Genomic DNA, 72,089 nt, shown 5'->3' with positions numbered 1-72,089 from the left:
AATGTTAAACTCATTCTGCAACCAGCAGACATATTCCAGCACGTTAAATATTTAAGTGATACATTTGCCTGACTATGGATCATTGATAAGACTTTGCATCTTGACAAGTGCTAATGATATTCATAATCATTTGGATGTAGAACTAGATAAAGAGATTTCGAATGCATTCATCTCCACCTTTAAGTATTATTTTGATGACAACTAAAACAAAGAGAAGAGTATTTAGTTAATGTCTATCATCCTTCTTGGCAAGACAAGTAAAGTATTTTATCCAGACAATCCTAACTCCTGGAGAATATCCAATAAAGGTAATCCTCATCTACTACAACAGAGTAGCTATTTAGAGCTGGCTTGTTCAGGGGCCTGTATTCTTAACAAAACATTTACAGAATTGGTGTATCAAAGTAAAACATTTCTGGTCAAATAAATCACTCTGTCTGATTTTATTTGTAAAGCTTTAGACTTCCGTATAATATGCACAAAATACATGACAGGGTGGTCGGAAGGGTTTGCCCACATAAGTTCAAAGCTTTCAACCACATCGCCCCATCATGTATTCACTATACACCACATCGCTTACAGCAAAGATCATTTTAAAATGCTTCACAGAAATGGAAAGCTCGTATTGCTCCTATTTTTCATAACACCTGAAAAGCCAGGCTTCCTTAACACCCACAGACCAGCTATCGGAGCATGAGAGGGGAAGGAAAATTGTAACCAACGGATTCTAGAAAGCTCTCAAACTTAACCTAAAACCAACTTTTCCATACATAAATTGTGCTTCTGAGGCCCGACATTCTCAGGGCCGACAAGATCTAGAAGCAACCACTCCTCCACGTTGGAAATGGGGGTCTCCAGTTTGTAGGCTGAGGGTGCAGGCCCAGCCTGATGAGGTCTGAGGCTATTGTTTTCATTCTCTGTGCCAGTGCTTTTCAGTGGTACCCCAGCCTCCTGCCATAGTACATTGCTAAATACTAAGCCGAAAGAAAGGACTGCCCATTGTCAAGAGTGACGGAAGCTCCTTAAAAGTGTGGGGGGGGGCCCACTGGCACCCGAACTATGGCCCCACCCCTGTGCCGCCCTTTCCCCCGACGCCCCACCCCCATGCTGCCCCTTCCCCTGGAGCCACCGGCCTCACACCGCTCCTTCCTTCCGACGCCCCGCCCTTGCACTGCTTCTTCTCCCCAAGACCCTGCCCCCTCTCGCTCCTCTCCACTCCCTCCCCCCCGTCGCTTGCCCTTACAGAGGATAAAAAGTGATGGGGACAGAGCCTCCTGCCCCCCCCCATTCCAGTGCCCCTGCCCATTGTGTTCAACCAGAGTTCCACATGCAGGAGGAGAACGGGAGGGCGGGATAGCTCAGTGGTTTGAGAATTGGCCTGCTAAACCCAGGGTTGTGAGTTCAATCCTTGAGGGGGCCATTTAGGGATCTGGGGTAAAAATTGGGGATTGGTCTTGCTTTGAGCAGGGGGTTGGACTAGATGAGGTCCCTTCCTTCTCTGATATTCTATGACAGGAAACAGTTCTCAGATTCACTTACAACCTTGATTCTCCACCAATAAGAACAGGTCTGATTAGTTACCTCAGAAAAAGAGCATCAATGTTTGTTCCTATTTAAGGGCATGTCCTTTATTTCAATGTTAGATGTTAAAGCTTATTACTGCCCGGAAACCACAATAGAGATCAGGGCCCCTTGAGTTAGGTACTTTATGTGCACACAGTAGGATTCAGTATCTTCCACCGTTGTTTGCAAGGTGTTATAGCTGTTCATCCCAGGATATAAGGGAGACAAACCAGCAGAAGATATTACCTCATCCACCTTGTCTTTCTTAAACAGTAAGAGACAGTTTCTACCCCAAGGAGCCTGCAACTGAAGTAGGCAAGGCAAGGTGAAGGATTATTAACTCTGTGTTATAGGTCAGGAACTAAGGTACAGAGAGGCCAAGTGATTTGCCAAAGGTCACACAGAGTGTGTGTGGAAGAGCTGAGAACTGAACCTCAGACTCCTGGATCCCCGTTCAGTGCCCTAACCAAGAAAACCATTCTTCCTGCCCCTGGCGTACTGTCCTCAGTTATGCAGATTAAGGGCCTGATCCCACAAACCTTTACTCACAATTCCAGTGAAGAAGAATTGGTGTTGAACACACAAAAGCATTTAGTGACTCGGGCTGTGTCTTCATTAGGCAATAAGGTGGGTCCTTAACTCATGTTAGCTAACATGAGTTAAAATTCGACTGAAGACAAGGCAGTTTGGTGTTTTCACACATGTGATCAGGTCAAGTTAAAGCCTACGGGGGAGCCTAGGGTCGACCTGGACCTGCTAACTCATGTGAAGGCTACAAACTGCTTTGTCTACACTAGGATTTTCCCCCATGCTACTTAACACAAGCTAAGAACACACCCTTTTCCCTTAATGAAGACGAAGCCTCTATGGGTATGTCTACACTACTTTTGAAAACGTGCAGCAGGAAGTCTCAGAGCCCAGGTCTACAGCACAAAAAACAACTGCATAGACATTCAGGCTCAGGCTGGCGTTCGAGCTTTGAAGCCCACAGAGGGGTGTGGGTTTCAGCAACATACTCTAAGACCAGGAAAGCAAAACAGGCTTATCATCGACAGCTTCCTAATCAAGAGAAGTTAGTGGGACTGCCCGAGCGAGTCTAGGTTTGCAGGATTGGAGCTTTAATTAATTTGGGTTATTAAATTTGTACAGAATAATACTCTGAATACACGTGTTCTTTTGACCATGTCAGACGGTTGCTCCAGGTTTTTTTAATGACGTTGTGATCAAATGCAAAGTAAACTATTACTGCTTCAAAAAAGAGACTATTAAAGCCACCTGATGCTTGAAAGCTGCCATTATTAATTATTATTTGTATTCCAGTAGCACCTAGAATCCTCAGCCATCAGCCAGGACCCCACTGTGTGAGGTGCTCTACAAAGACTGAATGAAAAGACTGTGTCCACCTCAAAAAACTTATAATATATTATATATCATGCCCCTGATACAATGCCCATCTTGAGCAGGAATTTACCTTGTTACAGATTCATTTCTGCTAGATTTTGAGCCATATTCCTCTCTCGGTGACATGGGCGCATGTCTCTCGTTGGCTCCTGTGTGTAACTTGGTGTATGGCTACACTTAAAATGCCACAGTGCCACAACTCAAGCACTGCCATAAGGGCGAGCGACAGGGAGGGGAAACGGCGTGGGAGGAGCAAGCAGGGGCATGGTCTTTGGGGGGATAGACAGTGCAGGAGCGGGGCCTCGGGTGAAGAGGCAGTATGGGAGCTGGGCTTTGGGGGGAGGGATGGTGTGAGGGACGGGGTTAGGGGAGAAGGGGCAGCATGGGGACGGGGCCTCGGGGAGAAGGGGGCAGCATGGTGGGGCGGAGCCACGGTTCAGGTACCAGTGGACCCCACTTTAAAGAAGTGGTCCCTCACCACTTCTGCTTCAGTGTAGACACTACCTCCACCGATGGGAGGGGTTCTGAACCTGCCTAGGAGGTGGTAGCTAGGTCAACCGAAGAATTCTTCTGTGGGCCAAGTGTTATCTACACTGGAAGTTAGGTTGGTATAGCTATGTCGCTCAGGGCTGTGATTCTTCACACCTGTGACAAGACAGCCGACGTTAGTATGGTGGGTCCTGCGCTTTTCTTGGCAGGGGGGCTAAGATGCCACACCTTGCCCCTGCTCTTGGGCCGCCGAGGTTCCCGCTAGTGACCCGGGGAAAGTGGTAGAGGAGGGAAGCGGGGGAGGGGTCTGGGTTTGCTCCTCACTCTGAGTCCCAGCCCCTCTCAATCCTTTGGGTTCTTACCCTCTTCCCCCTTGGGTGGGGTACCTTTGGTCCTTAGACACTGGGGGAGGAAGTCTCCCTCCCCTGCTGGGGCAGGGTCTCCCTTACTTCCGTTCTCTGGTCTTTTCAAGTCTCACAGCACACCTCCAGACTCCAGTCCTCTCTCCTTCCTCCTTCTCCCTGACTGGCTGAAACAGGGGGGTTTATTAGGTTCCTGACAGGGCCTTAATTGACTGCAGGTGCTCCAATTAACCTGTAGCCACCCTCCCTAGTCTACAGGGAACCACCCCTTAATTAGCCTTGGGCTTATATATTTCCCCTCGACCACTCTACCACTGCTCCCTGGCCCTTCTGTATCACACACTCCTAAGAGACATAGCAATGCCAATGTAAGTTCCCAGTGTAGAACAGCCCTTGACTGGGTATTTGACCCATTGTATTCAACACTGGGAGAAAGAAGTCAATTTGTGGAGAGGAGCAACAAAAAAAAATAGACAAAATGTGGACATATGGTACCCATATTCCAAACATGCAACTCCAGCATGTTCCTAACTATTGAACGCTTCCCTGAGATACAAATTTCATGTGAATATTCACCCGATGACCAAATGGCAATGCAAATGCCGCAAGGAACCAATACTTCAAACAGCATTATTGATTCCCAAGTAGCACTGGAAAGACCCCAGATCAAAAGAAATTAAAAAATAAAGTTCCAATGAATTCACTTAAATATTAAAGTTACACATAGATCAAGGACATGCTCTATGGGGAGCTATCAGAAAGGAACAAGAACAACAGGACATCCCAAGCTTGGCTATAAAGACACATGCAAGCGAGATATGAAGGAATTTGGAATTGATCCTGACCAATGGGAAATCTTGACACGTGATCGTAACAAGCGGTGCCATCATCTCTATCAGGGTATCAAAGTCCATGACAGAAGCTGGCTCCTACAGCTTGACGAGAAAAGAGCCCGAAGGAAGTAAGCAGCTCCCAGCCAAGATCCGTACACTTGCAATAACTGCCAAAGATCATGCAAATCTCAGATTGGCCTATTCAGTCACATGAGACATTGCAAACCATCTACATCATAGGCTGCGATTCCCACCGTCTCTCGCAGACGAAAGGAGGCCAACAACAAGGTGCCAGACCTGTGGAGCCCAAGCAGCTCCATTTGACACCACCTAGAGGCAGAGACGACCCATGCCTGCCGATACTGGGGGAACAAAGTGAGGGCAGCCAGCTTCAGCAGTGTTACTGAGCATGCTCAGTCCATGGGAGCAAATCTTCGATTGGACTATTCAGTCACATGAGACATTGCAAACCATCTACATTATAGGCTGTGATTCCCACCATCTCTCGCAGATGAAAAGTTGCTAACAATAAATCAATGGTCAACACTTGGCAATATGGTGCTTACGTTCCTTTCATGCTTTAAGATAGTCAAATTCCAAGGACAAAAGGAAGGCAAGAGGGAAATCACTCATTTTTAGAATAGAATCATACACTAACCATGCCTCCACTCCTGAAAGCATTTCCGCCTGTGAGTAACTTCACTCATGGGAGCAGTCTCATTGAATTTGCCTGCATAAAGTTATTCCTAAGTGCATATGTGATTTTAGGATCAGGGTATGTGTTACTTCAAAAACACCGTATTTTTAGATATTGAAGGCATAAAGTATTTGTCTTCATAAAAAAATTATGATGATCTTTCTGATGGGATTATTTTTTCATCTTATTCCCTGATCCTGTAAGCATCTACAGTACCTTTACAGTGCTTTCATACTGCTGTATGAAAGCTACCAACATGCTGCTTGCTGTTTTTGTTTCTTTACATTTAGTGGAAGCCCTGTTGCATTTTTATAGCTTAACTCTCTGCTCATAATTGTCAGGCTATCTCCTAACATATGGAAACAATTCATTTTCTTTGCCATCGTTTGGATCTGAAACTAGGATACCCTAAAATGTAACTACACATGTATTTCCCTTAACTAATTACATAATATTTATCCTATTTTCTTTAAAGTAATACTTGCTAGCTAAGAAATGAAGAACTGCATTGCTTATAATAAACTCTGCATGCTACATTGTAATCTAAACTGTAGAGTTATATATGGCAAAGGACTAAAAGTTTTGAGTTACTCCCCTTGGCAAACATTTTTTTAAGGATTGCTTAAATAAGCAGTACAGAAACCAGATGTCATTTGGTAAGAGTATCTGAATGACCAAAAACTTGCTGTCTGGGTATTTTTTTACTTTATAAAAACATGAGAAATTCTTTGGATTTATATCATATTTAGCAGCTGTGAAACAGTGCAAACATCTGTTTGTACCTATAGGGACTTGACCTAAAAGGTCCTCATCTCTTAATCACCAAGCAACAAGCTAGTCTCATATACATAGTTTATTGTTTTCTTTTCAGCTGCCTGCTGCACTTCAAAGTTTTTATACTCTCATGTTCTATTATCACTGCAAGAACAATCCATTCATTACAAAACCAGATCATTAGATCTGCTGGTCGAATAGCCATAAAACACTATCGACTCTGAAATAGATTCATAATGGCCCTTAAATTATGTCATCAAAACCAGCCATTTGTCTTTTGTTAAGGACTTTTTGGGTTTAAAAAGACTGAATAACATGGAAAAGGAAGAGTCTCTTGTCATTGCTAGTTACTAGAGAGACAAGGTGGGTGAGGTAATATGTTTTATTGGGCCGACTTCTGTTGGTGAGAGAGACAAGCTTTCAAGCCACACAGAGTCTTTCTAATATCCTGGGCCTGACACGGCTCTAACTACACTGCATACAACCTTGCTAGTTACTGTAAGAAAAGATTATTATTGTTCATGTACACACAGCATTCTAGTGACTCGAAAACCAGAAAAGTAACGAAGCTTTATCAGGCCTACTGTTCTTTAGGAATTGCCAAATTCGAAATGATAAGCTTAGAAATTGATCCACTGTCTTAATTCAATTAGTGTGTAACCCTTACAGACATGGTTTTCTGAACCAGGCCTCAGTTTCTGAACTGTTATAAGGGACTAATAATACTTCCTCTCACACAGTCTTTGTTGTCTGGTCTCTTTAGTTTGTGAACTCCAGGGCAGGGACTGTCTCTCACCACGTGTAAGTACACTAGCTTGCACAATGAGATCTCAGCATTGGCTGGGGCCTCTGGGTTCTACTGGAATGCAAATAGCAAAGAAGAGTCTTCTCAATATGTTGTTTATAGTATTTCACATATGTGCGCACTCACCACTGTTTAGCCAGGAGCAAAATTTGCAGCTTCCGTGATAATCTCTTCTCCTTTTCCCCTAATGTAACATTGACTTTGTGACCTCCATTTTTATGCAATGAGAGAGCGGTGCGAAGAGTGCGGAAGAAAAGATTTGTGGTGCTTGGATGTGATAGTGGAATCAGCGCTCCCAAACCTACTGTGTGAACTTAAACTATGCTCTGAACTCAGTTCAAATGGGATACACTGTATGGCTCCATCCCATTACAGGACAAATAAATCATTTCTGGAAAGCTAAAACAAATGGCCCAAGGTGAGATCTACAGACGGTCCAAATGGAAAGAGAACCGCTTACTCTAAACGGCAAATGCAAGTAACCAATTAAATAAGAAGGCAGAAAAATAAAGCGTGTAACTTGTTTAACAGGAATACATTGAGTGCCTCAAAAGCAAGTCTTCCAATCACCTTTTTTTGGTGTTCTTAAGCAAACATTCTTCTTTGCTTACGTTAATATGAAATGTAGTATGACAAAGTTCTTATGGATGGCTATGCCTTTTGTCCATCAGTGCTTGCAGATACATTCAAAACAGCTGGCAAATACTTTTAAAATTATGTAAAAGGCCCACTTTGAAAAGAATATTAATATCCCTTTTAAACAGCAGTGTATTATATTAAATTAAGGGTAGGAATTTCGAAAACCAAAAAGGTGCTTCTAGCGTTAACATTTTAGGTACTTTTAAATGCATTCATCTCAGGTGCGTCTTGGAATTTATTTTGGCTAAATTTGAGAGCATTATGGTGGTTGCACATTTAAAGAACAATACAGATAATCACACATATAGATCAGTTATTTCCCTTACTACTACTTCCTCAGACTGGTTATCCCTGGCAAATATAAGAATGCTGTCGAAACTATATCATCTTGTCACTTAACAGGAGAGAGGCTCCTTACCTGTTCAGCATGGAGAGGATATAGCTATATATTGCAATTGCAGATCAAGGGTGAGATTTTCAATCACACCTAAGGGAGTTAGGCTTCTAAATCCCATCGACTTGCAATGGCACTTAAGTGTCTAACTGACACAGTCATGGTGTGGGATTTTCAGAAGTGTCCATCAGGGATTCTATTGGGCCCTTTCATGGACCCTATCAACCATCCTTTCTCAATAGCCTGTTCTCCTCAACCACAATGAAATTGGTCACTGCACAGGGAAGCCAGGAGCAAGGGGGAGTTTTTTGTGTCCTCCCTCCAATACAGCTGAAGAATTCAAAGGTATCAAGAGGGAGCAGTGTAACTGCCGCACTAATTCCTAAAATGAGAACAATGACATTAGAACAGGAGCATTCCAAAACACCCCAGCAAAGTACTGATGGGACAGTCCACAAAGTATATCACTCCCGGGCATTAGCTGTCCCCAAGAGTAGGCAAGATCTCTTTTAGATAACCAGTCATCAGTAGGCAATGAGCCAGGTCCTGGAGAAGGCTTAGAATCCAACTACCACCAGTTCTTATGCACCGCTTCTGCTGATTTAGAAGTACTAGTGTCTTGATTCTTATGAATGAAATGCGTGGCAGTGACTTACTTGACTTGGTATTGCTACCCAGTGGGTGCAGAAGGGTTCAAATGTTGCTCCTGGGCAGGGCAGGAGACATGAGGCTTTCGTGTCACGCAACTGTCCAGGATGGTGTGAATGGGTCATTGAGGGCTGGCTAGACCCAGTCCATATCAATGGAGGATTCAGAAAGACAATGGAAACCCCAACAACTGAGCAATAGGCACCTAACAATGTGAAGTTCCAGCAGGCAGAACATGTGAATTCAGTAGGAGGATGACCAAGAGGTGACAGGAAGCGAAGACAAGAACTGGCCTCTCAGAGACACAGCAGTTCTCATCTGGGACCGAGAGACAAAGCCAAGGTGGATTCTACAAGCCGCTTGGCTGAGTGAACCCTAGTGTTGCCCAGTGTGAACAGTACCTTAACCTTTGCTTCTCTACGTTAACCTAAGGACGTTCAGCTTCTGCATGGCAGGTAATTAATAAAGGGATTTCCCTACACCCCCTCTAGGGTGAGGGTGTACACTCCCCCTGACCTCCCCCATTCCCTCACCAGTGGTCAACTAGTTACAGGCGGTGTTACCAACTTAGTCATTTTCCAACACCCGACCCCCATAAATTCAAACACAACCTCCCATTTCAATTCCTGGAGAAAACACTAGCATGGTTACCAGTTTAGCAGCCTCCGCCATGAAGGACCTGCACAGGATTTGGAGCCAGAAGAAGGTGAAATCCTATACAAAAGTACAGATTTATCAAACCTGTGTATTTCCGATCCTCTGATACGGATCTGAAACGTGGACGGTGCTTGAACAAGACATTGGCGCCTGGAGGCATTTCAGAGGCATTGCCAGTGGTGACCACTGGGCATACGGTGGCTTGATTTTTATCAGTAACAGGGATTGTATGATGGGGTATACAAATCCTGCACTGGCGTAGAAGGGGTTAAAGGACAGCGCTGGGATCAGGTAGCCCTGCCCCTCCAGCCCTGCAGAGCATGGAGACAGGGTTGAAAAGGGAGCAACCCAGCTCAGAATGGGGGGAGCTGGGGGAGGAGCACAGACCTACCCTGAAGGCTCCTGAAGGAACAGGATTGTAAGCGGAGCCCAGCCGGAGGCAGCAGTTTTAGTTTTCATTTTCTTTTGTCATTGTCTGGAACCAGAAGCAGGGGGAAGGAAGCAGTGGTAGGAAGCGACCCAGGGAAGGTAGCTCAGAGGGCCCCTCCCGGGGGCCAAACACTGCTGACCTTCCCAGGGCCCTGGGTCAGAGCCAGGGCACAAAGTACGTCACTCCCGGGCATTAGCTGTCCCCAAGAGTAGGCAAGATCTCTTTGGAGATCAGGAGTGGGCGAGTCCGGGCTCCCCTACCCCTGCCCCACGACCGAATGGACGCTAACCGCTAGGCTCCTCAGCCCATTCCATTACAGATGTATTATCGAGACATGACCTCAAGAGGACTGAAGTTGTCATCGGTCACCGCCGGTGAGCAATTTTGGCCACATAGCCTGTCTCGGAGATAAAGTCCCTGCACCTTGAGCCCTGAAGATTGGAGTTGAGGTCAGGAGGGGACATTGCTCGGTCACTGACTGGATGTGGCCACATGGTTGTCCTCGATTAACCGAGCAGCACCAGACCAATAATAACCCCATAGAGCTTTCAGGTGCCTGGAATAAAGCCGCACACTGTGGCCACGAATGCTCGGTGCTACAGACCCCTGCTGTGTAAGTGTACCGTCGTTGTTTTGAAAAGTCTGGCCTGCTGTCACGGCAAAGGCTGCCTGAGAGCATTGTGCCCTGAAGGGGGAGGGAACAAACCTCCTGCAGAAATCGGGCGCGGCTGAACTCGCGACAGGCATAGAGAGAGGCAGAGGCCCAGTTTCAGAGCCATGGAGGCTGTCGGCCGGCCCATAGGCGCCAACTGCTGCTCCCGCCAGTGGGTGCTCGACCCCGCCTCTGCCCTTGGCCCCACCCCAACTCCACCCCTCCATGAAGCCCCGCCCCTGCCCCGTCCCATTCCAACCCCTTCCCCAAAGTTCCCGCCCCAACTCCGCCCCCTCCATGCCCCTATTCCGACTCCTTCCCCAAATCCCCACCCCAGCCCCGCCTCTTCCCTGCCTCCTCCCCATAGCATGCCACATTCCTGCTCCTCCCCCGCCCCCCCCCCCGGAGCAGCCAAACAGCTGTTTGGTGGCGGCCGGGCAGGAAGCTCTGGAAGGTAGGCAGAGGAGCCGGGACACGGCGTGCTCAGGGGCGGAGGTGGTGGAGGAGGTGTGGGGGAGGGGAGCTTGGGTGCCGGTGGATGCAGAGCACCCACTAATTTTTCCCTGTGGGTGCTCCAGCCCCGGAACACCCACGGAGTTGGCGCCTATGGGCCTGCCCCTGTGGAACTGTGTGGACCATTGGGGTCTGGCACACTAAAAGGGTCACTCCCAAGGAACTGGTTACAGGCTGGGGCATAGACCAGATCCCGTGAATCCATGACACAGCCTCTAGAAGAGGAGTGAAAAGAACTATGTTTAAGAATCCTGAAACACAACGAGAAATAAGTAAAGCTACTGTACCAAACTCTCACCTCCGAAATAGTAAAATAAAAAAATTTAAATACCCAAAAATTGCTGCAAATTTAAGCAAAACTTCCTAGTTTATAGATAAACAATTTTTTATTACTACAAGGAATATGCTGCATCTGAGACAGATTAGCTGCTTTTCATGTTCTCTAGCATAGTATACATTGCACATGCTAATTCTTTCCTTCTTTTTCATTGGAAGTTTCTTTTGTTATGGATTGCATCATAGGTTATTTTGTTCCAGTTATAGACTCTCACCTGTGCTGGCCACTGATGCAAACATGTTAAATTCTTTGCTGGGAAACTGGATCATCAGCTGCAATTAACCGCTGCCTGGATTCTGCAGCAAATAAATACAGATTTAGGGTACTGTACCATATTCCATGACAGTGTTTTTGGCAATTTTCTGAAAGCTAGAACAATAATCAATAATTAATACATGCAACTTTCCAGTACAATGAAATAAGCCTGAGTTTACTTTTCCCATAGGTATGAAAGCACTTTTCCTGCCACCACTGGCTCCTTTAGTTGATTGTAGTGATATTTAATTTCCAGAAGCACCTATGTCCTATTTTCAAAAGAGATTTAGACGTTTATCAGCCATAAACTGTCACTTTTGAAAATGGGACTTACACTCGTAAATAATTAAGCTGCTTTGGAAAATGTTATCCTTAGACTAATTTCCATCAGCTGTTGAAGGTCTACTACTGATTGGTCAGTATGGGTATTGCACACTAAGCCTGGGGTCTGACTCAGGTTTAAACCCAATCCCTCCTTCCATCCACACACAAATTAGTTTTACTCAGGTCAACAAGCATGCAGGAGCCATGCCCTAGGACCCTGCTGGTGGGGGGCAGGGGTCAGAACCCAGGTCCCATTGTGACTGGGGTCCAAGCCCTGTCATTTTGCAATGTGGACACTAATCAAGCCACAGAGCTGAATCACAAGGTCCATGTGGTGCAATGTGGACAGTTTAGCACAGCTATGAGACCCAGATCCATCAATTATGAGATCAGGTTTACAATGAAGCATGGACACTCAAGCATGGGATTGGAAACACTCAACCCCCAAAGCCGGGTCCCATAGGCACGGGCTTAGTGTGCAGTGTAGACATACCCTAAATGGTTTCATAAGGCAGCTGGAGATTGTCCTCTCTGGTGAATGCTCTTAAGATTTCATTTTACAGATGCAAGAATTTCATAATCTTTCAGTGATATTTCTTCTAGCAGTGGTAGCTCCTCTTGAAATAGGTGACATTGTTTGGCCTGAGCCACTGGGTCACTCATGCTTTGGGTTTGAAGTCGCTTTCAACAGGGCTGCTTCTGGCCAGGTTCTTTCAACCTGCGTTGTTGGAATAGAAAGTGGTGCCTCAAGGAGGTTCACATGAAGGATGTAATACTGTCTTTAATATTAGCTTCAGCACTTACTGAGGGTTAGAGTTTATATGTTACCCTATATTAAACAATACTCACTTCTATGCTAACAGAGCATTGCAATATTGTCCCCTTAGCTTAATACATCCAGGTATTATTATTAGACATGTTCAAAAAATCTGGGCCCAGATCTAATTATGTCTCCACCTATCAAGTACTTCCTGTTTGTCAGTCAACAATCCCATATCTCACAAGGTCATTGTGATTCCTTTAAAGCACGGAGCAGCATTCGGGTATTACCTGACATCAGCAGCAGCTGGCAATCTCTAAAGTTTCTCATACCTATAGGTCAGCACTAAATACCCCAAAACAGTCCAAAATTTCACAGTTAAGTACCTTTGCTTTCCTGAATTAAGAGTTCTGGAAAGCCATCCTTAAATGCATCAGTAGGCTAACCTGATTATTTTGTTTAAATCAAAGATCTATTGTCACGCATATTCTGCTCTCCATGACTGTTGGATTTAGTCTTGTAGCATTATCCAAATGCAGTGGAAACTGTAGGTGCTCAGCATTTCTCTGAGATGAGGCCATTTATTTACCTACCTAACTATGGATTTAGCTGCCTAATTTTCAGCACCCCCATTTGAAACTGTTGGCTAAAAAGCACCATTTTTCTGTCTCAAACACATTATACGAACCCATGGAGTCAGAACACTTCATCAAGTTCCTTCCTTAAGTTTCCATGGTGTGTTAGGTTTATCAGTGATTTTGCATTGTCTTTTTGTTTGCTTCCGGAGATGGCAGGGTGTCCACAGATTGCACGATCTTGCAGTGGAAGTCTTTTTTATAGTTCATTTTCTGAAATCATTTCAAATGCTTCACCACCATTTCTTTGGGGGTTTTTTGTCCAACTTCAAACATTGTTTTGTGGCGCTCATCAAATTTGCTTTTGCATATGTATCTAATTGAAAGGTTACAGTGGGTTAACCTCTACGCCTACCACCCAAGATGAGGTGTAGGAATTCTACTATTGTGGTATTTGGAACTCTGAATAATTGCAGGGGAAAATATTATTTGTAAAGCAAGGACGAGAACCAGTGAATGGTGTTGGTAATTGTTTATATACCTCATCGGAGACACAGCACTTTTTCTTGCTGAGAGCACAAACTTCTTCCTTTGCTATCCCCCACTTGGCGTGCAAAAAACCAGACCATTAAAATCAGTACCTCCAGCTTCATCCTACAACCTCCTAGACTGGACTTGCAGAGAACCTTCTCTGCCCGTTGCCAACACTCTGGGCCTGATTTGTAAAGGTCCTTCCTTATGTTTGCATTCTCCCTTGCTCTTCTCTGCGCGTGTAGTTAATGTTCCTCTCATCCTGAGCCTACCCATGCTCTACCCTCTTCCACCCGCTGCATGTTGCTGCTCGGGGGCCCCCTACAATTGGGGGAGGGATAGCTCAGTGGCTTGAGCATTGGCCTGCTAAACCCAGGGTTGTGAGTTCAATCCTTGAGGGGGCCATTTAGGGATCTGGGGATTTAGTTGGGGATTGGTCCTGCTTTGAGCAGGGGTAGATGACCTCCTGAAGTCTCTTCCAACCCTGATATTCTATGATACAGCATGTAGGGTCCCCTACAATTGCACTGCACTGCATTGGTCCCTCTGCATCCATCCTCCTGGAGCAGCAGAATTGCACGGCAGAGGAGAGCTAGAGTGCCCCTTACCGCATTTACTGGTGCAGACAGATCTGCTGGGGCCGCAGACAGTTGCCTGCTTTGCACGTGGCACTGCCAGTCGAGAGCTTGCACGTTCTGATTGAGTTACTGGCGAGGCTAAGAATTCTCACAGTCTCTCTGGGTCACGTGGTTGCTGCACACCTGCAGTCGCTCTGCCTCGTCTATGAAACTTGCAATGAAATGAAATCATTTTACAACGCTCCAGCTCATCGTTTCGTAGTTTATTTCCAGAAATAGGTGATTAATAAGCACTGGTGATTAACTAATCACCTGGACCCTTTTGCTTTAAAAAACAACAACCAAGAATGGCTCTGAGCTACAGGTGCACATAAAACTTGCTTAAATCGAAAGTTTGAGGAATGCCAGAAAAACAAAGGACACTTTGGCCAAATGTTCTCCAAATACCTGAAAATATAACTGAACAAAAACCATCTTTTTGGACTCAACTACGTGGATCTTAGCAGATGTGTCCAGGCTAAACAGAATACCAGGCACCTGGATCTTTTTGTATCTGATGAGAAAAAATGAACAGGGCTGCACAGGCTGGATGAACAAACTGGTCTTTTCCATCACTGACTTCTCTGATAGCTGGGAATGATTCTCAGACATTGGGAAGACAAGGCCGAACGAGTGGTGAAATTATTTATTACAAATATGGGCCCCAATCCTGCAAAGTCTTCCATGCATAGTGAACTGGGAGTCTCACTGAACTTAATAGGACCATTCCTATGCTTAGGGGTCAGCATGTGCATTTGTCTTTGCAGGATTGGTGCCAAGGCAAACGCAGCTTTAAATAGGAAAGAGACACCTTTGGAACAGAGGACGGGGAGAAGGCTTTGAGGAAATTAGAGGAGTCATTTCTAAGACTGTTTCGATGTCAAACGACACCAAGTCCTCTGAAATTGTTAGGCAAATATAAAGACAAATGAAGGAATCACATTCCACAGTTCCATATGGAAGTGGGGATGGGGGTGGAGCCAGGTTCTTAATCAGTATATATCACTGGCCTGATAACAGTCTTCAGTTATGTTAAGGCTGTTATAAAGAGGACAGTGATCGATTGTTCTTCATGCCCGCTGAAGGCAGGACAAGAAATAATCAGCTTAATCTGCAGCAAGAGTGGTTTAGGTCAGAGATTAGGAAAAAATTCCTAACGATTAGGGTAGTTAAGCTCTGGGATAAGCTTCCAAGGGAGGTTGTGGAATCCCCATCACTGGAGGTTTTTAAGAGCATGTTGGACAAACACCTGTCAGGGACGGTCTAGGTTTACTTGGCCCTGTCTTAGCACAAGAGGATGGACTAGTTGACATCTCGAGATTCCTTCCAGCCCAACATTTCTACGAGTCTACTATTTGCAAGGGAGGTGGGGGCAGGGGTAAAGACTACTTACAGGGCTTTCGCTATATTGGTATATATTTAAATTCTTTGCATTACAGGGCTCAATCCCACTCCAATGGAATCAGTGGTAAACTCTCCCCTTGACTCGAGTGGGAGTGGGAGCAGGCCCCCAATTTGTAAATATTAACCTTTTGTTGTTGTCAGATTATTTACGCTTCACCCTTATAACTCTCGCAGGCCAAATGCACACATTCCAGTTCTGGACTCTTGGCTAGGAGTTGGTGCTGCATAGATTTACTCCTGTTTGCCTTCCTCAAGTGGGCAGCACCACTGGCTTCAGTGGGAGTAACTGCTTGGGGAGTGGGAGCAGGTTTAGGCCGCAGGACTATAAGTTCTTTGGGACAGAGAGGGTCATTACCTAGATCAATAGTTTTCAGTGTTTTCCATACCACCACCTGTCTCCCACTTAGCAGTATGGGACAGGCAGGGTGATCATAAGCCACTAGGTTTTGACCCTCTCACCCTTCCTAGACATTTTCACAATGGGACCGGGACTTGACGGAGGCCCTCGGGCATTATTGCTATATCAATGACTCAGCCTGATCTCTGAACTCCTGAAAACAAGTGTTTATGATAGGCAAGAGTGTCATTTGCCCAGCACATCCTTGCAGAGAAGTACGGCGACGCTTGCCCCACACACGGGGCTACCCATACCAAAGGGAGCAAAGCATTCTGTTGTGTTCCCAGCACACACACAGAGAAGTTAGATAAAAACATGAAATGCTTTTGCTGGAAGGTTGCAATGTAGAATTCCGAATGATAACACACAAGAATCCCAGAACAGAGAGAGACAAAGCAGGCTGCTCCCTAACACAGAGAGGCACTATTCACCCACCTTACTGTAGGCTGGCTCTTTTCAGTCTGATTCTGATGGCATGCTTCTCTGCAGAGACCCCTAGCTACCAAGCAGGATAAGGAAGGAACTCACACGCACATATCACCACCACCATTCTGATGTGATAGCTTGCAATTTCAACCCAGTCTCAATACACTACACCTCCATGGGGTCATTAGTCTCCCACGCACAGATGAGCAAGGAGTGAGTGACAGTAGCTAAAGCATTGACACCATCCCTCAGCCAGCAAGGAGGGGGAAACCACCTGTCCCAGGAACAGGCTGATACAGATGAGTTCCCCGCAAAGCAGCAGAATGAACCTGGGGATGAATTGTTACTCTGAATCACAATCTGGGCCTGGGCCAGCTCCTGCAGCAGTTCAGTTACACGCTGCCCCTTACTCACAGCAAGTGGTAAATTCACAGTCGAATCTGCTGGAAGTCAGGCCCCAATTCCTGGCTTAAAGAGCATGGCTGGGCTGATGCTACCGTAACAAAGCACGCTGCTCCATAATACCCGCAGGGCATCTTGTTCCACTTTACCCCCTGCAAACAATTTAAAGGAAAGCAAAACAGAACACAGTGCAGCATTTGCTGTCCAGTCCAAGAGCGCTCACTTCCAGAAACCTCCCTCTGCTCATTAGAAAGCTTGACGGAGAGCCAGGGACAGACCAATGCTCTCCTTCGTCGGTGCATTAGCCAGCTCCACAACTGGGACCACAGCGCTCTTTGGACATGTAGGTCGGTCATGGGAAGGTCAGAGTTGTGCTTTGAACTGGTCTGCCAATAAGGCAAGTGGGGTTTTTGTTTTTTATTTTGTTTTAGGCGTTTTTTCACGGGGGAGGGTAGGCAGTGGAGTGAACTGCACAGCAAGGCAGATACATTGAACCTGAGCTCCGGACACTGCTGAAAATGTATTCTGCCTACACCATTTGCCACTTAAGTGCAGCTATAGAGGAGAAATGGTCTGAAAGATATTTATTTGTATTGCCCCGTCACCTAGGAGCACCCATCATGAACTATAACCCCATTGTGCTAGGGGCTGTACAAACACAGAACACAGTCCCTGCCCCCAAGAGCTTACAGTTTAAGTAAGCTTAAAAATAAATAAATATAGACCCATAGCCACACCTAAGCTTGATTACAAATGAACAGTATGGGCTAGATTCTGCCACCCTTAATCACATTAAGTAGGCCCATATTTCCAAATAGTCCCATTGAAGTCAGTGGGGTTCATTGTGGAATCACATGCTACGTGATATGAGTAAAAGGTTAGGGGGTCTATTAGAGGAGTGGGTGGGTGAGGTTCTTTGGTCTACAATGTGCAGATGCATGAATTGACTCTGAAATTAGACCCATCAACTGCCTGAGCAGCAAGACAAACAACACATAGACTAAAGCACAACTGGATGTGGTTAGCATTTCTCGAGAGCCTTTAGAGCTAAATAGATCAGAATTTCAGATACGCTGAACAGGGTGGCAGAAGTATAGAGTGAAAGAGCCTGACCAGGATGTCAGTTGCATTGGTGTAGGACCATTTTAACTCTGTTGACTTCGGCAGAGTTACACTGGTGTGAGATCAGACTAAAGTCCCGACGATCTCCAAAGGAAAAAGCTACTAGGTCATTTAGCTGATCTCCCTGCCAGAGTAGGCCTGATCCCTGGTATACATTTGGTAGTGTTTGGTTCAGCCCCAATGAACTGTGTTGAGTTTATTTGGGGAGTTTTTTAGGTAATTTCATTTTTATATTAACGGTACATAAGGAGGGGGTAGCAAGTCTACAGATCATTAGAAACCCACACAGATAATCCAAAACAAAGACAAGTTCAGAAGACTATTGTTCATTTGTACCAATGACTGGAATTACATGTTCTGGTGTTTTGTGAATGGGAACAGGTTCATTATAGACTTCAAAGGCAGTGTGTCACACATGTGCCCCCGTATCCTTTGTGCAATGTCCTCTATAAGCAACGTACATGCTCCTTTCCTTCGTCAGTGGCTGGTTTGATCATTTGCACCATTCCAGAGCTGGCTAAGCCACAATTTTCAAAAGTGGCTAGTGACTCTAGGAGCCCAGCTTGAAACACCTGACTGGGGCCTGCTTTTCAGAGAGTGGGTGCTCAGCACTTTCTGGAAAAAGCAAGCTGTTCTGGAAACATGTCGGCTGCCTGTACCAACACGAGTGATACAGACCCCAAGCAGCTCCTCTTAGATCGGCTTGAAGGCCTCTTGCACAATAGCTAAATATGCACTATGAGAACGTACCCGGTCTTGGGGGCAAGGGTGGGGAATATAACGGGCGTTACATGTACTTACATCTGGGAAAGAAGAAAATACAACAAACACCAGACAGTTACAAAATGGCTGGAGCTTGTTAGTGTCTGTCAAATTTAAAGGGCCAGTTCCAGGACAAGCGTGTGTGTTGGGTGTGCCCATACAACGGAGAAGGCCAACAGGGCTCAGACTGCTACAAAGAATGGAGCTCGTGGTGTAGGAGGTGTTTTCTGCATCCCAGGGCTATCCCCACACAGATCACCATTGGCCTAGGGCTGTACACATTACTTATTAACAACGGGTACCATTTCAAAGTCCTTACTTAGCCAGAACTCCCCTGGGCATTATGTGATTCAGTTAACTCCAACTGACTACAGTAGAGTCTTGTCTGAGTAAAAACTGGGTTTTGGAAATTCAGGCTTTAGCCCAGTAACGCTGCTTAGCTTTTGTATAACCCCCTGTAGCAGGGTGGTTACCCCGCTCCTGATATAAGAGGAGTGAGAACAGCTAGGGGAAGCTGAAGGCCAGGTGTGGCCAGCTCAGCTAGGGCCCAGCTGGCCCTGATAAGAGGGCTATGGTCCAAGAGCTGAAGGAGTCTCACTCTAGCCCTGGAGTGAGAAGGACCTGGCTGCCTGAAGGAGCAAGGGTACCTGAGGCTGAGCAGTGCTGGGGAAGGGCAAAGGAGCTGGGGAGCTCCAGCCTGGCAGAGTGAGGTCTTGGGTAAGGCCTAAGAAGGTTCTGCGGCTGCAGAGGGGCAGCCCAGGGTGAGGCAGAGGCAGCTGGTCCGACCCCCTTGCCAACGATGAGCGGCCATTATGGACTGTAGTTTGCCCCAGTGAGAGGAGGCTAGATGATGACTAGCAGTAGTCCCTGAGGCAAGGTGGGGATAGAGGGTTGGGGGTTCCCCTGGGAGGGGAGACCCAGAGTAAGGGGGTACTGCTGGGGGCAGAACCCTGAGGTAAAGGGTCACCGGGGTCCAGGAGGGACATGGGGCTAGCGGCAGGTGAGACACCAGCCTCCAGAGGGCGCTCCATCTGCTGGTGAAGAGTTAATTCCCAGACGACCAGCAGGAGGTGCCGTGGCGGTGAGTCTCGCAGCGCTACACCCCCACAGTCACAAAGAGCTGCACAATCATTAACTAGCAGCTATTTCACACACACACCCCCAGTCAGACTGCAAGGTAGCAGGAGGCAGCATGGTCTGGTGGAAGAGTGCCACTGATCTGGGAGTCCGGAGAAGTGGGTGCAATTCCTCCCTCTGCTACTCACCTGCTGTGTGGCAACAATGATCACTACTCCACACAGGCAGCCTGCTTCCCCATCCTTCATGTCTCATCTGTTTAGACCATAAGATCTTAAGGGCTAGGTCTATCTCTCACTCTATTTATGTCCAGCACCTAGCGCAATATGGTCCTGATCTCAGCCAGTGCCTGTAGGTGCTCCTGCAACAGAAATAAAAAGCAGTTAAGTAGTATTGTGCTCATTTTACAGACTAGAAACAGACACAGAGATGGCCACACTAGGAAGCCAGGATCAAACCAAGGATTACAACTCAGATATTCCCCTTTTTGTCCAAACTATTTTCACTTGATCTACTTTTTATGACCATTGGATGGACTGTCGGCATGAAGAAAGGAGGCTGAGGAGGGCTCCTCTTCTGTCAATTATCTGGGGGAAGTTCTACACCCTGGGTTATGTAGGAGACCAGACGAGATAATCACAATGGTCCCTACTGGCCTTGGAATCTATGAACCAGAAATTCCCAGACTGGGACAACTGGTGACCTGCAGAGCAATTTCTGGTGGCCCATGGAGAATTGATTGGTCACATGTTGCTGGCTCCTTCTCCGTCTTTCCAGCAGAGAGAAACAGAGCCAGTGGGTGGGAAGAGGAAATGAAGAGCAAAAGCAAGACTGTGATTAATTGTCTTCTCAAAGGTCAACACACTGACTGCACTAAAGACAGCTAAAAAGCCACCACCACTTTCCTAGGGTTTTCTTCCATGTAAACAATAGCTAGAGTCCCCAGGGGAAGTTATGGGATAGCAAACGGGAGGAATGGTGGACTATGAAACCACCATGGGGGAGGAGGTGTCCATGAGACAAGCTTCATATTAAGATGTGCTCCGCACACAGCAAAAGCTTGAGAACCCCTCTATTAAAGTATTGCTACGTTTTCCATTCTAATTCCCCACGGCCTGCTGGTTTTCAGCCTTACGCTAAACATAACTGTATTGCCATTAAAGCAACTGTGCCATGTTTAGAGGCTTGCTGCAGGACTGTCTCTGCTCCCAGTCTCGAGGCTGGTAGCTTCTAAGAAGTCCCTATCTTTAGGGTGATGCACCAGGGCGGTTTCCCCCAGTATGCTATTCCCTCTGTAACTCTTGGTATCCAGAGTAGAATACGTTACGCAGGGTAGTTCTGACTCTAAACGCGTTTTGGGTAAGGCTGCCTGCAATGAAATCCTATTTATTGACATTACACTTAGAGGTGTGCAATAAATTGAGTCCACTGTGTTCTTCCGTTTTCCAAGGCCACAGATACTTAAGCATGGTTGCCGCTCCTAGACGCAGCAGAGGAAAAAAACCCATACGTGTGTGAATGGGCACTCTGTGTTTGACTCTCCCATTCAAAACACTCCAAGGAGTAAGTAATAACAACACACAACTCAGACAAATGGGAAAGGGAGTTTTCGGAGCTTCCGCATGGCTAGCGTTATAAAGGAACCACTTCCTTGCGGTGCATCTGCACAGCTGCTTCCTTCGCGCAGTGGCTAGGTTCTGATGTGGCATTAGGAAAACAAAACCACATAGCATAACGGTGATAAATGCAGACCCCCATCCAAGGCCTTGCACAGCATCAGTGCTTGGCCTGCGACGATGGATGCCATGAATGTCTGGCTGCCGACATTATATTCCTTTCCCTCTCCTCCCCCACTTCCACAGGAGGCTCTGATACTTCCAGGGCAGATCTCCCCGGTGACCAGGTTAGCAAATGCCATCTGAGCCCCGCTCCCTACCAACTAATGTCAACAAAGAGCTGTGGTGCTCAGGGCCTTTTGAGCAAAGCCAGCTGTACAGGTCAGGTGAGCTCCTCTCTTGCTCCTTCTCTCCTCCTGCCTGCAATCCCAGCTTCTTCTCATTGGCCAGCTCACTGTCTCTTCATCTGCCCAGACCCAGACCCGCCCCACTCACAATCGTCACCCCTCTCGGGAGTCCAAACCCTGAAATCCTTCCTGGCCAAATATTCCAATTTAATGTAACCCTTCTGCCAGGTGAAGCCAGGAGCAGCCAGGGCCAGGTTCAATATCTAGGGGTTCCTTTCCATCAATACAACACAGAACTGGCTCAAGCCCCCACCCAGTAACCTGGGAAATTTACACACCACCCCTGGGTGCCTGTGAGAGGCAATACTTCCCCACTCGCAAGCACAGAGTCTGAGTGTAGAAAAGAAACTTTTAGTAGAAGGAGGGAAGTAACTCGGTGTTAAGAAAACAGCGCAAACGGGGTTCATAAACATAAACCATGAGGAGAAGACCCATCCCCAAGTAGGCTGGACAGTGTCCTTTTCCCCTCAGCAATCCAAAAGCCCCCTTCACGTGCCTGACCCTTCTCTGTACCCATTCACAGTTGATGTCCTTGGTCAGTGCAGACCCAGAGTTCAGAGGTGCAGAGTTCACCTCCCACCCGGGTGGAGGTGGGGGCTAAAGAGGCACCTTATTCACTTCCCTGGTCAGGCACTCACTCGCTGTCTCTCTTTGCCAGCCATCCTGCTGGCCACTTGCCAGTTGCTCTTGCTGGCCACCTACTCCCCGTTCTCTCTGCGCCTCTCCGCCGCTGCCCTGCTGCTCACCACTTTCGTCACGCCTCTCCATTAGCCGCCCTGCTGGCCACTCATCATACTTTGCCGCCGCCGCCCTGCTGGCTGCGTGTTGCACTTCTCCGCCTCACCAGCCACTCATTCACCAGCTGACTGCCAGTCACCATCTGCTGCCACCTCTACACATCAGTCTCTCAGTGATTTCCAGCTCTGGGCAGGCAGGGCAGAAACACTGCCCCCTCTCAAGCGATTTCAGCTCTGGGCAGGCAGGGCAGAAACACAGTCTTACCACAACTGGTTTCTGTTCTGATTGAGCAATTTAACATAACAAAAGAGGCTCCTAATGAAACTTATTTAGCTCAATTCTTTGAACAGTGAGGAAGAACAGGTTGAACCAATCTTAGAAAGAACCCTTGTTGAGGGTATCCAACCTCATAGCTGAGGTCCTATTTTCACAGGGCTCTGACATTTGAGCCCTTGGCTTACCGAGGTTCTCTCAACTAAGGGTGACCCCCTCACAGTCCTGTTTTTCTGTATTCCCACAATAATTACAACATTGATAATCATATTTCACTACCTCTGCATTTAGTACTAAGGTGATTTGTACCAAACCCCAGCCAAGTTGATCACTTTGACACCGTAATATCTGCTAAATATGTAAGCAGAGTAGGTGCAAACTGTATTTACATAAACACACCCAAGTCTCTCCCCCTCCCAGTTAGCTGGCAGGAAAGCTTTCATTCAGACCCTGCTTACATTAAAAATATCAGCCAACCCTTTGGGTTAATTCCTGGTGGTGCTTGTACTTTCCCGTGACCATCTCTCAGGTTGGCTAGCGCTCCCTACAGTACCTCAACAGGCTGCTATGCACAAGGGCCCTTGCTCGCGTCAGAAGAGCATGAACCATTAAAACTCATGCAGGAAATTGCACTTCGAGAGCCGTGGGCAATACGCAAGTGACCGTCTCCTGCAGCTACACCCGCTGGTAGGCCGTTGACTGATAGCACAGGAGAGAGGTTTGCAAGAAGGGGAGCCACTCACCCAGAGCATCCACCTGGCCCCAGCCATGAGAACAGTCACGAAAACAAACTTCTGGGATATTCTGATGACATAATGTGTGGGCAGGGGGACCGGCCGGGAGGTAAAACAACAGTCACTTTGTTTACTCGTCTTCCAAGAATTGTGCTGCTCTCTCTCCAGCGTGCTCCATCAGGGTAGTTCCCACACACACACACACACACTGTTTTTCAGTGACCCCGCAGGGTTGGTACTGGCTGGATCATGTGCTGGGCCCTGACCTCTGTGGCTTCTCCATTGCCGATGTGCTGCCTGAGGCAGCTTGCTGGCCTCTTTGCTGCCCACACGCAGTTGGGCGGCGTGTAGAGCAGAGTGGCTTGGCTTCCAGCCATGCCCCTCTTCCTCTGTGGTCATGCCTATTTTTTGATGCTGCACGCTGCCAGAGCACAGCCGCCCCGCAGTGCCAAGCATATGCCTCTGTGCTCAGGGACGGCAGAGCAGCACCCTGGGTTTTGGTGTAGCTTGCACGTGTTTCACCACTGTGTGGTGCACCTTGCACAAGTGTCTCGTTGCACAGCCATCTGAATGCTACAGCCCTCAGTGTTGCCTATTGAAGAGCTACGGGCCCATTCTCTGGTCTGTCAGGGGCTATGTTGACAAGAAGCTGGCCTAGAGCCAGCTGATCGAGCCGGGAGAGTGTCCTGTCAGCTGTTTTGAATCGTCTGTGCTGCCTTCCTGTTACCCACCTCTGGCCTATACAGCATGCCATTGGCCCCATGACCCTGTCTGACCATTTCACCCCTCTCTCTGAGTCCCACAACTAGTTCTTTCCCCTCACCTTCAAGGCTCTAAACAGCTCTGCCTTGCCTACACCTTCTCTCATTTCCTGTCATTCCACTGGCACTTGTTGCCTTCATCAGGGACTTGTTCCAAAGGGTGTTTGTGTTTTGCAGCAGACACTGCTAATATTGTTAGGGCAGAATTCACCAGGTGGCATTGTTACATCTAGTCTTCCATAGTTTTTTGTTTTGTTTAGTGTTCAAGCAAGTTTTTAGTCTTGGAAGAAATGCTTGTGTTGATTTGAGTTTGAGTTATACAAAGTTCTAGGTAGAAGGAGCTGTGCAAGTGGCAGCAGAGGTTTTTCTCTCTGCCTTGGGCTCTGATTAGAGTCAATTCTTGAAGCAGAGTTGCTCCCTGGGAAGTGGGCAGCGGTATTTGGCTGGATTCCTGGAACAAGGCATTACCCTGCATGCTGTTTGATCATCTCTGTTCTAGCACGGGTGGGTGGTGTGTGTGTAAATAAAGCAAGTTACACTTGGAATATACCCAGACTCTGCACCACTGATATCTCCTTCCCTGGAAAGCCGACCAGCAAAGCCCCAGACTTCTGCTATCACTCTGCAAAGGGGTGACACTGGTGTGTTTATATTTTAGTTATCAACATCTGAATTGTTCTGTACCATCTAACCATGTGCATTGCAAGGTTTTATGACCACATACATCAATCATGGGTACCCTCACTCTCCCACTCTCATTCCCTCTGTTTGTTACATACATCTATTCCACCTTGTCTTACATTTGATTATAAACTCTTCAGGGCAAGAACTATTCCTTATTGCGTGTTCATACAACACCTGGTACAATGGGACACTGATCCTTGAGGAACCTCTACCTACTTGTGTAATACAAATAAAAAAGAAGAAATAAAATGCAAGGTAAATTTCAGCCAGTATTTGAGTATTTAGGCCATGTGGTCCAGGGGATAAGGCACAGTAGATCTGGATTCTATTCATAGCTGTGCCATGGGGACTGGACAAGTCATTTCTACTCTCTGTGACTTTGTTGCTCCAGCTGTACAACGGAGATAATAATACCCTCCTTTGTAAAACATTTTGAAATGTATGGGTGAAAGAATTCTATAAATGCTCATGGTTATTGTACCATCAGATACCAAGCTACATAAAATGACACAACGATTAAATAGCTAAGGCCTGGTCTACACCGGGAGAGGGGGGATAACGTGAATAACATAGCTGAAGTCGATGTACTTAGATCTACTCACTGTGGTGTCTTCACTGCGGTGAGTCAACTGCTGATGCTCCCCCGTCAACGCCGCCTGCGACTCTCGCTCCGGTGGAGTACCGAAGTCGACGGGAGAGTGCTCAGCGATTGATTTATCGTGTCTAGACTAGACGCGATAAATCAACCCCCGTTGGATTGATCGCTGCCCATCAATCCAGTGGTAATGTAGACAAGCTCTTAGATTTTGGTTGTATCCATCAGAAGCCTTGTGCCTGTTATGTTTTCCCAGTAGCCTCAGTGCCACATAAGAATTTTAAGTATCTATTCTAATATAATATTAACAGTAAATCTGTCAGATAATGATCATTATGTGAATGTTTTTGCATTATATGTTCCTGCTGGCTCATCTTTTCTTCTCTGCTACTCCATTTTTTTATCTTCTTTTTTTACATGTTATGGATGGTACCTTTAAGAGAGAGCCAAATGGAATAATGTGGGCTTTTTTAGATTCATATTAGATCTACAGTGTGTCAGTGAATAATACTAACTCTTCAGCCTGCTTGCTGATAGGGGGGAAAAAAGATGTAAAACACTGGCATTTCCGCAGAAACCTTTTCAACGTTACAATAACTCAAGCAAGTGGTTAGGCGTTTACAAGACCTCGGAAAAAATTACTTCTTTTTAGTAAGTGTTAATTATATGACTAATTATATAGAAAGAAGGTTGAAACACTCTTCTACTCATAACCTGTGTGCTTACACGATGGTCCTTGCGTGACAGAGAAAACAGAGAATAAATCCTGTTTGGCCTTAGCGTCAGGAAGTGGACGCTAAACCAACCCTAACTTCAAATTTATTTATGTGGACAGCTGTAAGGAACTGTTTTCAAACTGACCAACATTTCTGCTACTTTAAAAAAAAAAAAAAAAGCACCAGCCATTCAGTAAAACACACATTTGGAACAGTCCAGGTTTTAGGAAAAAGATATAAAAGGCTACTTTGTTTATGTTCTTCATCAATGGTATGTTGGCTTTAAAAAAAAATCCCAAATAAGAAAAAAATCCATTATGTTAAACCTCTTATCTTCTCTCAGAATGGTTATGGTTATCGTAAAACACACACATTGGGCCATTTCAAAACACAGACAGGCTCAGTGTCAAACAGTCTCCAGATTACCCTTTTTTTTTTTTTAACAATTTTGTAGACATTAATAAAGTTTAGCATATTAAAGTGAGCTGCTTTGTTCCTCCTGTCAGGTTCTAATCACATCCTTCCGGGGCAATGTAAACACACAAAAACCGGTCATATCCTGCACCTTGTACTCATGCAAAACTTGCATTGACAGCCATAGAGCTTCTTTGATTTGAGTAACACCTGAAGGCCCAGTTCTCTACTCCATTACGCTGGGTTTGTACCACTGGCTTCAGTGGTGTTACACTGATGTGAAACCAGAGTCACTGAGTTAAGGGCAGCTGGTCCCGTGGTTAAGGCACTGTACTAGTATGCAGGAGATCTGGATTCAGTTTCTAAGTTTGACACAGATTTCCTCTGTGACCTTGGGTAAGTCACTTGATCTTTCCATGCCTCAGTTTCTCATCTATAAAATGGGATACGATGTACTTCTGCTGGAGCTTTTTGCTGTCCCATCTACCTATATTGTAAACCCTTCAGGTCAGTGAATGCCCAGTTCTCCAGGACAGAAAGGACTTTGTACAACACTGGGATTATCTGGGATAGTTTGGCTGTAGCCGGGTGAGTTCACAAGGATGTAACACACTTTCCTTCCCCTCTCCCTCAATCCCCACTGCCAAGAGCCTAGATTGCAGGGCTGGCTGTTTTCCAGCCACCTGGGACAGGCCTGCCATTTGAGGGCAAGGCACAGGAACTGAGCCAGTTGCAATTACAGAGCATTAGGCAGGCATGACACTGAAGAAGCACGGCCAAAAATTAGCTGGAAGCATAACAAGCCTATGGAAAAAACGAAGTCGATTTTAAGGTGTGCCATTGCTAGGTGGGATACTTTGAAGAGGTAGCAACACTGCCGCGGGCTGATCCATCACATATTCCCCAATCAGACTAAGGTTGTATAAATAGGGGCATAGCGAGCAGATCGAGGGACGTGATCGTTCCCCTCTATTCGACATTGGTGAGGCCTCATCTGGAGTACTGTGTCCAGTTCTGGGCCCCACACTACAAGAAGGACGTGGATAAATTGGAGAGAGTCCAGTGAAGGGCAACAAAATGATTAGGGGTCTGGAACACATGACTTATGAGGAGAGGCTGAGGGAACTGGGATTGTTTAGTCTGCGGAAGAGAAGAATGAGGGGGGATTTGATAGCTGCTTTCAACTACCTGAGAGGTGGTTCCAGAGAGGATGGTTCTAGACTATTCTCAGTGGTAGAAGAGGACAGGACAAGGAGTAATGGTCTCAAGTTGCAGTGGGGGAGGTTTAGGTTGGATATTAGGAAAAACTTTTTCACTAAGAGGGTGGTGAAACACTGGAATGCGTTACCTAGGGAGGTGGTAGAATCTCCTTCCTTGGAAGTTTTTAAGGTCAGGCTTGACAAAGCCTTGGCTGGGATGATTTGATTGGGGATTGGTCCTGCTTTGAGCAGGGGGTTGGACTAGATGACCTCCTGAGGTCCCTTCCAACCCTGATATTCTATGATTCTGTGATTCTATACCTGGGCAGCATACACAGGAACTTTTACCTGGGAGCTCTGGTTATCTGTTAATGGCTTCTGACAGGCACGACTCAGGTATTGTTGGATATCTATCAGGCTAGAAAAATGGGAGCCGTATAATTTCCTTAGAGCACCTCATGTTCTTAAATTGGAACCAGAGAGGCGGAAAAAGTGGATTATGGTGGAAAGAGTGTAATCATCCCATGCTAAATTCACCACCAAGCCACAAGGTAGACAATGTCGGGCTATGAGCAGCACTGCAGTCTCACAGCAAATTTACCATGGAAAGATTAGACGTTCTGGTGACATCCACTATAGCTGGTGCTGCTCTAATGTAGCTGGAGTCCTATTTGACTCAGAGTTTTCTCTAGGTCACCAGAAATCTCTTCTTGCTGCCATTGCATCTTGTATTCCTGATGGCTTTTATTCTAGCCCCAGGTCTTTTCTCCATTTAGTGTCTGTCAATACGGTCCATGTGAGTCACGTTACCAGGGTTCTACGAGCAATACTGAAGTGTTGCTCCAAAAGCACAACCAAAAGGCAAAGATTTAGGTGTCCCCCTCCCAGGGCTAAAAGCTGCAGGAGGGGACTTTTTGCTAGAAAATCTCCAGAAAGACTCCCTTGCACAGATTCCGCACATTATTCCATTCCTCCCAACCTGGGGAACAGCTCCCCACAAACCTGGAGGATCCCAGGAGATCTGCAGCAAGCCAGGGCAGTGCCCTTCCTCTGGCTGTGACCCACCCTTTCCCTGGGAACACAGCTCCAGCGAAGTCATGCTTCTACGGAATACTCCTTCCAATGGTGAGAGCTGAGGACCCCAACAAGGGCCTATAAAACCTGTATTACAGCATGCAGGTCCTTTAACTTTTCTGATTAACTACCGGGCTGAAGTGGGGGAAATGTGCATCAGCCCCAGCCCTGGCCCCCACACTTTCACTTGAGTCAACAGTGTGCCCTTATTGCCAAGAAGGCCAATGGCATTTTGGGATGTATAAGTAGGGGCATTGCCAGCAGATCGAGGGACGTGATCGTTCCCCTCTATTCGACACTGGTGAGGCCTCATCTGGAGTACGGTGTCCAGTTTTGGGCCCCACACTACAAGAAGGATGTGGAAAAATTGGAAAGAGTCCAGCGGAGGGCAACAAAAATGATTAGGGGACTGGAACACACGACTTATGAGGAGAGGCTGAGGGAACTGGGGATGTTTAGTCTACGGAAGAGAAGAATGAGGGGGGATTTGATAGCTGCTTTCAACTACCTGAAAGGGGGTTCCAAAGAGGATGGATCTAGACTATTCTCAGTGGTAGCAGATGACAGAACAAGGAGTAATGGTCTCAAGTTGCAGTGGGGGAGATTTAGGTTGGATATTAGGAAAAACTTTTTCACTAGGAGGGTGGTGAAACACTGGAATGCGTTACCTAGGGAGGTGGTGGAATCGCCTTCCTTAGAAGTTTTTAAGGTCAGGCTTGACAAAGCCCTGGCTGGGATGATTTAGTTGGGGATTGGTCCTGCTTTGAGCAGGGGGTTGGACTAGATGGCCTCCTGCGGTCCCTTCCAACCCTGATATTCTATGATTCTATGATTCCCCCAACACAGACCCTGCACTCCCATAGCCCAATCTGCTCCTGCAATTAAGCACTCGGGGCATGGAAATATGGGTTTGTGTGCACTAATGAATGGGTTGATGGGCTGGTACATGTGGATTATTTTTAATGCAGATTGTGGATTGTATTAAAGATTGCTCACCTGGTCAACTTCTGATTAATTATGTGTGAACCTCTAATTAGCACGGGGCAGAAGATACAAATACTTGGATCCTAGATTTGGAACACCCTAAAGTCCAGGGTTACCTGAATCAAGGTTTTGGGTCAATCCATGACAGCAATAGAAGCCAGAGGAGAAATTCAGCTCCTGGTGTGAGTTCCAGATCCCCTCCTTGAAAGTTTGGGATGCGGGGGAGGAGCTCTGCTCCGGCGTGTTGCTATGGCTGGTTCTCCACTCAAAAGCTGCAGAGTTAGGGTTAAGCATCCCCCAGTGCCGATCCTTTTTTTAAATTCTCTGAACCTCTGAGGTGGATATATCCCAACAGGCCCCCTTATTTTGGGAGGCCAGGGGAATTGGCGAGGTCGTCAGCGCCTCCCCTCCGCCATCTGGAAAACCTGTCTTCTGACCACTCCACTCGGTGGGCATCTGCTGGGAGCCCTGTTCTGCCCGTTCTCCTGCACCCAGCTGCTCTGCCTCTTAGAAATGTTAAAGGGCATTGGGGCCTGTGAGCCCCAGTGCCCACGGCGGGGTGAAGAAATCCTCCCCCTCCCTGCATTGGGTGAGAGCCCTCCCGTCCATACCCAGAAGGGCGACAGATGTCCCTTTACTTGGGCACAACGGTTGGGCTGCGTTTGAAGGACAGGTGACAGTGCAGTAGAGAGGGGAGTTTGCATTTTAAACCGCAGCCATTGTTTTCTATCGCTAATTAAATCTCAGTCTTGCTCGTTTTTACAGCTACTGCCCCTAAACCGTAGGGACGGACAGACAGACACAGCCTCACAAACTGCAGGCTATCCAAGGACTGCATGTTAGCATGGGACGCCGAAGCCTGGAGTAACAGAACATGGTGTTACACTTAGTGGATTTTTCAAACTCGAAAGTCCCTTTCTGGCACCTGCACGGCCCAAAAATCTCTTCAAAGGAGCCTGAGGGACAGGGGTAGAGAAAACGAACGAATTAAAATACAATGAGGGGGCAGAACGTGCTTCATCGGCACAGTGCTGGGCCAGGGGACTTCAGCATGTGCTTAAGAGCTGCGCTGAACCTGGATGGATTTAGGCATTTGCTTAGGGTTAGGCACACGCTGATGTGCTTTTCTGAACTGGGGCCTGCGTACCTTCGGCAGCCCTTGACTTCAACAGGAGTTGAGAGCACTCCGTACTCAAGGGGGGAAATTTACCCCATCCAGCAGGACAGTCCAAGACATATGCACCACTTCAGTCCCATGTAAACCCTATTTTTGGACTCCTGTGGTGTCTAGGCCTCACTTGGGGTAAATTCCACCCCAGAGCAGGCCCCAAGGTGATATCAATGTGTTATCTTTACCATGTTTCTGCATAGGTATGTGATTATTATAAGTAATAAACTCTATCCAAAAAAAGAAAAGGAGTACTTGTGGCACCTTAGAGACTAACTTCGGATGAAGTGAGCTGTAGCTCACGAAAGCTTATGCTCAAATAAATTGGTTAGTCTCTAAGGTGCCACAAGTACTCCTTTTCTTTTTGCGAATACAGACTAACACGGCTGTTACTCTGAAACTCTATCCAAGTAATCCATAGCCAAACTGTATCCATATACACCATTGATACCCAACTTATCCGTAAGATAAGGTTATAATTTGATCTTGGGACTCTGGTAACTTGTGATGGTTGGAAAGTGGGTAGGAAGGGCTGCAAAAAAGTTTCTAAGAAATGTTTTTAAATAGTTCTGTTGAAATTTCATGGAAAATTTCAACTTTCCATGGACAACCTAAAACCTAGAATGTTTAGCTTCTTGGCAAAAAGTCAACATTTTCCAAGAAAATCAGACCCTTTTGTGTAAAATGTCATTTAGTTGAAAATCCAATTTTCCGTCAAAAAACAGTTTTGATGGAAAATTTTCATCCAGCCCTAACTGTAATATATACTGCACCAACCACTCAAGGTTGGTTTTCATGGTTTGCCAGTAGCCTTTGGAACAAAACAAAACAAAAAAATCACAACACACTTCTATGTTATACTGTACCGCTGGGTATAATTTATTTTCTATGGAACAAATCCCTAGACCAGTTTAGGTGGCAGTCAGGCAAATTAGCCTCCAACAGGCACATAAACTGATTGCAAAAGAGGCCAACTGACCCCAACGAAAAAAAAGTCTTTAGAAATCTAAATCCGCTAGCATGGTGTCAGGATTTCCCATACTGTATAATTAGACGGTTACACAGAAGGTGTGAAAAACCTTCCCCGGTATAAAAAAATATAAGAAATGTAAATAGAGCCACTAAAATTAGCGTCTTGAACTTTTGAGCTGAACGGGAGGAAAAGAATTCAAATTAAAAAATGGAAGGAGCAAATTTTATTTTAAAACAGAGGAGACTAGGTCTTTCAGTGCTACCACAATATAAATAATAATAAAAGAAAAGGGTGGGGGGAGAATTTGTGTAAAACCAAAAATAACTTTTACACACCAGCAGAGTTCACAGGTAATTTTGATGGTGGGTAAAATTTCCAAAAGTTCCTAAATGACTTAGGAGCTATGCCACATTTCCAGAAGTGACTTAGGGGCCTAACTGAGGGATTTCCAACAGCACAAATGGGTGCTGGGTGCCTAACTCCCACTGGAATACAAGGGGAGTTAGGTGCCAAACTGCCATTTGTGCATTTGGAAGCTTCCCCACAAGTCTCATGGAGAGTCAATGGGACGTTGTTGCCTCAGTGGCTTAGTCCCTTTTGAAAGGGGGGTTTAAGTTCCTAAATCACTTTGTCCCGTCTGAAAATGTTAGCCTAGGCCCCAATCCTGCAAACTAGAGCACTGCAACATGACCCGAACCTGATGGCACCCAGTTGTCAGGTGGGTCAGATCAGAAAACAACCCGACCTTCTTGGGCTCGGGGCAGGTCGGCTCACCTCTGATGGCCTTCTCCTGCTCATGGGGTCTGCATGCCCCTGCTCCTGCCGACCGCAGCCATCTTGCTGTGCTGTGTGCTTTGCGGTGCGAGCGTGCTGACAAGTTGCACTGCCCAGCCCACACAGTGTAGCAGCCAGTAGGAATGGGTCACGCAGCCACCGCTACTTGTAGTCACCACGATGACCCCATGGGCAAGAGGCAGCGATGGTAACTCAGGCTTGGGGGGGGAAGGGTCAGGGCGGGGTCAGAAAATGACTTGGACCACACAACTTGTTAGAGTTAAAATTGAGACTGAGGAATCCGTTACGTACTTGGTACAGAAATTGTATTTCTTGCCGTTCCCCCCCACCCCGGTATTTATATGAATTCCAACAACACGCATCTCTGCTGAACCCAAGGATCCGATTCTGCCAGGTGCTTTCCATTGCTTACTGCTGGTGTTCCCAGAACCTCTGCAACAAGAATCCTCCATGAGCAGGGCAGGGCAGGGACCAGAGGCCATGAGCTCTGGTCAACCCACTTATGCGTGTACGCCTGTTAATCCTGCAATGGTCTCTATGCAATTCACCAAGCAGACTGGTCATGCTTGCAGAAGGGCGGAGGAGCCGTGCCTGCCATAGCTGCCAGCCAGGACACAGGAGGACCCTGACTTTGCTTTTGTGTTGGGACGCACCCACCTATTTGGGACGCACCCACCTGACATTTGCCTCTCCTTGGTTTAAACATCACTTGAATGCACTTTAAGCAGAAGACAATAAACGGTGTTAACAACACAGACTATAGGAAAACATCCCAGCCAATGTATATGGCATGATAGCTACCCAGGAGGAGCGATCTGAAAGGTAGGGCAGTAGACTGGCCTCTAGAGACCTAGGTTCTATCCCTAGCTCTGCCACTGACCTGCCGTATGATTTTGAACACAGCATGTTCCCTCTCAGTGCCTCAGTTTCTCCTCCCGCTCTTGGTCTGCATTGGCTACTTTGACTGTAGGCTCTTTAGGCCAGTGACAGTCTCTCATCATGTGCATGTACAGTACCTAACACAGCGGGGCCCTGATCTCTGTTGAGGCCTCTGGCTGCGACTGTAATACAAATAACTAACAATATGCATTACACGTGTGCCCCCTGAGAGTTGAGCTATAAAGTCTTAAAGGTATGCTCCTTAAAATGAATTAATTTGAGAGGATTTTATTTGAACATCAAAACACTTTATTGTAACAATGAGTGCACAGCTGCAGTGAAATTGCGAAAGACATTCCTTACTGCTGGCCCCAAAAAAGCTATGGCTTGATCTCCCTTGTCCACTAAGTCATGTGCACACCACTTTTGCATTCATAGAATTGCCCATGTCATCTGTTCTGCAACTACTGCAGGGCACCAGTCTGCATCTCAGAAGCCCGGTGTTGTATTCTAGCTAGGTTAAAACAAAAACAAAAAACACGAACTCATACAAGGCAAAAACTATAACTAATCTATTTCTACTGTTACGCTGTATTACATTAGCTACAAACGGCAAATGTTTACTGTTAATTAACGTTTGTTCACATGCAAAATTTGGACCTCAACGCCAGCCGGACATACCTAGACGCAGCCTAATATTATATTTCACAAAAACATTCATCCTGTCGAAATAAACATCCTCCATACAATATTAGCCTTAAAATCCCTGCGCTGTCTACACCAACAGATGTTAGTTCTCCTAGGCACTGCTCTTAAGATGTTTCCCAGGACTCAATAAAGTGAACATTTTGACTGTCACAAACTTACCCATACACTATCCCCACTAACCTACTGACTGTAAGGATCTATGGGGAAAATACACTCAATTCTTTTAGTATTCTTTGGATGAGACTTGTTAATGGATTTTAAATAAACCAACTATTATTTGTCTCTCTCATAGATTTATTATTAATCTTATTTCACCCCTACTGTAGTGTAAAGCCACCCACATTATGTCACAGTAAAAGATAAAGTCCTGTATTTAACAACTGTGAGAAACTTGTTGGCAAATGATATATGATGTTGATTAACCAATGATGCAGTTTCAGTCTGGTTGAACATGCAGGCAGCTGAGATGGGAAAGCAAGTTTTTTTTAAAGAATTTGTTATACACAGTAGCAAGAAAAACAGGAAGTAGGTGTTTATTAGCAGTTTCCAAATACACCAGCCAAAATAAGACTCCCCATGCAGTCTGAGTTATTCAAAATACAGCAACGAGCAGAATTCCTAAGATTATAAAAGGGTAATTAATCACACACACTGTTCACAGACCAGTGATTTGGAAATTTCCTTTTTATTGAAGATCTGGATCAAGAGCAAACTTCAAAGCAAAACTAATTGATCTGAGATTCATTGCATCTGGTCAATAAACCAAAAATAAAATATTATTTTGATGAAGCCAATTGTGCAGTTTATATTCATTACGCTATGACAGAGTGCACAAAGAACATTAAAAAAGCCATTTTTCAAATAATGGCTTCCTCAACATAAAAACTATTCATACTCTGTAGACTGCTGTTTGCTGATAATCTGTAAATTGCACCTGAAAGCCAGCAATGTTATTCCAGGCTTGTTTCTTAGGAATGCCAGCATACTTTGGAGCCTCATTCATAAAAAGTGAGCAACCCACTTATAGGGAAGGCTTACATTCTTTATTTGGAAACAAAATTTCTGAAAGCTTTTGATTCAGTGAACCCACTAACTCCATTAGAGCAGGGTGAACAATTTGCAAAGAACAATTCATTCAGTGAATGAGCCCTTTCTTCTTTGCAAATTGTCTGCAAACAGACAGTGATTTTACCTATTTGTTCGCTACTCAAAGTTGTTTGACAAATGTTGTGTGCAAACAAATTTCAGTCAATGGATTGCCGGCAAGCTGCTTGCTGCCAGTATTCTTTTGTGTATTTGATATTGAAGCTGCACGATTGGTCACCGGAGTCACATGGTGAGTTTTTTTCTGTCCCCTGATTGCATGACCTCCCTTTAATAAACTGTTTCCACTTCACCTGAAAAGAATTTCATTTCCTGACCAAACACAGTAACCTCTGGTTAAATTGATTAATATTCAGTTTAACAACACTATTGTCAAGATTTACCGTCCAGGCCTCCTCATGAATGCAGTCTTCGGACATAGATTCAAGAGACTGGCATCATTCACACTTTCCTGGGCTCAGCCTCTCTCCTTGATTCCTTTGCTTCAATAGGTGTGTCCTCCCCGGTCCCTTTTTCCTACATTTTATGCACATGCTTCCTCTCGCTGAGCACACCTGCGCTCTCTCTTGCTACACCTGGCCCACTTCTGTGCAGGGAACTCAATGCTCTTGACGTGCTGCCATGGGGCACCCCACAGTGTTCCCCCTTAGCGTGTTAAAAACTGTGTGAGCTCAATCCTGAGCCCCACTTGTTGCCTTCAGACTGGGGAAGTGGCCTAAAGGGAACGGAAAGCATTTGGCTCTTCCCTGCTGGGGAGTCTCATCACGGGAGAAAGGTCTATGTGTATTCACCCACGCACACATTGCAGCTGTGATGTATAGTGGGGCATGCCTGGATCACAGAAACAGAATCCCAAGCTAAGGGTTCCCAATTCATCTCTTGGCCTCCTGTCAAAGCTGATGCAACCATGTTTAAAAAAATAATTTTTACAAGCTTTAATTTCTGTATACTTTCCCCTGGAATCAAAGGCTTGAGTCTATAGACGGCCAAATCTCCCGAAATCCTGATATCGATTTGACCGTAAACATCTGATACAATTTTGGGCCCTTCTTCGCTAAAGTCCTTGCCTGTGCCATCCGAATTCTACAAGGAAGACAGTTGCTGTGAAGAGGAAAGAACGCTGTGAATAAAACCTTTTACAAGGGATTAAATTTCATCTAAAAGCATGTAATTCTACATAGCCAGAAGCGCTTTCTAATCTTCATATATAGGAACTTACAAGGCAAGGAATTCAAAGCCATCGGATTAAAGGAAAAATGTGAATGACCAGCTACATGCTGTTACTCAGCGGACAGACAAGTCACTGTACATTCTTCAAAAGCTTCAACTGCTGCTCATGAAACCTGTCGGAAACAAGCGGAATGTGTCTTTCTACATCATTTTAAAAAAAAAAGACACACAAATAAAAACAACCCTCCAAAACAATGATTGGACATTTGCAGAGTAACCCAGGATGCATGCCAACACTTTGGCCTCACTTTGCTCTTACTGTTCAGATCAGCAGGTACCACCTCATCAGATTAAGACCAGCTGTTCTTTTCTCATGAAAGAATTTCCCAAAAAGGTACCATATAATTCAGGCTTAGAAACCTAGATACTTTGGAAGAATGCAGACTCTGCCTGTGATTGTCAAAAGGAGAGAGAATGACATTATAAAGCATTTAAGAGCTTTGGTTTCAATTATTTTATATTAAGGGATAGGTAAGCTTAAATTGCTCAGACTCTTTAAAAAAATAAAAAGGACTGTAAATAAAATTGGAAACAGATACATAACAATCTAGTTCCCACAGGTGCATTTCCTTAATGTGGAAATACCCGTGTGAATTTCCATTTTCCCATAATGTAACGGGAGACAATAAATTCTGAAGTTACCCTGCGTTTAGACTTAGCCATAGAAGAAGTAACCTCTTGTCTGTTTAGATTATCTGAGTATCCCCATGTCCCTCTGTGTGTCTCACACCAAACCAAGGTTTGCGTTGCCTGCTGGGGCTTATTGCAAGATCAAAGCTTCGGGCCACTCACAATAAAACAAGGGGAATAGCCCAAAGAATCAAAGAAACAAAGGACAGGTTTAAGAGATAAGGATCAGCCTCAGATATGACATTTCATCCAGACCAGATCCGGCGCACAAGTTCAATTCAAAGTTCATAAGACAAAAATACAAAGAAATCAGCTCCAAGTCTGTGTTGTGCCCTACGTCCCTGAAGTTACCTCCATCTCCCAGTTCAACAAAGGTTTTCCCTTTAGATGATACCATATAATTTAGCTCATCTACCCACTCAGATATGGATTTCAAGCATTTCTAATAACTTTGCACAACCATAAACACCTACCGATGCAGTCCCACAAACAAGGTGAGAGTGTGTGCTGTGACCGGTGAAACAGAAATTACCCAACATTAATTAAACAAAAGATTTCTTAAATATGCTCGTGCTCGTTAAGGACAAAGCAAGATTAAGGCCAAAAAACCACAAATGTGCTGAAACGTGCATAGTTCAATCATTCTAAAGATGAGGAAAAAACGAAGGGAAAAATTCCCTCACCTTTTGTACACCCTGGGTATGTCTATGCAGCAAAGTAAAACCGGCAGTCCCAAATCTCAGAGCCCGGGTCGCGGCTCATGCTGCGGGGCTAAGAATAAGAGTGTAGACGTTCCCACCCAGGCTGGAGCTTGGGCTCTGAAACCTGGGGAGGGAGTGCCGGGGTCTCGGAGCCCAGGCTCCAGTCAGACTGGTAATGTCTACTCTGTTGCTACTTTTAGCCCTGCAGTCCAAGCCCCGCGAGCCTGACCCAGGCTCCGAGATTTGGCGCTGTGGGCTTTTCTTTGCAGGGTAGGCAGGGCCACATTGCCAAAAGAGCTCCAAGCTAGACTTCCAAGTGCCCAAGTTAACACCAGGTTTTCAAAAGTGCTCACTAACCGATATAGTGAGTGTACAGCCACTTATTTGGGTGCGGAGCCCTGGTGCATTGTTTAGAGCATACATGTATCTTGCGGTTGTAACTGGCTTGGCTTCTAGCAGGGTTCTCGACAGCTATTTGTGTGTACTATTGAATTCAGATTCCCTTTCTGCCTGGCAAAGATGAACATTTGATACTTCCCCCATTCCCCCACTTAAAACCACCGAATTGTAAATGTAATAATATAGGAATTGTATTTTATACAAAAGGATAGCATGTTCCAGCCGATACATAATCCCTGCATGTGAAACGCCACTCACTTCAGCAGACAGGACGCAGGATGCGAATGGGATTCTTTCCATTGACTCAACAGGAGCTAGCCTGGCCCCCATAATAATAGTCAGCTCTTTTTATTAATGAATTTCAAAGCGCTTTACAAAGGAAGGATAATACAAATGATCCCTGTGTCACAGATGGGGAAACTGAGGCAGACAGGTGAAGGGGCTTGCCCAAGGTCTGTGGCAGAACAAAGACAAGACCCTACATCTCGTAAGCCTGGGCCTGAACCCCTGGACTGCACTGCCTCCATATTATGGATCTTTAAATAGTTTGAAAGGGATGGGAGTGATTACTTATTGAGATTTTACGTACCATACGTTGCCTTGAACTATCTAATATATATTTAGCAACATATATGGAGATGGAGACAGTGTGATCTAGTGGATAGGGCTTCGGACGGGGACTCAGGAGACTAGACTCGTAGCTGAAAGCAACGGAGCTACTCATAGCATGTAAGTCTTTGCAGGACCAGGGCCTGAGGGCTCCATTTTATCACCCCTACTTGTGTTCAACACTACCTTGCTTTACAAATATTCCCCCTGAAAGCTAGGGGACTTCATACAATAATACCTAGCTCTCCTCTAGTGCTTTCCATCAGCAGATCTCAACGCTCTTCACAATCTCTAACACATTTAGCCTGACACACCCCCCCAGAGGTAGGGCAGGGCTCTCATCCCCTGGCTGGATTGAGGTGCAGCGAGACGGACTTTTCCAGGGTCACACAGGAAGTCTGTGGCAGATCAGGGAATTCAATCCGGGTGGGTCTCCCCAGTGGCAGGGTAGAGTGGGGGTTTGGATAATGAACAGAAATAAGTGGAACAGGAAAGTCCCATCCGTCTCAGCCCAATGTTGAAGGAAAGCCTCCCCTGGTCGACTGCAGTCTGGGCCTGATCCTGCTCTCACTGAAGTCAATAAAGGAGCCTTTCATTCTGCAGCGGACAGTCCTAGTATTTCAGTGAGAAGAGAGCAAACTGAGCTGAGCCCCGCCCTGGCTATCCCTATTCGTGGGTGCAGCTGTAACGGTGTTACATTACTTCCATTGTCAGAAACAATGTAGACGGGGCACAGGTGTCTCATTTGCTAAGAAGACTCTTCCCTTAAGATCTTTAGTGGGATTTCAGTGGCTCATGGACTTTGCACGGGATGAATTTCACCCCAGACGAATATTTTGGGGGGGGGGGGATCTGTCATATGCTGCCTCTCCACACACACCCCACACACCCCCTCTCTAACGGCAGCACAGAAAGCCGTCAGATGGCTCCACTGCTCTTCGGGATGCCAGAGTCCTGCTAAGCAGAGCTGATCCATGGGCTCCGGGGTGTGTCTACACTGCAGTCTGAGGTGTGATTGCAGCTCAGGTAGGTATATCCCTGCTGGATTTATTCTAGCTAGTACAGCTAAAATAGCAGTGAAGACACAGAAGCTGGCATGGGCAAGGAGCACGAGTACACACCCATGGTCCCTGGCGTGCTTGTAAAGCCTGTCCTGCAGCCCATGCCACCATGTCTTCACTGCTATTTTTATCCATGCTAGCTAGATTAAAACTAATGTGGGTACACCCACCTGACGGCAAAGCAGATGTACCGTTAGTGGAGATCCATGGTGTCTCCTAGTGTCATAAAGATAGGAAGCCAGGGAGGGTCAAGAGCTGCACTGTTACAAAGAATGTGCAAGCAGATCTTCAAATAAATGTTTTTATGTTCAGTAGTAAATGTCTCAAACTGGTGGCCAGGCAAACTGTCTTATAGGGGCTGTGAAAGGCTTTACAATTTCTTACCCCCTGTTCCAAGGTTGGGCGCTCGCCTTCATTTCATAGATGTTCACAACTGGCCTGTCTCCCAAGATCTGTGAGAGTGAGGGATCGTCCTTCAGGATAGGTTGTAGATCCTTGATGATGTGCTGTAGAGGTTTTAGTTGGGGGCTGAAGGTGACGGCTAGTGGTGTTCTGTTACTTTCTGTTGGGCCTGTCCTGTATTAGGTGACTTCTGGGTACTCTTCTGCCTCTGTCAATCTGTTTCTTCACTTCAGCAGGTGGGAATTGTAGCTGTAAGAACACCTGAGAGAGATCTTGTAGGTGTTTCTCTCTGTCTGAGGGGTTGGAGCAAATGTGGTTGTATCGTAGAGCTTGGCTGTAGACAATGGATCATGTGGTGTAGTCTGGATGAAAGCTGGAGGTATGTAGGTAGGCATAGCGGTCATTAGGTTTCCGGTATAGGGTGGTGTTTATGTGACCATCGCTTATTAACACTGTAGTGTCCAGGAAGTGGATCTCTTGTGTGGACTGCTCTAGGCTGAGATTGATGGTGGGATGGAAATTGTTGAAATCACGGTGGAATTCCTCAAGGGCTTCTTTTCCATGGGTCCAGATGATGAAGATGTCATCAATGTAGCGCAAGTAGAGTAGGGGCATTAGGGGACAAGAGCTGAGGAAGCGTTGTTCTAAGTCAGCCATAAAAATGTTGGCATACTGTGGGGCCATGTGGGTACCCATAGCAGTGCCGCTAATTTGAAGGTATACATTGTCCCCAAATGTGAAATAGTTATGGGTAAGGACAAAGTCACAAAGTTCAGCCACCAGGTTTGCCGTGACATTATCGGGGATAGTGTTCCTGACGGCTTGTAGTCCATCTTTGTGTGGAATGTTGGTGTAGGGGGCTTCTACATCCATAGTGGCCAGGATGGTGTTTTCTGGAAGATCAATGGATTGTAGTTTCCTCAGGAAATCAGTGGTGTCTTGAAGATAGCTAGGAGTGCTGGTAGCGTAGGGCCTGAGGAGGGAGTCTACACAGCCAGACAATCCTGCTATCAGGGTGCCAATGCCTGAGATGATGGGGTGTAGGATTTCCAAGTTTATGGATCTTGGGTAGCAGATAGAATGCCTCAGGTCGGGGTTCTACGGGTGTGTCTGTGCAGATTTGTTCTTGTGCTTTTTCAGGGAGTTTCTTGAGCAGATGGTGTAGTTTCTTTTTGGTAACCCTCAGTGGGATCAGAGGGTAATGGCTTGTAGAAAGTGGTGTTGGAGAGCTGCCTAGCAGCCTCTTGTTCATATTCCGACCTATTCATGATGACGACAGCACCTCCTTTGTCAGCCTTTTTAAGTATGATGTCAGAGTTGTTTCTGAGGTTGTGGATGGTGTTGTGTTCTGCATGGCTGAGGTTATGGGGCAAGTGATGCTGCTTTTCCACAATTTCAGCCCGTGCACATTGGCAGAAGCACTCTATGTAGAAGTCCAGTCTGTTGTTTCGACCTTCAGGAGAATCCTTCTTTTTGTAGTGTTGGTAGGAAGGTTTATGAGGGTTAGTATGCTGTTCAGAGGTCATAGAATCATAGAATATCAAGGTTGGAAGGGACCCCAGGAGGTCATCTAGTCCAACCTCTGCTCAAAGCAGAACCAATCCCCAATTTTTGCCCCAGATCCCAAATGGCCCCCTCAAGGATTGAACTCACAACCCTGGGTTTAGCAGGCCAATGCTCAAACCACTGAGCTATCCCTCCCCCGATGTGTGTTGCTCCAATTACTTCCATGGATGGTAGGTCTTCACAGTCTAAGGTAGACCAGAGACTCAAGGATGGTGTAAATGGGAACCGCTCCACTGACTTCAACAGAGCTATGTCAGTTTATACCAGCTGAGGATCTAGCCCTCCCAGTAACTCTTCAGGCAGCCATGGGGGAAACAGAGCTGGTGCTAGGGGAAGTCACCTTAATAATACAGACACCATTGTGGAAACAGAGCAGTGAAGGAGCTCCAGAAAAAGAAGCCAGAATGTGGAACAGGAGCTTTAGTGGCACTGGCCACTGTCAGAAGACAGGATACTGGGCTAGATGGACCTTTGGTCTGACCCAGTATGGCCGCTCTTATATAGTTTCTTTCCTGTTCCCGGACAGGTGCAGGAACTGAAGTACAAGTGAAGAGGTCTCTGCACTCTGGTCAAGAAGAACACAAGAGAAAAATCACCCCTCCATTCTTATACTGTGCTCTGGAGAAGATGCCCCAGTAACCCTACTCCTCCTCACCCCAACAGAACAAATGGTAGTGGGAATACATAAGCAATGGTAGTATTGATTCTTTGTATTACAGGAGCACCTAGAAGTCCCAGTTGAGGATCAGGGCCCCATTATGCTAGACCCTATATAAACATATAATGAAAAGACACTCCCTGACCTAGTCACCTGATAACAGAAGTATAAACTGAGAGGCAATGGGCGGATGCAACAGATACAGGGAGCACAAGGTGTCAGGAAGACAGTTATGACTAGCCTAACAGCTGTCAAGTAGGCATCCCTGCTTTGGTGGGTTGTAAGGAGGGGTTACATAGCTTATTGATGCTGTGCCAGGCCTCTGAGAAGCTGAGGAGAAAGGCAAAGGGGCTGCGAAAAAGTGAAACGGTAACAAAAAAGAAACAATTCCTAAATCTGATTAATACCATAGGCCAAATAGATTAAATACAAGATACGCTAGGGTAAATGTGTCAAGACGTAAAATAACATCCATTCAGCTTACTGGGATGCTTTGGTCATCAAAAGGAATAAGTACGTCGGAAGGGCTTGATTTGGTGTGGTAAATACGTCAAATCATAATACGATTACTGCTAAGCCATTGGCTTAATCCAAAGCGGTCTGCAGTCTTGCAAAAAAGGTTGACACAAACTAATGAATGTCACAAAGACGGCCTAACAAAAAAATGACCTAAATTCTGGTCTCACCTACACCAGTGTAGACTTGGAGTGACTCCACCGATTTCAGCAGAGTTATTCTGGATTTACACCAGCCAAGACTTTGGCATGACAACTTTCGTTCCTTCCGAAGAAGCCCAGATCAAGAGCTTGTGTTGAATGAAAATCGTGTGGATTTTCAGATATTTCCTTTTTTAAAGGTGACTGATGATTAAATCAAATATGATCCCTTGGCATGCGAAAGCCCGAGAGAGAATTAAAGACAAATTGAAACATGAACACACTAACCCTGCCGCTGTTTATCTGATGCAACACAAATGTGTCAGCTAAAGAGATTTTCTTTTGGCCATAGGGAACAGAAGATTCCTGTCAGCACCATGTACGAATCAAGCGAGAGTGTTTTTTCTTTCTGTCTCCGGAGATTATACGCCTTCTGAGGTTTCTATACATGTTGTCTCATAAGGTGCTTTCACAACATCCACACCACAGATACATTAGCCAGCACCAGTCATGTATAATTCCAGTCACATAAATCTTTCTGCAATTACTAGGCCTAGTTCAACCTCCCTGTGAGATAAAACGGCTCATTGCATCATGGCATCATTATGAATTTTTCCTTCCAATAAACCTCCCTCCGGATGCCTGCTCCATGACAAACATGGATGTGTAAGGTTGCCTCTGCCTGTGGCGGACAGCCGTCGTTAAGGTGTTCCAACGACTTAAAATCTTACTAATGGCGAGATAAATATCAAAGGAGAAAACAAACAAAGATTCAGGACTCCAAGGGAAAACTAAACGCCAGGCACATGCAGGCTGCAGTTACTCTACTTCATACGATAAGAGCCTGATCCAAAGCCTAAAGAAGTCAGTGGAAAGACTCCTATTGATGTCAGTGGGCTTTGGATCAGGCCCTAAATAGCTGGCAAAAATCTCACAGTGGCTATTGTCATATTTATGGTTGAAGGTTGGTGCCAAGGGTTGCTCTACTCACCGCTGGAGCACCTCCCCGTGACCACGGCTGGGGATTAGCTCTGCCGGGCTGATGCCCCTTCCTGCGGGTGCTCACTCAGACTCTCTCTCAGGACTCGACTGCTCCCTCTCATGGTTTGTCCTTCCAGCCAGGTCACTGTCATTTTTCTCTTCCAGGTTTGTGTACCAAGCATGAGCAGCTGGTATTATAAGCTCCACCTGCGGGACTCTGGGCTGGGGCTGAGGCTGCTCTGGCCCCGGGCTGGCCGGCGCAGATGGGGCTGCTCTGGCCCCAGGTCCGTGGCAGTGGCTAGGCTGCTCGGGCTCAGGTTGCTTGGCCAGCTGAAACCAGCCCAGGGCTTCTCTGGCTGCGAGGTGGAGGGGGGCTCAGGGCTCTGGCTGTGAGGGGCATGGCCTCGTGCGGAAGGGGCAGGGCCGTGGGGCTAGCCTCCCCGAAGGGGGATGTCCACCCACCACCCATGGCACCAAGTTCTCTTTGTACCATCCATCACAGGCAGTCTTCCAGTTCATTGCCCCTCAGTGGTGCCACTTCCCTGCTGCCCCACTTTCTTCTGCAGGTTCCAGCCCAGGGACCCTACCACCAGCAGCTGGCGTCTGCATGGTGTCACACCTTGCTACTGTTTCCCTGGACTGCTTCCTACGCTGCCTCTATCAGGTTCCCTCTCCACCCTCCTCTGGGTATACCCTTCCCTGCAGGCCAAGCTTTTTGCTATCCGTAGTCTCAGGGAGAATGACTGCAAACTTCCTCCCTGCAGCCCCTTTCTGCCCTCGGCTACCTGGCTTTATACCGGTGCCCCCCCCCGCCCCATTCCTGTCCAGCTGAGCTTCATCTTTTAATTAGTCCTCATTGCTCCATGGCCCCTCCTCCAGGTGCAGCCTAGCTGGTTAATTGGCCCACCTAAACACCCTACCCTTTGAGGTGGGTGTGGGGTGAATACCCCATCAGAGTCCATTTTAACTGCTTCCCCTTTGTGCATCTGCAAATTGCAGGAGAATGTAATTATGATTAAAAAAAATTCACTGGATTGTTTGCATGCACAATTTATGTCATTGGGATGTCTAAGTGCATGCCTGTGCTCCCAAATCAGGTATATAGAAGGCTAAATGTCATAAACAGCATCTGCAAAGAACTGCAGGTGTCAAAAGAAAGGCTGAGTTAAGATCAGGTGTAAAATCAGGTCCTAATATAATTATTTTACCATTATTTTGGATGATAAAAACAAAAGTAAAATTGAATCCAGCTAACAAAGAATCAATGCTGAAATCCTAGATAACTGATCAATCACATCGAGTTGTTTGTTATAAAAAGACAATTCTTATGTGGCAGATAAATTTTAAGGTGAAGGAGTGGAAAGGAGATGAAAGAAGGTCAACTGTCCAGATGTGGTGATGGACATGAGTCATCATGTGGCTTTGATAAGAGTAAAGTTATTGTTGAAAAGTCGGTGAATTGAAACGTGGCTTTTTCCAAACCATCTAAGGAAACTGAGTATCCATATCTCCCGGGAGGCTTTCAGAATCCCACCTAAAATGTCTGTTTATAACTTGTCTGCAGCGTTGTTGTAGCCATGTTGGTCCCAGGATATTGGAGAAACACTTTGAGAGTGGTAATATGTTTTATTGGACCAAATTCTGTTCGTGAGAACAGAGTACTTCATCAGCTAAGAAGAGTTTTGTGTTGCTTGAAAGCTTGTCTCTTTCACCAAAGTAGTTGATCCAATAAAATATATTACCTAGTCCACCTTGTCGGTTTATAATGAGTTTCTTTTCCTATCAATATCCCACGTGCCTCTGGATTTTTAAAAAATTTCAGAGCATAAAGTAATAGAGTTGGTTGGAAAATGGAATTTCAGTCATCCATGAAATGCCGGTATTTCTGACATTTGTTTGCATCCCAAATTGGGCCAAAAAGTTGAAATATCAAAAGATATTTGTGGAATGAAAAGTTCTAAAAAAGGGGATTTAGAAATGTCAAGACAAAATAATTTGACATTGTCCATCTAAATGTTTCCTTTTCAAATGTCAGTATTTTCAAAATTGCAAAAGAAAAATGTTTTGGTTAGAATTTTCCCACTGAAAAAATTGGAAATATTGTTTTCAAGGAAATTTTCCTCAAGAAATTTTCTTGACAAAACCCCCATATTTCGCCCGGAAAAAAATTTAGGCCAGAAACATCAACCTACTTATTTAATAGTGACTTGGGCCCCCATTCTGCAAACAACTTGTGCAACTTGATTCACGTGAGTAGTCCAACTAAACTCAGTGGGACTACTCATGTGTAAAGTAACACATATGTTTGAAGGGTCAGAGCCCAAGGGATCTGGCTGTTTCACAACTTAATGCTAATCAATTTGTGTGTTCACTAAATTTTCTTTTAAAGAAAACATTTTTAGTATCACTGTATGCTGGAAAGAACCAATAACATTCATTCCCATAAATCTGCTACTCTTCTGAGAGAAAAGGAGAAATTATTTGAGTCGTGAGATAGCAAAGAAATTCCTTACATTCAGAATACAACTACTACTGTATACAAGGGTCATATCCAGGTATGAGCAGCCAAATTGCAATCCTTCTTGTAAGTCATCTTTGTGCAAACGCATTTTAACTCACTGAAAATTCCCTGTGCTTAGTTGCCCCATAACTGTGGAATGCACGGAAGAGCCAAATAACCAGATTTCACTGGCTTATGTGTTTTTCCTTGCCAAGCATTATAAAATGAAGTAATGGGTACCCTGTATTAATTCTGCAAAGCTCTCAGACTTTCCTTTCTCCCCATCAGGAATGGAAAGTTGTTTGAATTAGATGGGAAAACAGCTTCTTTTTAAAAGTTCTTCCTTCTCCAAACACATTACTGTGCTACTGGAAACCATTCAATTTAACTAAGTCATTAAGTTAAATCATCTGAGCACATTTTCTCAGTAAGAGGAGGCTGCATGGTGGGCTGATTTCAGAGAACGGTTGTGTATAAACATCTCCAGGAAAAACAGATGCTGATGACATGTCAGTATCTATTTAGTTTTATAAAGAGCCTCGTGCTATGTGGGCCAGATCTTGAGCTACTTTAGGGCAATTTTGCACTGCTCTCCCAGAGCAAAACTGTTTTAAGTGGTCTTTCCGGCCCCCCGACGGTCTTCCATTCAGAGGGAGGACATGTAGTGTGAAGTAGATCTGCTATGCTAGCTTTACACCTCTCCTGGGGCCTGCTCCAGGGATATGGCCAGAGGAGAAGGGGCAGAGCCAGGGTGCCCTGTACCCCAGTATTCCCTATCTGCCACAGTGGTCTCTTGGGGTTGTTGGCAGCTGGCACACCTCAGAGCAGCTCCTAGGCTGCTCTAACTGGCAACTGGCCTGCCGCTGATCAGCCTAGGATTGGGAAAGTGTGAGGGTGGTTTCAGGTGGCTCCTTCCAAGCAGTGATAACTGTTTCTCAGCCACCCAGCAAGAGCTGGCCCTGTTTCTAGAGACTGCACCTTACCCTGATGTCCTTTAGGTTGATGTAAATCAGGAATGATACCAGGCAGGTGCTCCAGCGGCTTAGTGGGAGGAGGGATTTCTCTGTGGGTGCTAGACCGTTCATTGCAGAAAAGCTACAAAACCTTCTAGGCCAAGTGTCTACAACTGCACTTATATGCTTACATAAACCTACTCTATGCATGCAGAACACCTAGTCACCCAGACACTGATTTCACTGCCCTCTGCATGTCAATTCCAGCAATTGCACCTATCGATAACCTACCCCTGCTCCAGCTTTTGTAGAGGTACAATAATGGTCATTCCATAAAGAAAAGTGTGATACTAAATACTTAGCATTGATTGGCTTGCTTTAGATCATGCACAAGTCATATCCCACTCTCCCCTCGCATGAGGCCGGCTTCCTAAATACGCTTCCCACACGACCTTTGGGAGACCATTGTTTGTGTCAGTTTCTTCCATTATTGCTTCTTCCACAGGGCTGATTCTGCTGGTGAACTCCCAGGGGTTCAATATAAGGGACTCAGCTGTATTACTTGCAGGGGGTCGGTTATTTAGATCTTTCGGTCTGGAGCAAATCCAAGGCCTGTTTTGTAAATCTCAGTAGAAGCTTGTCTTTGGAAGTGTACGATGTGTTTTCAGCTCTTGGAATGATTTAAGTCTGTTTCCTGTAATGAAGCCTCCTTGTATATTAATCCGACCTCTTCTTTCCATTTGTATCGCTGTATGGTGAAATTCAGCCTCATGCAGAGGCCCCAGCACTGGGCCTGGGCACCATTAAAATCTTTAAAATAGGACATAAATGGCACAGAGACCCTGGGCTGTGTCCCTCTGCACAGGGGTGAATTTCACCCCCAAAGTAGAGGGATTTGGGATTATCTCCTAAAGAGGTTGCAGGGAACTATTTGAGTTCTTTCTAACGTCCCTCTGACCTTTATGGAAGTGTTTTTTATAGGGGGGGCCTTCCTTCTTTTTGTTCAATCTTTTATGCCTATTTGTCTTTGCCCATCATTTCCTGAATTCCTTCTGCGCCCATGTGGCGCTATTCAGTATCTTCTCAGTGATTCAATCAGCGGCCAGCTAGTGATCACCTTTGCTTTGCATACACTGATCTTCGCTTCTTTTGGAAGAGCCTGGCTTGTGTGCAACTCAGTAAAAACGAATGGTGGCAAAGTATTGTTGTTGTTGCTATTAGAAAAATGTTCAAAACTATCTCTAACTTTAAGTGGAGGTATTTCCCCCCCCCCCCCCCCCTTTCCACAGGAGAATGACTGGTAACGATTTGCGTGGCCATTGTCACCGAAATATGGAAACTTTAGAGATCATGTAAAACTTTGCATGCTGTGATGCATGTAGCCAGGAAACGACAGTGCCTTTTGTTTCCTGTGCATTGCACACCTTTAAATTTCAAAGCAAATCTGTGCAGAGTTCAGCCATTTATGTTTTCCAAGCTCTGTGCAGACTGCCAGAGATGACACACACACACCATGCTCTCTCCTGGAGATTTTACTTTTGTTCCCTCACTTTGGCACCATTTTAACATTACATAAAGGTCATTCTGAATCAAGCTATCTCTTTGCACTTGGAAAAAACATAACTCTTGGAAACTCATTTTCACCAAATTACAGTGTGGCCAGTCCCAAGCTTTCAAAAGTCACAAATACCCCTCCCATACCCAAAAATCATGAGATTAGCTTTAAAAGTCATGAGGGTTGGTTTTTTTTAAAAAAAGTAATACATTTGACATTCTTGTTGTTTGCCTTCTGTTTGTGAATTTTTAAGGTGAATTTGCTTCACATTCTCAAGATTTCCTCCCCAGTAGATTTCCTCCCCAACTTTTATTTAAATGAAACCTGACACCCTCACACATAATCACTTGACTCCAAGAGCTGAAGCTTTAAGAAGAACATCAAAATATCCCGAGACACATGATAAAATCACATGAGTCAAGATTCTCAAATATTCACCTGATTCCAGGAGCTGGAGCTTTAAGAAGAACACCAAAATGTCCCAAGACGCACAATAAAATCACATGAGCCGAGATTCTCAAATATTCACCTGATTCCAGGAGCTGGGGCTTTAAGAAAAAGCACTTAATATAATGAGAGTTGGCAGCTCTGGGGACACAGACCCTCTTAAATATAACATGGTTGGCTAGGAAAGCTTGAAAACATGACCCCCAAGCCCCCCAACTCAGAAGGTCAATGAAAAGTACTACAAACATATAAGAGCACTCCCCAGCCCTGTACGGCTCTGGTCTTCCTTTAGCTCGTATACCTCAAGCCGGTCTCATGTCCCATCCATGTCCTCCCCTGTGGATCAATCCCCTACACCTCCCCTTCCCCTTCCTCTAGCACCGCCCACCAGGCTGAGTGCCCACCAGCTCCCCGCCCCCATACCTGATCCTCCTGTGGGGGGGGGAAAGGAGGAGTTGCTGGGAGGGCAGCTAGGGGTCAATCTCTCCTCTGGAGCTGACTTAGCCCCCTGTCTGCCTGGCCAGGCCCTGCTGCTCTGCCCTCAGCAGCCTCTGACCAGTCCAGCACAGGGAAGGAGCAGCCCCTGAGGCGAGAGGCTGTAGCTGCCGCTGCCTCCTCCCTTCCCAGCTGCTCCGCTCAGCAGCAGTTCTGCGGGGAGGCAGGGAGAGAGGGCTGAATGCTGGTGCGCTAAGGTTGAGCCTCAGCGTGCTCTCTCTCCTTCTCGTCCCTCCCCTCCAAGTGGGGGCTGAAATTCTGGGAAGAGGGGAGACCCACCCGGATGTCCTCACTAAGATGAAAAAACCAGAGGGGAAGCAGTCACCTACAACAGTTGCACCCGTGTTTCTCCCTGTGCCGATCCTAGCACAAGGGGCCCTGCTCTCAGAACGCAAATCATCGCAGTGTGGCCACCTCTCAAGATGTTATGGCGAGTCTCCATTGTTTGGTGTTTTGTCTTAAAGCCCCAGCTCCTTGAGTCATGGGATTGCGTAAAACCCTCACGCTTCCCTTACTAAATAATGGACGCTTCTAGACCTCATGGGATTGCTTGAAACCGTGGACCCTGAAGGCTAGGAAACCAGAACGCAAATAAAAAGAATCCAGAATGTAGCAGTTTCTTTTTTTATAAAACAAATTCATGATTTTTAAGCCAAGCTCATGATTTGGGGGGCAGGAGAGGCAGACTCAGAATTTTTAAATTCTTTGGCTTTGGCAATACGGAGTACTTTCATTTTCATCTTGTATTACTGTTCATTATTACTGTAACGCCTAGCAGCCCAAGTCATGAACCAGGGCCCCATTGCTCTAGGTAGTGTAGCTGAGCAAAAGGACAGTCCTGGGTCAACGGGCTTACAATCATGTTTCATTTTACCATGTGGACAAAGTCGGTGCTCAGACAGCACAGGGATAGCACAATCTAAATGGACTAGATTAATGAAGGCACATATGGGCCCAAATCCTGCACCATGTTGCTCCAATTGCAGGATCAGGGCCACGAATTATTTCGGCGCTTCCACTCTCTGGAGGGAGGTTCCTGAGCGTTTACATTTTAAACAAGCTGGCATTTGTTCAGTATTCTGAAACCATCACCCTTTAAACTCTCCCCGTTGACAAAAGCCGTCACTCTGAACTTAGAAAGCGACGACCACAGGCGGGGGAAAGAAAATGGTTCTGAACTGCCTTTGGAGACTTCCAGCAGGGCTTTGTCAGTAAACACAGTGAGCTGTATATGCTACAACTAAACTTTGCTGGCACGTGTAGGCATTAATAATAACATGCTGTGAAAACTGGCAGGGAGGAGATTTTTTTAAAGCTGACCACAGGATTTAGACACACAATTCAGTAGGCATGTGCACAAACCCCCTAGTCTACCTTAAAAAGCACAGCTGTCATTTGTTAAAGTGTGCTAATGAAATGTACAACCAAACCTCACACAACATCTAGCTGACTTGTCGGAACAAAGAGAAAGAAGGGCTGGGAAAGATTCTGGTAGTAGGGCTCTGTTTATTTGGATTTAGGGTCCTGAAGTTTGGGTGATACATGAACCCCTAAATCCTGATCAATCCCTGCCCCAAACTCCTTTCTTTGGCTCCCTTCTTCTGGATCTGTTGTAGCAGTAAACCTTATTAATGACAGGCAATTATGGGACTTCTTAATAGAGCTGATTAAACATTTTCCATCAAAATGTATTTTCCCTACAGAAAATGGCTTTTTTGATCAAATGGAAATTTTCACCTCCCCAAAAATCTGGTTTTTCCAAAAGGACGTTTATTTTGTCAACAACTCTTCCCCCAATTCCAGATTCCAAAAAAAAAAAAAAGTAGATTTGAACAAGGAGAGGGAAATCCTTTTTACAGAAAACAAACCCTCATTTCCCAATCCGCTCTTCGTCTTCACCACTTTACTCCCTGGGTCGACTCACGCCCACCGCCTTCTGCATAACACAAGGGGAGGCACCAGCATCTGATGAAGTGGACTGTAGCTCACGAAAGCTTATGCTCAAATAAATTGGTTAGTCTCTAAGGTGCCACAAGTCCTCCTGTTCTTTTTAGGTTAATTTGGGTTAGTTTTGCTAGTTACTGTAGCATCCACAGTCTCCAAACACGCCAAGCGTCCCGAGAAGCCCTGGACCCACCTCACATATGGACTAACTCTAGATCTCTTCGGGGGTGAGGGAGTTGTTCCCCCTATTTCTTGGTCTGGTCTGAAATTAGATGGCCCACTCTTCTTCAGAGGACACCTCCTGCCACCACGGTCCCTGTCCATCGTCCTTGCCAGGGGCCTCAGGGGAGCAGCAGGTGGAACTGGAAGATGCTCTTTTGCATTCTTCGGGTCTTGGGGCCCACAGCTGCCTCGCTGTAGCTCGAACTGAGCCTCTGGGCCTAGCTGGGCCTAGCTACATCCACAACCCTTCTGGGGCATCTCTGGACCCGCCGCCTAGTACAGAAGAGGTGGCAGCACAAACAAGACGGTTGCCTGGCCAGCTGCTGCCGGCTGGGTGGAGGGCAAACTCCAGCAACCCCCGCCCCGGTGGAAATTCCTACACGACACTGGGGAGGGTAGAGGCCTCAGCAGGTAGCTCCTCTGAACCTGATGGAGGAGCAGCCTGAGACCTCCACGGGGGGGAAATGGGATGCTGGATGGGAACAGGAACAGAGGGTGCCGACTACAGAGTACATACCCCCAAAGAGGAGCCCCAGAGCCTATGGGGGTGACGGGCAAAAACCCCATGGAGAAGCTGAACATCCCACGTACTTGTGAGCCAAAGAAATGTTTCTGGTTACAACGCAGAGTGATTCAGCTGTCCCCAGTACCACCAATACTCAGGCTGTCCAGGACTGTCTGTCCTGCCGTCCTTTAGGAGCAATGATTTTAGAAATAACCCAGATCATCAAACTGCATCCACATCTCCCAGTCAAGGCACGTCACCATGTCCCTGCAGCCTGCTGATGATCAGCAGAGCGCTGATTAAAGATCCGCGTCTTGTCTCTGCCTGTGTGTGCCACACCCCGGGCGACATGCAGGAAATGTTATTACAGCATAATTGATCCACACGCAAAACAGAGATTAAATCACGTGTTGGCAAAGGTAGATACTCGCTTACATCATAGGGCGCTGATGTGAGTAGCCCTATTGATTTCAAGGGCAAACTGGAATAGCTCCATTGATCTTGAGGATGCTACACCCGTTCACACCATCTGAGGTCCCCCACACCTAAAACCACCATGTTTTCCATGCAGTCAGTTGAAATCAGTTTGACTGCTTGCAGAAGCCGTGGTTGAAGGATCAGGCTCATGGCTTGAAAACACTAATAGTTCATGACTAATCATCTGTAAACATATACACACACGTCCATTCAAGGGTATAAATGTACATTATTACACCCAGGCCATGGAACAGAGCGGAATTTGGAAAAATCTGGGTGTAACAGGTTCTGCAAATTCCCAGACCCAACTCATTTACAGTTCCTACACACAAGCTCTTTCTGTCCTCAGATCCCATCCTGATCACAGCCTCCCACTTACCCTTCACTGTAAATAAACTCTGCCTTGCATGGATTTCTGCCACCAGCACAAATAAAAGCTCCAAGGTGGATGGAGGGAATCATAGGACTGGAAGGGACCTCGAGAGGTCATCTAGACCAGTCCCCTGCACTCATGGCACAACCTGCAGCATGACCTGGGTCTAAAAGAAGGAGGAACAAAAATACAAATAGAATAGCGAGAGGCTAAAGTGCAGAATGTGGGTCTGGATCCAGATTTCAAATATCCCAGATTCTGGGGATTCTGGCTCAGGGCCATTTGCAAAGTTAAAAGCCAGATCTCATAATATCTTATCTGCTTCTGTGTTAAATAGATGGGCAGGAGCAATATCTCTGGTGGGCTTCATGGCACATCTGGCTCCTCTCCTTTTCAGGGTTATAGGGAGTTCTGCTTGGGGTAGGTTTTCTGCTGTTGTTTATTCCCTCGGGGTATATTACATTATGATGCAGAGGGTCTGAGAAGGCCCTACTTAAGGAGCCCATTGGGAAAAGGAAAAGGATATTAAATCTGAGGAGAACTGGCATGAAATACGTAATTGTTTGATTGCTAACATCCTGATCCAAACGCAGTACATAGGCCAGGTTCTCAGCTAGTGTAAGTCACAGGAACTCCATTGACTTTGGCTGCGTTATTCCAGTTTACACCAGACGACAATCTGGCTCCTTGGTTTTCAAAAAAATTGTTTAGGAAGGCTCCAAAGCTGTATTCAGATCTTCCTGGGCAGAGAGCTCAGTCTAATGTACCACTCTTAAGTTGCATCCGATGAAGTGAGCTGTAGCTCATGAAAGCTCATGCTCAAATAAATTGGTTAGTCTCTAAGGTGCCACAAGTCCTCCTTTTCTTTTCACTCTTAAGTGCTTACCAGAGATGCTAACTGTGATGTTCTACACCTTGGGGGGGGGGGGCCTGTAACCCTCATATTCCTCATTTAAATATAATTGTGATATTGTATATAAAGCAGGCCATGTGAGGTATCATGGGAAAGGTTATGATCCGCTGAAAGCCATTGTTCTATCTCAATATGTGTATCATTAATGCATATAAAATTATAAGAATTATGTTGTATGGTTTTCACTAAAATATACTGTGGGTTTGAGAAATGCCCAGACACTAGCTCTCCAGAGACAATGACAAGAGAAGAGGTAACCAGCGCCCGGGTGGGTGCTGAACAGACATCACTAGCCATTGTCCAGAAGAGGAGTTACAATTCCTTGCCTCACTCACAGGAGACACACTGGGGGTATTGCTTCACCTTGTGACTCAGCAATGCCCACCAGACATGCCCGGACTTGTGCTCTCCAAGCACAAGGACTAAAGGTATAAAACAGAACACAGGGGCCCCATGATTGGCCTTTTCTCCTCCCCCCACCTATGCTGCAAGCAACGAGAATGCTCAGAAAACTGAAGACTCCAACAGAGGAGACTGGCCCAGGTTTAAGAGACAAACTTATATATTAAGGACTGTAAGATCCAGTGGGTGAGAACATTGCTTGATCTAAATCAGGGGTCTCAAACTCGAATCACCAGGAGGACCACATGAGCACTCGTATGTTGGCCCAAGGGCCGCATCACCCCCACCCCCCGCTGCCCCTGCCCCTGCCCCTGCCCGTGGGGTGCAGCAGGAGGCTCAGGGCAGGGGGCTGGGGTGCAGGGGGGAGGGTGGGGTGTGGCAGGGGGTTGGGGTGCAGGCAGGGGGCTCAGGGCAGGGAGTTGGGGTGCAGGAGGGGTGTGGCAGGGGGCTCAGGGCAGGGGGTTGGGGTGCAGGAGGGAGTGTGGGGTGTGGCAGGGGGTTGGGATGCAGGCAGGGGGCTCAGGGCAGGGAGTTAGGGTGCGGGATGTAGGAGGGTTTCGGGTTCCAGCCCGGCACTGCTTACCTTGAGCAGCTCCGGGGTGGTAGGGGCGCGCACCAGGGCCAGGGTAGGCTCCCTGCCTGCCCCAGCCCTGGCCCCGTGCCATTCCGTTCCGGCAAGCAGCGGGCACCACTTCCCTGCGGCCCCGGTGGAAGGAGGAGCAGAGAACTCCGTGAGCTGTTCTTGCCTGTGGGTACCTCCCCCGAAGCTCCCACTGGCCGCGCTTCCCCATTCCTGGCCAATGGGAGCTTTTATTTCATTTTACTTTATTTTGGTAACCACTCTGACTTTTTGACTATCACTTAAAATCTATCTATCAATAAACTTGTTTTACTATTTATCTTCATCAGTGAGTTTGCCCAAAGTGTTTGGTAAATCAGCTCAGGTTACAAAGGCTGGTGTATGTTCACTTTCCAATGATGAAATGGTGAACTAATTAATAAACTTACATTGCTCAAGAAAGGGTCTTGAGCCGTGCAGGATGGTATACTCCTGAAGTACAAGACTCGGAGCTGGGGGGATTTGGCTGGTGCCTTTCTCTGTAATTCATGAGTGGCTCTGGGAGCATTCATGCAATTGAGCTGGGTGTGGGGCTCCACCTGCGGTTGTGCTGAGTGATCACAGCGCCTGGAGGGGTTTGCTGCTTATCACTAGCAAAGCATTGTGAGAGACAGCCCAGGCTGGAGAGGGGCCCAGCAGGGGGCACAGCAGTCCCAGGCTGCACCCCAGGGATCCTGTCACACTAACACTGGCCTTCTCCTGGGTCTGTGAAACCTTAAGACCATTTTGGATACAGATACACACAGGGCAGTTTCTGAGGCATATCCCATACGGAAATTTCTCCAGACACAGGACTTATGTCTCTTAGGGAAACAGAAGAAATGAGACTGTAAAAGCAAGATCTGTCTAGTCGGTTTGGTCCTCCTGCAACTGGTCTGTAAATGCATCTGCCTCCTGCAGATGACTGACTCAAGGCCAACTTTGCCCAGCTGGCCAAACCTAACAAGTGATTTTCTACCATTGGAACAGCTAGTGTTCCATGGCAGGCATTAGCTGAGAGACTTCCAGGAGAGGAGACAACATTTGGGAGGTGACTCTTCTCTGGAGCAACTCTGCTGAAGTCGATGGAATTACACCAGTGTAGGTGAGAGGAGGATCAGACCCATAGCCCCTTTTGAACAAATAAATGAGCGCAGTAAATTGTGGGCTACGCAGACACACCCGAATACCCCCTATCGGTTTGTGACACCTGTGCCCTGTTTTGTGTTTTGCTTGAGAGTAACGGTTCCTTTTCATTTTCGGTCGCTTGCTGGAATAATAGGTTTGGGGTAAATTTTTTTTTTTAAATCGTGTTCTTACTGCACGGTTTGTCAAATAATCGTTTAATAATTACATTCTGGTTTTGACTCATTTTGAGCAAGAAAGCACTAAATGGTCTTATAATGTCCCGAAACTGTCAACTTGATATATAGGGTTCTATTCAGCAGAAATTATATGCAGTTTCCATGCCACAAAAGCCGCACAAGGTCCTGGATCCAGCCAAAATATTCAGCAGAATATTCTGCCAGGCCGCAGGGCCAATTATGCCAAGATGTGCAGGTGTATTTTGCAGAGAGCAGCTCAGGCTGGAGACTTCATTAGATTACTCGTCTTCTCCCACCATGTTACACTAAAGCTCGGTCACCTGAGCCAAAACTCTACATGGCCCCAGAAGCTATTTATAGATTTTCAAAGTTAATCCGTCTCAGAGATGCCATGTCCTTTCATCTGCAGGTGCATGGAGCCCCTTTCCAACATTCTGGGAAAGATATTCGTGCCCGGAACACTAATCTGACCTACAACTGGTGTACCTTGGCGTAGCTCCACTGAAGTCTGTGGAGCCACTTCCAGACACACCAGCTGAGGATCAGGCCTTTTGTGTCTTTCGCATGCATGCCTGCACTCATGGCCGTTTGCTAGAGCACCACTAGACCTGCTAAGAGGGCAGCATGCCATTGGTCTGGGTAGCTCATAGCTAAAGCTGGATTTTGCAGGACTGCAGTCACAGAAAGTGACAGCTTTACCACAAGAAATTCCTCCCCGTGGCAAGTAATGGCAGACCGGAGCATTGCTGAGCTCCATTCTGCAGGATCCCTGGGTAATACCCACTGGATATTATGCAGTCAGCAAACAGCTCCATTCTGCAGCATTCTCCACTTTTCATTCAACAGCTGGGATTTTTGCATGTGTGAAGGGGAAGGCATGTGTATCTGTGACTGCCCGGGGGTTGAAGAGGGACTTCCAGATCTGAAAGTATGAGTTGCTACAGACTGAGCTAGAGACCCAAGGCTCCCTAGGTAGAGCCGTAACGAATTCATATCCTCTGCAGATCTGCACAGAGGAGCTCCTGTAAAAACACCCTCCCCACTGGGTTATGTAGCCTGTTAATAAAGCACAATGAAAATGGGTTCAAAAATCATTTTCTCTTCCAAGGTCTTATTCATCTCCATTCACAGAGCCTCTGTCGCCCTGCACGTACATTTCATCCTTTGGAAAGACACCGGGGGAGTGGGGCTGAACATCAGAGGATGCTGTTATCCCTACAAAATCACCCTCTCCGTGGATAACCAATTCCTGAGAGATCAGCTAGACAAATCTGCTATTCAAGGACTCTTGATGCTTTGGCTAGTAGGGGAAAGGGAAGGTTTCCCATGCAATCCCATGGTCTGTCAAAGCAATTTCTGCTCTCAGATTCTTTGTCACAAGTTCATTTTATGGGCGTTGCCAGAGAAAGAAGCCAAACAAGCATCCATCGCATATTGCTCAATCCGTGAACACATTGCTTTCAAGCCACATTAGCTTCACCCAACACATTGCTGCAGATGGAGTCAATCACATCAGTATGTGACCTTTCCACCTTACGGGAGGTTGTACATGTCAATCCTGACTCCTGATGGAGATGAGAAGTCACACAGGACTTACCAAGGGGTGCTATGGCTTGAGTAGGTAGATGACCTGTGACCACAGTCAGGTTATAAGGTAAGTGACTGCCCAGTTTCATGAGTCCTGGCGCACAAGCTGGCATAGTTTATCCTTGGTGTAACTATGCTGAGGTCAATGAAGTTTTACCAAAGATGACATTGGCCCCTTGGAATCCCCCAGCTGAAGTCTAGCCAGGAGCCTCAGGCTAACATCCCTGCAAGAACAGTGCTGGATTTCTTAAAAGCCACAAGTGGCCAAGATCACAGGAGGCCGTGTTACCCCAGAGATCCCAAAGGTCGAAGGGAACCGCCAGCAGGAGCAAAGCTCCCCCAGCACGTCTCTGTTACTGTGGCACAGGTGAGGGCAGGCAGGAGGACCATCACAGGAGTCAGACGCAGGAGCTACAATGTCTGGGTTTCCTCCTGTGGGAGCAGCCAGGGAACTCATGGACCCTGGGGCGGATTCTCCCTGCGGGGAGGGTGGCACCACAGCTGCCTCCCACAGCTGTTTCGCTAGAGAAGGGAGCTTTAAAATAATATCAGCCCAGGGTTCCACAGGAGAGTGGAGGCTGCCCAAGGAAGGCACTGAATCAACACAGCTCCTGACAGGCCTGGCCACACCCTCTCCTGGGCTGGCTCTGCCCACTTGGGATACCTCTGCCCACTCTGGATACTTTGGATACATTGCGAACTCGGGTCTTGGGGACCCAGGCTTGTGGGACTCCATGTATCCAAGCCGCCACTTGAGCGTCCACACTACATTATAAACCTGGGTTTACAATTGCTGGACCCTGGTCCGCACGGCCCGACACAGCAGTGCTAATACGTCTGTACTGCACTGCGCAGTCCTTCTGACCAGTGGTGTAGTCCGGAATGGGCATTTACCAGAATGCCCCTGCCAGCATGACCTCGCACGTTCTAAAATGGCATCCTCCATGCAGTGCGACCTCAAAATGGCGTGCGCCATGAGGCAATAGTCCCAGTACATGGTTCCACAGAGAGCCAGCCCCACTACACCATTGTTTCGGACTCAGGTCTGCAGCTTGCTCTGCATCCACACTGCAAAATGACAGGTGTTGGACCCAAGACTCGGCGGGACTCAGGCTCTGACCCACTCCCTTAGCAGGGTCCTTGGTCCTGAGCACCTGCTGCCCTGAGTCGGACTGATTTGTGTGAAGGGGAATTTGGGCTCAAACCTGAGTCAGAGCCTGGGCTTAGTGTGCAGTGTAGACGTACCCATTGGGGCTGCTCCAGCTTGCTCCAGTCCCCTGGCACAGTGGGGGGTTGCAGAAGCGTACTCCACCACATCCTTACTGTTGGCAAACTTTCTGCCCCTGGAGGTCTGGAGAGTGTGTTCTGCCAGAGGAATGTCAGGGATGAATGGAGCCCATTGGCTTCCAAACTCATCTGCCCGACCGGAAGAGGGGAATGCACAAGCGGTCCAAAGTGGGGAGCTGCAAAGAACAGAGAGAGCCTGAATAGCCATCAGTGTGCCTTGAATTGGGGGAATTCGTCACCCTAGGGCAGAGTGTGAATTCATTTTGGAATAAGAACCTTGCTTTACAAATCAGAGCCAGCCCAGCCCAGTCCCCCTATGTGCTAACTTTGGAAACATCCCGTCCTAGCTACTCAGAAAAGGGAGAACGTGGAGGGCTGTGTGAGTAAAATGGACCTGGAAGCTGTGACTCTTCACACAAAGCAATGGCTTTAGTGAAAACATTTCCTGTAAACAGAGAAGATCCAGCCTGTTTCAGCTCAAAGTCATGTTTTCAGTAAGGGCTTAAGCTGATTCAAAAAGCATATCAGGGGTTGGATCTCAAAACTCATTGACAGGTCTTTGGACTGGTTCATATCGGGGGGGGGGTCTTTCCTTAGACTCTAATATGCTTTGGACCGGGCAATATCAGGAGTTTTTCCATACACTCCAATGGGCTTTGGGCTGGGCCCTCTATTGGTCCCATCTGCGTTCAAAACAACTTTCAGTTGCGTTTTATTTCATTTTACAGGCACATTAACACATTTCAGTCACGTAAAAATCTTCCGCTTTAAAAAAAAAACAAAACCCCCTCAGCCAAATAAAGTTGCTGTACCAAAGCTGTCCAGTACCGATTACATGCTGAGTAATACAGAACACAGAGGGACAGACTGTGCGACGTGAGCAGTGAAATCACTGCTCGTGGAGCTAGGCACCACTCACCGTAAGGAAGTGGTGCAGAATATGGGCTAGGATCAATATTTGATTAGACTACAGCCTACATATCTCCACTTACTTGTATTTGGTTTTTTATGATTGTTCTTCTATAGAAAGCCACACCACAAAGGCAATTCACATCGCAGCAAGCGCATAGCTGCACATGGGCAGTATGAACCCATCCTCCAGCTTGCAGGAGACACTCTCCTAACCAAAACCAGACTGGATTCCCGAATAGCTCCAACCTCATTTAAATCTCATGAAACCTACACACCTGTGTTTGCACATTCCTGCTGCGAAGCCCTGCCCAGGGGATGATGGAGTTTGTTCCACTGCTTGGGAGCGAGGTTCTGCGTGCTATTCATGATGGGTTTCCCAGGTGGCCCCGTTGGAGCTGCAGTCCGCGGAGCACATATCTGGCTAATGACAACAGGGTACTGAATTTGACTGATGTCGTTAACAATCACCTGGGCCAAGTTTGCTTAACTGGAATCGGTAAAATAACATTAAACACCCTTATAGCATCGCTGGTCCTTTTCATCTGCAGATCTCAAAGCACTTTGAAAAGCACAATTTATTATTATCCCCATTATTGCCAGTCGTTTAACATGGAGCTGAGCATTACTGGCCCACTTTTGCAAGTGGGAAAACTGTGGAATACAGACATTAAGTGACTTGGCCGCTTGTCTTTGATAGTCCTGTCAGAAACTCATCTTGTTACTTCAGCATTCTTTCACCGAGATGGTATCTTTTGCTGAGCATATTGCTAAACATTTTTCACAGGCAAATATTACGCCCCAAACATTTTTTTATGTCTTTTGGCCAATAACAACAGTGAATCAAATGAAAAATACTAATTTTGTAAACTATCCTTTGGGACTGTCTATGCCTGGGGCAGCGTCCAGCTGTATTAATTGTCTTTCCAGGAGCACTGCTGGGCCTGTTCATTGATGCCTTTAAATAGCGGAGTAAATCGTAGCTACATAAGATTTATCTATATAAAGGCTCTCAAAAGAGTACCTAGAAATACCTGTTACTGCTTCAACAGCTACAGAAATGGGAAGGGTTAGCATATGTCTCGCAGCCTGTTCTCAGTAAGGACCTGATCCTGGGTTGATTTAAGTGAATAGAAAGACTCCCACTGACTCCAATGGCTCTTGAATCAGGCCCTCAGTCATAGGGGACTTAAGTGGGGCATATAATAGCCTGGGGTTGGCCACCCACTGAGGCGCCGCAGATGGAGATCCAGCCTGGTGATAGGAACTGAGACCAATGAAATTCAGCTCAGTATTAGGATGCATGGAATGCGCAGTAACTGTTCCAAGGCAAATTCTAAGGGCTGAACTCTTCGCTCAGCTACTGAGGTAAACAGACCACAACCCCATGGGAACCCAAGAGCCGAATGTGGGGCTAGATGTTTGGTTTGGCTGTGGACTAGCTCGGTCCCTGGCCAGGACGCGCTGGTACCAGCACTGGGCAAAGTACGGCTCCGCCCAGTGCAGGCCCAATGCTCTCAGGGCACTTACGCCACCGTAATTCCTCAAACCAGCCTAGTGAGAGCGTTTAGTCTTCTCCTTTAAAAACCACACACAGAGGAACATAAAGGGGCATATCCTCTTTCCCCCATGCACAGCAGGAAGAGCATTGGCCTGGGGGCAGCTACCGCCCCAGGATGGCCGGAGCCCATGCAGCTGTTTGTGAATGCCACTCCACCCACCTACCAGGTGCATAACTGGGCACTGTGTGGGCGGGGAGGGGCAGAGGGGGAGATAAAATCCCCCAACCCAGGGCTCTGGATCCTGTCATGTGGGAACCCTTCAGAGCAGATCCTTTGCCCACTTTCATTTGTGGGGAGGGATAGCTCAGTGGTTTGAGCATTGGCCTGCTAAACCCAAGGTTGTGAATTCAATCCTTGAGGGGGCCATTTAGGGATCTGGGGATTTAGTTGGGGATTGGTCCTGCTTTGAGCAGGGGGTTGGACTAGATGACCTCCTGAGATCCCTTCCAACCCTGATATTCTATGATTCACTCCCACTCCACGCTCTGCACCAGCATACGCTTGGCTTGCGTGGAGACCCATTCCGAAACATCGAGGGGTCCATGCCAGCTCTGACTGGCAGCCCCCAATACATCCCCAGTGCAGTGCTTCCCTAGTGCAGGGGGCCTCACAATGGCCCCACCAGTTCCTGCTAGGCTTTCAAAACATTGTCCCACCAATTCACCCAATGCCCTCCCCAAATACTACAGGATCTGTCCCACCTTTCCAAAACCAGAAATCAACAGTCTCATCACCCCATGCTCACACCCTAGGTCAAGTTCACAACTGGAGTAGGCAGTGATGCTCAGGCTACCACTGACAGGCCAAGGGCAAAGCCCCTTCCAGCTGGTTTACCTCTGACTTTACAGGTCATCTGCTAAGCAGCCAGCATGACCTCTGGCCACAAGAAGGGGCAGCTGAATAGTATGAGAGGCAGCACAGTGTGGTAGACAAAGCAAGAGACTCGCACCAGGTCTGACACTGACTCCCTGTGTCATGTGACCTTCATCAATGGCATGGTATATGAAATCAGAGTCCATTTGAAACCAGAGGCATTTATGAAAGAGAACAGCTACAAACAAATAGGCTTCCACTCCCAGATCGAGTTCCAGCTTTGTCCCCCTTGTTAACCAGGGGCCGAACCAAATCTGCAACTCTATGCATCACACAGAGATTTCTAATGGCTGAATCATATATTACAAATAAATATCAGTTGAGAAAAAAGGCTATGCTGGTTAAAAAATTGACCTGGTTTAGAGGGAAAGTGAAGGCACCAGTAAAAAATAAAATATAACAAATGGAAGAAAGGGGAAGCTGATAGTAATGAATATAAATCAGAAGTTAGGAATTGTAGAAAGTTGATAAGGGAAGCCAAGGGACACAAGGATAAATCTATGGCCAGAAGAATTAAGAACAATAAGAAGGAATGTTTTAAATATATTAGGATCAAAAAGAATACTCACAATGGTACTGGTCCAGATAACTTACATCCAAGAATTTTAAAAGAGTTGGCTGAAAATCTCGTTGGACTGTTAATGTTGAATTTCAGTAAGTCTTGGAGCACTGAGGAAGTTCCAGAAGACAGCTAATGTTGTGCCAATTTTTAAAAAGGGTAAACAGGATAGCAGGATAATTACGGGCCTGTCAGTCTGACATCGATCCCAGGCAAGCTAATGAAGTGACTGGTATGGGACTTGATTAATAGAGAACTAAACCAGGGTAATATCATTAATACACATCACAAGGGTGTATAGAAATAAATCCTGTCAAACTACTTGATTTTTTTTATGAGATTACAAGTCTGGTTGATAAAGGTAATAGCGCTGATATAATATACTTAGACTTCTGTAAGGCGTTTGACTTGTTACCACACAACGTTTTGATTAAAAAACTAGAACGATATAAACTTAACATGGCACATGTTAAATGGATTAAAAACTAGCCAACTGATAAGTCTCAAAATATAACTGTAAATGGGGAATCGTCATCAAGCAAGTGTGTTTCCAGTGGAGTACCATGCGGATCAGTTCTTGATCTTATGCTATTTAACATCTTTATCAATCACCTAGAAGAAGATATAAAATCATCATTGATTAAGTTTGCAATTGACACAAAAATTGGGGGAATGGTAAATAATGAAAAAGACAAGGTCACTGATTCAGAGAGATCTAGATCGCTTGGGAAACTGGGCACAATCAATCAATATGCATTTTAATACAGCTAAATGTAAATGTGTACATCTAGAAACAAAGAATATAGGCCATACTTACAGGATGGGAGACTCGATCCTGGGAAGCAGGGACTCTGAAAACGATTTGTGGATCATGGTGGATAATCAGCTGAACATGAGCTCCCAGTGTGATGCTGTGGCCAAAAGAGCTAATACTATCCTGGGACGCATAAACAGGAGAATCTTGAGTAGGAGCAGAGAGGTTATGTTACCTCTGTATTTGGCACTAGTGCGACAGCTGCTGGAATCCTGTGTCCAGTTGTGGTGTCCCCAATTCAAGAAGGATGTTGATAAATTGGAGAGGTTTCAGAGAAGAGCCATGTGAATGATTAATGGATTAGAAGCTCATCTTAATTAATTAGCCTCTTACTCCATTTTTTCTCCTGCTGATAATAGCTCATCTTAATTAATTAGCTTCTTACTCCAACTTTTCATGTTCTCTGTATGTATGTATATATATATATATATATATCTTCTTACTATATGTTCCATTCTATGCATCTGATGAAGTGGGCTGTAGCCCATGAAAGCTTATGCTCAAATAAATTTGTTAGTCTCTAAGGTGCCACAAGTACTCCTCGTTCTTTATGCCTTATAGGTATAGACTTAAGGAGCTCAATATATTCATCTTAACAAAGAGAAGGTTAAGGGGTGACTTGATTACAGTCTGTAAGTCCCTACATGGGGAACAAATATTTAATAATGGGCTCTTCAATCTAGCAGTGAAAGGTATAACATGATCCAATGACTGGAAGTTGAAGCTAGATAAATTCAGACGGGAAATAAGGCATACATTTTTAACAGCGAGGGTAATTAACCATTGGGACGATTTACCAAGGATCATGGTGGATTCTCCATCACTGCCAATTTTTAAATCAAGATTGGAGCTTTTTCTAAAAGCCCTGCCCTAGGGATTATTTGGGGGAAGTTCTATGGCCTGGGCTATAGAGGAGGTCAGACTAGATGACACAATGATCCCTTCTGGCCTTAGCATCTATGGATCCATAAGGTCGTACCATCTATTCCATGGGGGGCAAACTGTGGAAATGACAGGAGAAAAAAATACTGATGAAAGGACAGGAGAGAAAAATACGTGATTGGCTGTGAGATTTTCTGAGATCTCTCCCCTGGGTTTTACCACTGAGAAAGGCAGTCAGGCCCATTGCTGGCTTTTATTAAGTTAATATTATACAGGACGTCATGCACCCCCGCATCTCCTGTATCTGTGCATGCCGCTTTACTCTTCACACTCCTTTGTGGGAGTGAAAAATGAGAGCTGTGCCCCTAGTCTGTTCAGCAAACCCTCAAAGATTTTCAAGTTCTATCCATTAGTAGACTGTGTTCATACAGGCCCTTCCTCCCTCCCCTCCCCCGAAAACAAGGTCTATAATCAATTTAGCATGCCTTAGCTAATCTCGGCATGAAGGATTTTACTTATTTTAGTATTAAATAACAGGTGTTCATTACAGTTTAGACAAAACGAACAAAGCCAATAAAAGCAACGTCAAGTGCCTACTGTCCTCCATATAATTTAATATGTAAAACAGTGCAGACTGTTTCAAGTTATTACTTCATAACATATAATCTCATGTTACTGGAGGGAGAGGTGAGGGACAAGTGGATTAGTTGAAAAAGCACTTGCTTTTTGCCTGTGGGACTCTGGGCTGAGCCTAGACTTACGTTGTAACTGACAAGGGGTTTGTGGTTGCATTTCTACCAGGAGAAGAGTAATTCGTGTTCCAGAACTAAATCACTTCAGAGTGAGATTATCTAATGAAGAAAGGCCAGAGCTAAAACAAGTATAAGCTAATGCCTTTCTTCCCTTTGTCCTGTGAAAACAGTATTACAACAGCTATAGGAATGGTTCAGTGAGAACTCAAAATCAAAAGTCCTAATGCACAGTGAGAACTGCAGAGAATTCCTCAGCTCCTGCATTCAAGCTGATAGAATAGTATTGCTCCCCTGGCTTCATTGTAGCTCCTGGCTGACAACAGAGGTGGGCTGTTACCTTGTGTCGGCTTCCTGACCCTCCTGAAGCCTGAAAGGACTGGAGGAACCATGGGTCTGCCTGGCAGCTCACCCTGGGGAGAGAAGATCATAGAATATCAGGGTTGGAAGGGGCCTCAGGAGGTCATCTTGTCCAACCCCCTGCTCAAAGCAGGACCAATCCCCAACTAAATCATCCCAGCCAGGGCTTTGTCAAGCCTGACCTTAAAAACTTCCAAGGAAGGAGATTCCACCACCTCCCTAGGTAACGCATTCCAGTGTTTCACCACCCTCATAGTGAAAAAGTTTTTCCTAATATCCAACCTAAACCTCCCTCACTGCAACTTGAGACCATTACTCCTCGTTCTGTCATCTGCTACCACTGAGAACAGTCTAGATCCATCCTCTTTGGAACCCCCTTTCAGGTAGTTGAAAGCAGCTATCAAATCCCCCCTCATTCTTCTCTTCCGCAGACTAAACAATCCCAGTTACCTCAGCTTCTCCTCATAAGTCATGTGTTCCAGTCCCCTAATCATTTTTGTTGCCCTCCGCTGGACGTTTTCCAATTTTTCCACATCCTTCTTGTAGCGTGGGGCCCAAAACTGGTCACAGAACTCCAGATGGTGGGGTAGCCCTTGGATATCCCTGAAAAGGCCACACAGACACAAGGATGTGTGTGTTGTACAGAAACTGGAGCTGACCAGGCCACTGGGAATCCAAATTTAAGATATAAAGTACTGTGTTTAGGCATATCCATCAAATGTTTAATTTTCCAGCTGCTGCTTTTCTCAGCAGCATAAGTTAACCTTGGTAAGAACTCCATTGTAACCTCAGACCTGCCCCGTTCATCTCCTGAATTTGGAATAGCATCAGCATTTGAGAGACTTAGCTGCATTTTCCATCCATTTCCTGTATCTGCTACATTGTTGATCACTTTTGTCCATCTGCAGGGTGTGCGAGACTGTATCTGCACGACTTCTGCTTATGGGATGGTGGAGCCCCAGAAAGAGGTGTGGTTTGAACAAAAAAGGCAGGAGAAGCCAAATTCATAAATGTGGCCTATGCCACCATCTGAAAGGAGGAGGATCTGGAGGCAGTGCATGAAGTATATATTACAGCCAACCCACTGTGCATGTGAGCTTATATAAATATGGCCCTTCTCCTGTTCACATGGTAAGTGTATCAATGGATTTGTATGGGTAGTTAGAACCAGCTTTCCTCACTTCTCTGAGACATTACTGGGAAAGCCATCAGGTCAGGGTGCCTTTCTGTTGCAAAATCCTATGGGTGTTGACTTTCAGTTGTTCAAAACTTTCCTTCGGCCATCAGCGTCTCATACACAAGTGTGTTTTGTTAGCTGTAGGCTGATGCCTCGACTAGATATATACACAACAAGGGAATACCTCCCAGGCTATAATCAAACTGTGGAGATGGTTCTCCTGAAATAGTGGGTGTTAGAACGAGTATGGATGAACCTCCAAGAATGCAAGACACAGTCTATTTTCTTGCCCATGATATGTAATGAAAAGATTATTGAAAATCCTGTTTGATCCTCAGAATCCAGAACATGGCATACTTCAAGGGAAAAGAAACATGGAAGGATACATCAACTTACGGGCCCAATTTGAAGACCCCTCCCATGACCACATCTGCACATGAAAATGAAAGAGCAAAATGTGACGCAATTTCCCCTGCCTCTATTTTACATGGAAATCCACGGTTATTTTGAAGTTAAGTTTGTGAATCATCAAAAGAGGAGATTCAAGAACCAAGCATGACCTTGCAGCTAAGCCACTGCACTGGGGCTTGGGAGATCCGGATTCAGTTCCCGAGTCTGCCAAAATCTCCCAGTGTGACTCTGGCAAAGTCACTTCATCTCTCTATGCTTCAGTTTCCCAGCTGTAAGATGGGGTGATAACACTTCCTTTTGCCCACACTTTGTCTTATTGATTAGCGTGTAAGCTCTTTGGAGACAGGGTCTATGTCTTATTATGTATTTGTACAGCACCTAAAACAAAGGGGTCCCAATTTCAGCTGGGGACTCCAGGCAACATAGCAATTGCCGTATCTTTTCCTAAAACTATGCCGGGAAATTGGACTTTGCAGGCCAATTTTTGCGTGCAAAAAAAAAATCTGCCAAAAAGTTCTCAGGGGCCCGAAAACCAGGAGAACTTGATCTGTGAAGGCTCTACAGTGGCAATATGGTCAGAGCAAGAGTAGGGTTGCCAATGTTGGTTGGACGTATTCCTAGAGGTTTCGTCGCATGACGTAACCTATAATTAAAGATTAGCCTTTAATTCCTGGAGACTCCAGGATGATCCTGGAGGGTTGGCACCCCGAAGCAAGAGGCTGAGTGCTGAAAGGGGCTGAGCATTAACACAATGGAGGAGCCACAAGAAGGAAGAGATCCATCTCATGGCAGTCAGGTTTGAAGTCTTATTTCCCTATGGCAGCTCAGACCCTGGCGGTTGGAGGCTGAGCCCCATAATCTCTCAGATCCCTCCCCTTCGAATAAGCATGAGTTAAGGGCAGCCAGACGGACCACAAAGAGTTTCCTGACCACTCCCTCCCTCACCCCATAAACTGTTCTGCAAGAGGAGAGCACTGAGGATAACATTATTACCTCAAGCCAGGCAGAGCTCCCTGTGGACAGGCCTTAAAATCACTATTGACAGCTCAGTTGAAATCATGCAGGATTATTAGCCTCTGTGAGTTCTGTCCTCCCCTCATTATCCCCACTTGCTATAAAGAGGAGAACAGTGCACGCAACGGAGGGACCGTCCATCTCGTTGCTGTCATGATTATATTTCAATAGTGCTTACAGGCCCTGTCAAAAATCAAGGCCCTGCTGTGTTAGGCCCAAACACAGAGTAAGGGGAGAGCCTCAGCCGTTTGTAGCAGAGGTTCTCTCTTTGTCCTATTCAATGCCACACATTTCAGCTACCAGGAGAAGACAAAAACGATCCCCTCAGTACTGCTCATGCCTGTTTGAATCAATAATCAGCCTCCACTTCCTTCTCTTTTTTTCAAACTTCAGTTTGAATCATTGCATGGAGGGGGGGCGGGGTGAGGAGGATTAAATTTGCTATAAATTCTCTCGGAGCCTCATGCTATTCCAATCCCTGAATTAAATCCACTCAAAGTCGAGGCATTGGTCTGCTAGCCATCATAAAGAAAGCATTCAATCGCTATGAAGTCAGTCAGATCTGCAGAAAACACACCCCAGATCAGTGGGCTTTATGACAGGGGCACAACAGATACCTAAGAAAACCGTTACACTTGCAGAGCAAGCTAACACTGAGTAAGTGCTTAAGGCCCATATAGTGCTCCAGCATCTCGCAACCGATGTGAGCAAGGTTAGTGTCTATTGTTAATTAGCCAAGACAAAGCTAAAGCAGCATGTCTATGGCAGGCAGCACTCAGCACAAGCCTTTGCACTAACTTCAAGAAGAGCAGGATCAAAACCCATTTGTGTTGTGCAAAACATGTACCTAAAATAATCTTCCCATTTAAATTCCTCTTAAAAACCTGGGCCTCCCTGCACCCGAGTGTAATTCACAATCCCCCAGTGTCCTTTAGCCAGCTAACGTTGTTCGGATCACCAGCAAGGGCACCCGTACCGCACTTGACATGAATGACATTTCCACTGGCGTCCGTGGTACAAGGCGGGTCTGAAATATCTTACACTGACATAGGCCCTCGGCCTGCAGTCTTTTTTCAGGATCCCCGCTATCTTCAGACACAATTTTGGATTGCTGGGTTGCTTTCCGATGTCTATCCGCACATGTAGTGCTATTGTAGCCCTGGTGGTCCCAGGATATGAGAGAGACAAGGCGGGTGAAGTGATATCTCTTATTGGACCAACTTCTGTTGGTGAGCGGGACAAGCTTTCAAGCCCCACAGAGCTCCTGCCAGACCGAAAGAGCACTTGCGGAAGCTGGAAAGCTTGTCTCGCTCTCTCTCGCCAACAGAAGTCGGTCCAATGAAAGAAATTACCTCACCCGCCTTGTCAGACAGATAGATAGATACTGGCATTCACCCACATATTATGCATTAAAATCCGCTAAGTGTTTATAACACAGTCGAAGCAGTTGTGCAGTAAGTGTAAAAACGCTCCTTGGCTATTTGACCATTGCTTATTATAACCGTGCGTGGGTCAAACATGGCCTTGAAGGTTTTGCAGCCCAACCGTTGCGGGGCTGGGCTAGGGCCGGAGAGAGACCAAGGGAAACCCACCAGAAATACAGGGCTGCAAATACAGGGCTGGGGGCTTAATTTTGCACTTTACTACAGCAGCCTCCCTGGGAGGGCTGCCACCTGTGGGCTGAAGCAGGTGCACCATTCTGTGCAGCCCCAAAGGCCTACTTTGTGCCAGGCAAATGCAAAAAAGCAACAGGAAGGCAGGCAGGCGGGGGCAGGCTGGTTTTTATAACCCTGACCACGTTCCTCACCTCAGTCCCCTCCCCATGCTGCAAACACAGGGCTCTGCTTAACTGTACTGCATTCCCCTGGCCGGCCATCCTCCCAGGACAACTGGCCCCAGCGAGCTGAAGCAGGTGGATAGGTGTGGGCCTAAAAAGGCATTAAAAAAAAAAAAACACCCCACCTCTGACAGGGAATTTTTAAACCAGCGCAACACCCACCTCCCCTCCCCCTCCGAAGCTCTTTCTTGCCAAGCTGGGTTTGCCGCTGCTCCTGGGCCGGGGGCCGGAGCAGCTCCGCCGGCTCCGGAGGCCGTTGCCCCGGGGGGGCCCGCCCCAGCCGGGGTTATCTCCCTCCAGCCCAGCGGCGCAGATCAGGGGGGCGGGCTGGAACTGCCCTGTCGCCCCGCTGCGAGGCGCTTCCCCCCTTCCCCGGAGCTCCGGCCACTTGCAAATGAAATTCTTTCTTGGGCAGGGCCCTGCCTGCTCCGCCGCAGCCATCAAAGGGCAGCAGCAGGTCGCCGCCGCCCCGGGCCAGAGATCTCCCGGCTCAGGACAGGAATGAGGGAGGGGGCGACCCAAGAGAGCCTCCTGGAGCCCAGCGCCGCGCCCTGGCTCGCAGCCACGCAGCCCGGGGAGCTCCCCTGCGGGAGCCAGTCCAGCCACTGTCGCAAATCGGGCTGCTGGGCTCCGTGTCCCCCTGTTGGGGCTGCCGGGGGCCGGGCCAGGCTGGCTAGCGGGGAAAGACGCTGCAGGACCCGCGGGGGCGGGTTGAACCTGCCCGGGGCTGTTGGCTGGCAACAAGGAGCGACGGGTGCGGGCTGGGGGCAGAGGCAATCGGGCTGCCGGGGGGGTCAG

The 72,089-nt window shown here is 46.5% G+C and overlaps 1 long non-coding RNA gene across 1 annotated transcript; it reads right to left on the bottom strand.

The window, feature by feature from the left end:
* Nucleotides 1-58,637: 58,637 nt before the first annotated feature.
* Nucleotides 58,638-62,162, bottom strand: LOC122466301. The gene is made up of 2 exons (XR_006291709.1): nt 61,332-62,162; nt 58,638-60,320 (listed from the first exon to the last, which is right to left on the bottom strand). It is a non-coding gene; the product is annotated as an uncharacterized LOC122466301 (long non-coding RNA).
* Between the last annotated feature and the right edge of the window lie 9,927 nt (nt 62,163-72,089).

This window comes from Chelonia mydas, chromosome 6 (assembly GCF_015237465.2).
Source record: "Chelonia mydas isolate rCheMyd1 chromosome 6, rCheMyd1.pri.v2, whole genome shotgun sequence".
Lineage (NCBI taxonomy): Eukaryota > Metazoa > Chordata > Testudines > Cheloniidae > Chelonia > Chelonia mydas.
This window is presented reverse-complemented; position numbering and strand designations above follow the sequence as displayed.